This window comes from Carassius auratus, unplaced genomic scaffold (assembly GCF_003368295.1).
Source record: "Carassius auratus strain Wakin unplaced genomic scaffold, ASM336829v1 scaf_tig00031427, whole genome shotgun sequence".
Classification (NCBI taxonomy): Eukaryota; Metazoa; Chordata; class Actinopteri; order Cypriniformes; family Cyprinidae; genus Carassius; species Carassius auratus.
In genome coordinates, this window is record NW_020525923.1 from 20,264 (window position 1) to 92,352 (window position 72,089).

General features: G+C 37.9%; 3 protein-coding genes and 1 pseudogene across 4 annotated transcripts in view; 3 read left to right on the forward strand and 1 right to left on the reverse strand.

Annotated features, from left to right (window-relative positions):
• The first annotated feature begins 436 nt into the window (after window positions 1-436).
• Window positions 437-39,023, forward strand: LOC113080500 (cadherin EGF LAG seven-pass G-type receptor 3-like; annotated as a pseudogene).
• A 2,557-nt stretch (window positions 39,024-41,580) lies between these two features.
• On the reverse strand, window positions 41,581-46,337 carry LOC113080496 (uncharacterized). 2 transcript variants are annotated; one of them, XM_026252641.1, is made up of 5 exons: window positions 46,274-46,337; window positions 44,309-44,973; window positions 44,119-44,224; window positions 43,942-44,003; window positions 41,581-43,135 (listed from the first exon to the last, which is right to left on the reverse strand). In XM_026252641.1, exons 2-5 carry the CDS (start codon window positions 44,615-44,617, stop codon window positions 42,602-42,604), a joined length of 1,011 nt encoding a protein of 336 aa, XP_026108426.1. In that variant the 5' UTR covers window positions 44,618-44,973; window positions 46,274-46,337; the 3' UTR covers window positions 41,581-42,601. The 2 variants fall into 2 exon arrangements, with proteins under 2 accessions (XP_026108426.1, XP_026108425.1); XM_026252640.1 differs by lacking the exon at window positions 46,274-46,337 and adding an exon at window positions 45,860-45,912.
• Window positions 46,191-63,549, forward strand: LOC113080495 (WD repeat-containing protein 6-like). The gene is made up of 24 exons (XM_026252639.1): window positions 46,191-46,326; window positions 48,397-48,522; window positions 48,823-51,475; window positions 51,833-51,910; window positions 52,014-52,130; window positions 52,219-52,313; window positions 52,826-53,332; window positions 58,419-58,565; window positions 58,926-59,036; window positions 59,484-59,632; window positions 59,710-59,874; window positions 59,949-60,095; window positions 60,237-60,319; window positions 60,409-60,556; window positions 61,001-61,114; window positions 61,412-61,489; window positions 61,580-61,675; window positions 61,779-61,885; window positions 61,998-62,067; window positions 62,463-62,552; window positions 62,624-62,764; window positions 62,964-63,018; window positions 63,195-63,304; window positions 63,402-63,549. The coding sequence occupies exons 2-24, from the start codon at window positions 48,426-48,428 to the stop codon at window positions 63,429-63,431; spliced, it is 5,388 nt and encodes a 1,795-aa protein (XP_026108424.1). The 5' UTR covers window positions 46,191-46,326; window positions 48,397-48,425; the 3' UTR covers window positions 63,432-63,549.
• A 1,125-nt stretch (window positions 63,550-64,674) lies between these two features.
• Window positions 64,675-72,089, forward strand: part of LOC113080499 (solute carrier family 26 member 6-like) — a 7,866-nt gene continuing 451 nt past the window's right edge. The window contains exons 1-18 of the mRNA XM_026252642.1: window positions 64,675-65,168; window positions 65,683-65,822; window positions 65,937-66,047; window positions 66,444-66,619; window positions 66,696-66,860; window positions 67,077-67,229; window positions 67,446-67,528; window positions 67,678-67,825; window positions 68,831-68,944; window positions 69,092-69,169; window positions 69,578-69,673; window positions 69,804-69,910; window positions 70,253-70,322; window positions 70,794-70,886; window positions 71,105-71,242; window positions 71,340-71,555; window positions 71,637-71,691; window positions 72,020-72,089. The exon at window positions 72,020-72,089 is cut by the window's right edge and continues 49 nt beyond it. Of these exons, the coding sequence (XP_026108427.1) occupies window positions 65,020-65,168; window positions 65,683-65,822; window positions 65,937-66,047; window positions 66,444-66,619; window positions 66,696-66,860; window positions 67,077-67,229; window positions 67,446-67,528; window positions 67,678-67,825; window positions 68,831-68,944; window positions 69,092-69,169; window positions 69,578-69,673; window positions 69,804-69,910; window positions 70,253-70,322; window positions 70,794-70,886; window positions 71,105-71,242; window positions 71,340-71,555; window positions 71,637-71,691; window positions 72,020-72,089 (2,162 nt within the window). The 5' untranslated portion in view covers window positions 64,675-65,019. The remainder of the gene's footprint in view (window positions 65,169-65,682; window positions 65,823-65,936; window positions 66,048-66,443; window positions 66,620-66,695; window positions 66,861-67,076; window positions 67,230-67,445; window positions 67,529-67,677; window positions 67,826-68,830; window positions 68,945-69,091; window positions 69,170-69,577; window positions 69,674-69,803; window positions 69,911-70,252; window positions 70,323-70,793; window positions 70,887-71,104; window positions 71,243-71,339; window positions 71,556-71,636; window positions 71,692-72,019) is intronic.

Consider the following 72,089-nt stretch of genomic DNA (forward strand, 5'->3'; position numbering starts at 1 on the left):
ACTATTGTTTTCACTTTGATATTGATAGGTTGTAGGCTAGTAGCTCCTCAGTGGTGGACATGAGGAAACAGCCTTGCGCACACTGGTACGAACCATTCCCGTCTCAGAGAGAGAGATAGAGAGTGAGCGAGAGAGAGGAGAGAAAGAAAGAAGCGAGAGGGGGAGGAGTGAGGGTAGCACCGGGTTCGTTGTGAGCCATGTTGGATGTGAATGAGAGATGCTGCGCTCGTGCCGCTGCTAGCCGGAGCTCTACCAAACACCGAGAGTAGATGCGAGCTTCCCGGGATCACCGAGCGACCGGGGAGCACGGTGGAAGGAGTAGGGCGGTGGGGGTTGAGCTGGCCACTTAGCCGGCGTTTGGAGAGAGAAAGAGAGACACCTGGGTTCACAGAGAGGGGAGAAAGGAGAGAGGAGGAGAAAGGATTTCACCAGACTAATGGCTGCACTGCTACTGGACTTGGGCTCGCTTTCGCCGCTGTTGTTTTTCCTTCTCCTCAGCTCTTTGTTCAGTTTTATCCCGGGGAGTGCAGCGGGGCCGTTCTGCCGCTCCCTGTGCACCCACCCAGCCCCCGGAGACGCTAAAATCACCAGCCTACCCGACGGAACGTTAACGGGGGATTTGGCTGGGGGCGATTGGAAGATCCACCCTGCACGGTCGCGTGGACGGGAATCGCAGTGCTTACGGTCCTGTGTAGTTGGAACCCTCTCAGCTCCGTTGAGTCCGGATTACCGGAATTCTAGTGCATGGATATCAGAACCGGCGGCGCACACCGGACGCTGTCATCACCAGCCTGTTTGGAGTAAGTGTGGCAGTGGAGAGAAGGGCGTTGTTTCTCGTGTTCTTTCCTGCCCGGTTCAGTATGGCAAAAAGAGGACTATACAAAGGACTAGAACGCACTCGCGACCACAGACGCGCCTCGACACGGACAGAGTCATTGCACAAAGCGTGCTGGATTGCTATAGAGCCGTGGATAGCCAACTGAGGCCCAACCTCTGCCCATGTTACCCAAAACGGGAGTTTGCCGCTGACAAGACACCAACTCGGCCGTTATTAAAAGCCTATTCTTATTTTAATGTAGTTTCGGACACCAACAAATTGTGCAAAGCAACGGCGGACCGTCCCCTCTCATGCGCCCTGAATGTTATCGATCTCACCAGAGAGGGCTGGAACGGGTCAGGCATTAGGAATACCCGCGGGGACCCAGAACCTTGTGCGTGGCAGCCCTCTCTAGGACTTGGAAGCGAAGCAAGCAGCTGTCTCAAGTCACACCGGATCACAGGTTGTTCTGAAAGGCATCCAGACTGGCACAGCAGTAACTGGCACCGGTTCAACATCTCTCTGAGGCGCTACTCTGTTTGTGGAAGAAAGACAAGAGAAAATACAAACAGCACATCTTCAAATAAAAACTCAGAAGTCGAATTTGTGCGTGCAAAGTCCGATCGGAATAGTTCACAAAAGTTTTCTAGTGTGCTCAAACGGACTGATGCTCTGGATTTAATGCCAGTTTCTGCCTGGGTCATGACTGAGACTCGGTTTGATGACAGAAAGGCTCATTATAATGGATCAACTGGAATCGGAGCTACTCAGTTGTATATCGGTGATGTACACAACTCTGACTCATCTCCTACTGGCTCTCCCAGGGCTCATAATGCATCACACGTCTACCTCTTAGTCGAGCTTAACTTTCCTAAACGTTTCCGTGACTCTCACATTCACACGCGAGTAAATTCAGCACCCGCTCAGTGGACAGCGCCAGTCTCCGTGCGTGAGCTCGCTCACTCGAATGACTTTACTGAAAGTTTGTTCCTGAGGAATTGGAACAGTAACAATAACAACAACTGCGCCAAGAATCGTAATGATAACCACAACAACAGCAGTCCTGATGGTCAAAATGCAAATGAAACTCAAAATGCTGCTGACAATGAAGAGCGCGACTTTGTTAGAGGGGAAAACGCACGTTATCCTTGCTCCAGTACGCGTGCAGAGTGTGGCGACTACGACAGCTTAACCGCCGATGGGGGAGCCACGCGGCCGCAATTAAAATCCGGTAAACGGGTGTCATTACAAGCTGAGGGTGTCAGTCAGCAAGAGGAGCAGCTGGAAGCCGCGACTGAGTGCGGTAGGAGGGAGGGACAGATAGAGGGCGGGGTGAAAGGGGAGGGAACGGGGGAGGGTGACAGACAGCCTGTAGAGGGAGAAAGGGAGGAAAGCATGGAGTGGGTGATTGCAGAAGACACAAAGGAAGAGGTAGTGTTAGAAGAGACAAATTTACTGAGAGGAAAAGAAAAAGGTCAAGGCAATGGCAACTCTCAGTCAGACAGAAAAAGCGATGAAAACAAAGAGGGAATGTGGACCGAACAGAATGAGCTTAAACAGAGTCTAGATGGGGTGGAAAACACTCAAAAAGCTCTGTACGCTGAGAAACAAAAAGCAAGAGAGAGCAATGAAGTTCAGAGAGGAGAAGAGCAAGATTACAGCAAAGAGCAGACAGGTGTCCCTCCTGTTGGGCGCTCCCGTAGAGCTGCTAATAGGCACCCCCATTTCCCCCAGTATAACTACCAGGTTCAGGTTGCTGAGAACCAGCCTCCTGGTACCTCAGTCATAACTATGACAGCTGAGGACCCTGATGCTGGTGAGGCAGGCAGACTCAGTTACAGCGTGGCCCCTTTAATGAACAGCAGGTCCATGGATTACTTCCAAATTGACCCAATTACTGGCCTTCTCACCACCACACACATTCTGGATCGAGAACACATGGATCTGCACTACTTCCGAGTTACAGCCACAGACCATGGCTCACCACGCCTTTCTGGAACAACTATGGTGACCATCACTGTGGCTGATCGTAACGATCACTCTCCTGTGTTTGAGCAAACAGAATACCGCGAGACCATTCGAGAGAATGTGGAAGAGGGATATCCTATCCTGCAGCTGCGAGCAACAGATCTCGACTCACCAGCAAACGCTAACATACGCTACAGATTTATTGGAGAAAGTGCGGCCGTTGCACGTGCTGCATTTGAGATCGATCCTCGATCAGGCTTGATCACAACACGAGGTATTGTTGACAGAGAAGCCAATGAACGTTATACATTGTTGGTGGAAGCAGGTGACCAGGGAAGAGAGCCGGGCCCACGGTCGGCTACCGTTAGTGTCCATATCACTGTGTTGGATGAAAATGACAATGTTCCACAGTTCAGTCAAAAGCGGTATGTGGTTGCAGTTAGAGAGGATGTTCGACCATATTCTGAAATCCTCAGAGTCAGTGCCTCGGACCAGGATAAAGATGGGAATGCTGCTGTGCACTACAACATAATCAGTGGGAACAGCCGAGGACAGTTTGCGATTGACAGTGTTACTGGAGAAATCCAGGTGGTAGCGCCACTGGACTATGAGACGGAACGGGAGTACACGCTACGGTTAAGGGCTCAGGACAACGGCCGTCCACCTCTCTCCAACAACACTGGAATTGTGAGTGTGCAGGTCACTGATGTCAATGATAATCCACCGATCTTTGTATCCACACCTTTCCAGGCTACAGTGCTGGAGAGCGCTCCTATCGGTCACTCCATTCTTCACATACAAGCTATTGATACAGATAATGGTGACAATGCACGCCTGGAATACCGTTTAACAGGAACCGGCACCGATACACCATTTGTTATCAATGCTGCCACTGGTTGGGTGACAGTGAGCTCAGAACTTGACCGTGAATCAGTAGAGCATTACTTCTTTGGTGTTGAAGCTCGAGATTATGGTGCCCCACCTCTTTCTGCCACAGCTAGTGTTACAATCACAGTTATGGATGTTAATGATAACCGACCAGAGTTTCTACAAAAAGAGTATTACGCCAGATTAAATGAAGATGCATCTGTTGGAACAAGTGTGGTCAGCATAACCGCTGTTGACCGTGATGTAAATAGTGATGTCACATATCAGATCACAGGTGGAAACACACGTAATCGCTTTGCCATTAGCACAGCTGGTGGATCAGGACTTGTCTCTCTAGCACTGCCTTTGGACTACAAACAGGAGCGTCGTTATGTGTTAACAGTCACTGCCTCTGACAGAACTCTCCACGATACCTGTCAGGTGCACATCAACATCACAGATGCCAACACACACCGTCCTGTGTTCCAGAGTGCTCATTATTCAGTAAATGTGAATGAGGACCGGCCTCCTGGCAGCACAGTGGTGGTCATAAGTGCAACAGATGATGATGTTGGAGAAAACGCTCGCATCACTTACTACCTGGAGGACAATATTCCACAGTTTCGCATCGATCCTGCAAGCGGAGCGATCACACTTCAAGCAGAACTAGACTACGAAGACCAAATGACTTACACGCTTGCCATCACTGCTCGTGACAATGGAATACCTCAGAAATCTGACACCACTTATGTGGAGGTCAATGTTAATGATGTAAATGACAACGCACCTCAGTTCCTAAGCCCCAGGTATCAGGGTGGAGTCAGTGAGGATGCTCCACCTTTCACTAGTGTCCTGCAGATCTCTGCTACTGACCGTGATGCTCATGCCAATGGCCGTGTTCAGTATACGTTCCAGAATGGAGAAGACGGTGATGGTGATTTCACCATAGAACCAACCTCGGGAATAGTCCGGACCGTCAGGAGACTTGATCGTGAAAGTGTTCCCTTCTACGAGCTGACTGCATTTGCTGTGGATCGCGGTGTTCCACCTCAGCGTACACCTGTACACATTCAAGTCAGTGTCATGGATGTCAATGACAATGCTCCAGTGTTTCCTGCTGATGATTTTGAGGTTCTAGTGAAGGAGAACAGTGCCGTTGGGTCCGTAGTAGCTCAAATTACAGCGACTGATCCAGATGAGGGCCCAAATGCTCAGATAATGTATCAGATTGTGGAAGGAAATATTCCAGAAATCTTCCAAATGGACATTTTTTCAGGAGAACTCACTTCTTTAATTGACCTTGACTATGAAACAAGGAATGAGTATGTAATTGTTGTCCAGGCCACATCGGCTCCACTAGTCAGTCGTGCCACGGTGCGCATACGACTGGTTGACCAGAATGATAATGGGCCCCAAATGCAAGACTTTCAAATCATCTTTAACAACTTTGTATCCAATCGTTCCAACACCTTCCCAAGTGGGGTTATTGGACGAGTTCCAGCCCATGACCCAGATGTTTCGGATCATCTCTACTACACCATAGACCGCGGGAATGAGCTACACCTGCTGCTGTTGAACCACACGAGCGGGGAAATCCGCCTCAGCCGGAAACTGGACAACAACCGACCACTGGTGGCCCCGATGCTCATCACCGTGACTGGTAAGAGCAAGAGGGGGAGGGTTAGGGGAAGGGAGAGAGGGAGGATGAAATGGGTAAATGAGGTAAGTGCTGTTAAGGTCATAAGGTTGAAATCAAATCAGGCCAAATTGGTTTTGCTAACTCTTTTCTGCCGTGCTCTATTATGAAATATTGCTGAAGGCAATGTGTCAGAGTAGAGAGTGCATGTTAGAGGATAAATAGAAAGAATAGAAAATATCTTCAGAGAAAGCTGACTCTTGACTTGCATTTTTCTCTGTAGCAGACATTTAACGATCAATGTAAATTACTTTATGGTGGAATGATTTCTACTGGCATTAGTAGGTACTGTAACAGGAGTCTTGTTGGTAACTTGAGAGAGCGTAAGTGGTGAGGAGAGCAGTGCTTGGCCGCATTGCTTGATGTTGTTCATTGCATTGCTTGAAAGTGTAGATAATTGTGGCTTTTGAAAGATTATAAATGGTGATTTGTTATTTACAGAAAAGATGATTAAAAGGGTCAATTTAACATGATGTTTGAGGTTTTGTGGCTTCTTTGTGTTTATCACTTAGAAAAAAAATCCTGCTCGACTTGAACAATACTGCTGATTTTGTTCTGTGTTTTTACCTTAATTGGCAGTTTGTGTGTGTGTATGTGTGTGTAAGGCATATAGGATGGGGAGTTTGTGAGACTGCAGTTAGACAGCTCATTTGCCCTCTGGTAAAATTCTCTCTCTCTCCTCTGAGGAAGGCACACTTCCGTTTCCATCCCCCCTTTAATCTTTATTTCTCATTCATTTTACCTTCTTGCTTTTCTGTCTTCTTCTTCTATCTTTTTCTCTCACTATTTTCCTTTTACAAAATTTTTTTTCTGTTGGGTTAAATTGTCTAAATATATTTCTAAATAAGCTGAGCCGCTTTCTTCTACACTGTACAAATTAATCATCAAGTTTTGATGTCCCGAGGGAAATTGAAGGTTAAGTTGAAGGAATTAATAAATAAATAATTCCTTTGTATTTCGCTTCACCCAAAGAAACAGCAGTTACAGTTTTCTAATGAGCACAGCCCATTGACTGTAAGATGAAATGACATATTTTGGAACTCAGTGTCGCTTTTATCTTGTTATTCTCCAAACAAGGCAGATATGCTTATATTTATGTGATTAGTTTGTTTTGCTATTCCCTCTATGACGTGGTGTACACAATGCACATTTTAGGTGTAGTTAAAATCGTATTGGACTTAGAAATAATTAATGTAGACCAGAATGAAATTGTGTATATACTAGTAAATGTAGTTTAATAGAGGATTACAAACAGCCCTCTCATCTTGCATGCTTTCTCTTGCATTCTCTCTCTCTCTCTCTCTCTCTCTCTCTCTCTGTTCTACTTTGAGTGTAATAGGACGTCCTTAGGGGGAGCCTGGCTTTGGAAACAAACGGAGCACAGTAATCAGCTGTTAAACCAGTGCCCAAGATTTTGTGTTGTTCATGCAAGAATCTACTATGTTTATGCCTACATCTGGATTTGTTTGAGCATATATTAAGTTTGTGTGTTTATACACATGTGTTTTTGTGTGTGTGTGTGTGTGTGTGTGTGTGTAAGTGTCTGTAGTTGAGTGCTTCTTGGCTGATGGGGGTAGAAATTTATTTCCAGGTGACTAATTTCAGCTATGAAGGACAAATACGTCTAAGTATTTCACTCTCTTTTTATATGCAAAAACAAACAAACAGAGGCCCTTGAGACCTAGAGTCTGTTTTGGTCATGCTAGATTTGTAATTTCAATGTTTACAAGCGTGTTAAATGTGTGAGCTGCTGTTGTGGAATTTGTGAGCATGCGCGTGTATCAGTTTTTTGTTCCAGGTAGAGAAAGCTGAAAAACCTATACTGTAGGGACCTCTGAGATCTGTTTGTTTATTTCAGGTTTTTGTGAGCTGGTAAATGCTATTTGCATGTTTTCCTGCGACCCCAGTAAAGAACTGCTTCAAACACTCAGTTTTTTCCTAACAATCTCCCTCTGCAAAACAAGCCTAAAATAAAGTTCACTTTAGAGTGGGTAAGTGAGCTGGATTATAAAAGATTAAAAGGGTCTGAGAGAGGAATAGAAAGAGATACAAGGAAGAAAGGATGGGCTTAGGAAATGTGTTGAGGAAGAAAAAGAAGAAAACAGATTGAGAAAGCGAAAATAACAAAACACTCAAGTGGAAAAGAGAAATGGAGGGTGGCGAATGACAGGCGAGTGATTGAACAGGAGGAATAGAAAGAAGAAAAACTCGCTGAGTTCGGTCTTGGTTTTAATGGCTAAAAGGAAAATTATTCCAGATGAAAGAAATGGAAAATTGCCCTATTTGAAACATACCATACAGCTCTTAATATGCTTTTAAATGAAAGACTGTGTATATGTATATGCATTGAGTCTTGTATTTGTGCTTGCACTTAAAAATCTTCAAAAGTAGTATTTTGATCTTGTTTTCCAATAAAATAATGAAACATCTTTATAAACGAGATAAGTACTTAACATATAAATGTAAAATAAAATAATATTTTAGGAAATTTTGTTTTCATTTATTTATATATTGCTTGTTTTAAGCATATATTTAATAAATTTTGATATATTTATTCCCAAAACAAGCATAAACTATTTGTCACTGGCATTATAAAATAAGTTTTTGAATTCATAATATGTTCTCTAAAACAAGTCTCGAAATCTTGGTATATCAAATAAATGTAAAGGATATTTTGAAATAAAATATAAAACCATGCAATACTATTGTGAAATATGAGTTATATGAGTTTAAAATAATTGAATAAATTCCAAATGTATTCCTATTATGAACATTTGAATTTTTAGCAGCCGTTACTACCAGTCACATCCTTCACAAATAATTTGAATATGCTGATTTTGTGTTCAAGAAAGAATTATATGATTTATGATGTAGAAAACATCTGTGCTCCTAACAGAAATTTTTTTGTGACTTTATAAATATCTTTACTGTCATTCTAATTTTTCATATTCCACTGATTGCTAATGTCAGACATCGTAGACACAAATATCAAACAAACAGCAAAGAAACACACACACACACACACACACACTGGTGATTTGACTTATCCTCTGTGGGAGCCCGAATGTGTTGATTTAATCAGCATGACTAATAATATTTTCTGCTGTAAGCTACATTAATCATTTAAATCAATGTTTTGTTTAGTTTTATTTAGATGTTGAGTAACCACTAGTTGTGGCTGTTTACAGTAATTAAGATCATAACGTGTCATTTTGCTGTAATTGCTATTATTTGTTAGGAATCAGTGATTATTGGAATACAACAGCAAATTGTGTTTTCCATTGTGTTTTGCAACATATGTTTTTTTAGTTTAATGGCTTTGTGTGTTAGAGAGAAGCAGGGACTGTTTTGGGAGGTCAATAGGGAGCCACTGCCTGATAATCCTGTAATCAAACCAGCTGCCTCCTCGCACCCTTCCCCCACTTCTCCTGTACCTCCAAACCCCCCCTTCTATCTGTCCTTTCCTTGTCCTAGTCTTTCCCACAAACACACTTTCCCGGATCTCTTGTCTGTTTGATATTGCTTTCATCTTTCTGGCATCTATGTAAACGCTGCTGCTTCCCTGCCTCCACCCTACCTCCTCTAACCCCTTTCGCTCTTTCCATTACACTCTCTCTCTCGCACAGGGTGGCATTTCATCAAAGAAGGATATAATCTCCTTAGACACTGAGACATCCAGTGACATTAAAAACTTCAAGCCGCGGCTGTCGTCCTCTTGTAGACACTCACACGTTGTGCTTGACTTTATTTCTCCATGTTATAACAGCACAACTTGAGTCAAACACTTCAGTACTGTGGAAAACTGTTGAAATATTTTGAGCTAAACTGTAATTTACAAGCAGTGTTTGCGGGATTATGGAATTTACTTGTTTAATCGCTAACTATTTATCCTCCAGTGAGCTGTAAACCTTTTGCAACCATGATTATTTAGTCAGCGAAATTAACTTATTGTTAAGAATTGCTTCACACCAATTTGTGAGTGAATTATTTAGACCGGTTTTGTGACCCGGACCAACTGATAAATTGAATGGATCTGATAAAAAAAAAAAAAAAAAAAGATTCATTCATGAAATGTCAAGATTTTCAATGAATAAAATTATGAAATTTATTTAAAAAATGAAATGTTATTGAAAAAAAGCTATATTATAAATATTATTTGGCAAATACCTGTTTATTAGTTAAAGGTAAGCTGTACAATTGTTTATCATCACATTATGTGTATTTTTACTGTGACATATAGTTAAATGTCTGTTTTTTGCAAGTAAAATTATCAATTACCATATAATTTACAATAAAAACTGTACAATAATGTACATTTAAGTTTGTGTTAAATTGGATTTTATGTAATTAACACATTATTTTAGTGTTATGGCTGTTACCCTGATATTGTTTTGCCTTTTTATGTAGGACTCTGTGCATCATCTATACATTATTTTCCATGTATTTAGACAATATTTGAGCAGTGTCCTTGTTTTTATGGACAGGCCACTTAAGATGGAAATCATTTGGTTTTCTATTTTCCCCCTTTATTATTATGGTGATTATCAGAACACTTTAAGGTGAAAAGGAGATTTTGGTATAGTTTAAATATATAAAGAATGCAGCATGTAATATATTGTTATAAGTTATAAAATGGACAAGCACCAATGTACCACCAGGGAAAACCTGAATCATTCTCGCCGGAATTTTTACAGTGAATGTAATAGAATGGCAGGTGAAGTTGAGTCTAAATAACGTCTGTGTGTGAGAGAGAGAGACAGAAGTGGGGGTGGACGGTATATTTTATAAGAAATGTTTATCAGCATGAAAGGTATGACTTATAAGGGGATGACATTATGATCTAAAGTCTCTCTCTCCCCTCCCCCATTCATTTTATCGTCTTTTATTCTTTCCCATTCCTGACTCCTCCTTACCAGCCTCCAGCAGCCTCACCGCTCACCCCATCTCTCTCTCTCCTGCTCACCCTCTGCTGAATCATTTCCTCTTCTCTGTGTAATTTTCTTTCACTCAATTTAAATCGACTTCAGGGTGACTTGCTGCCAAAACTGTTTTCATGCACTTTAGCCAAAAACCTTTTTAATACATGCAGGAAAAAATCATTTAGAAAATGGAAAGGCAACTGTGAAAATGTCACCAATGTTGTACAAACATGATAGACTGAATAACATGATTCAGAATTGCTTAGATTGGTGTTGGTGGCACTGGAGTATTAAAGATATTCCAACAGAAACACTTTAATGATAATTAAATGGTGTGTATTTTTGGACTCACAGCCCAAAAAGTGGAAACTGGTTCAAATTCACAGCCAGTGGCTGTAATATTTAAACCCAAACAAATATGAATGTGTACAGCTGGATGTCAGGAGGCTAGTCAAGAACTTGTCTAGGTCGTAATTTCCCCCCTTGACGTAAATATTTTATCCTGTCAAGGGAAAGACAAGGCCAGTTTTAGAACCATTCAGATTTTTTGGCAATGGCATTTTATTTCAATATAACTTAAGCATCATAATAGAGTCTGGCTTAAATGTATGCTTATTTAAATGTAGAAATACATGTTTTCATTAGGTTCACTTACACAATATTTGTTTCTTTATCCCTCTGTCTTTCCAGCATGTTCTCTCTTCAGCACTAAACTTTCTGTGTGCTTCCTACGTTGTATGTACTGTTTTGTGTGTGTATGAGCATGAAGTATGTGTGCATTTGATGTACACACGCTTGAATCACTCTGCAGCATGTTGCTAATTTCACAGTCAGTGAGCTGTAGATGATATCACAGGCTGCACTGACACCAACCTGACTCACTTCACATGTTCAGATGGACCTCTGGAGGAGTACAGCTCGCACAGATACTATTTAAGTGTTTCAGATTGCAGCAGATTAAAACATAGGCTATATGGCAGAAATTGAAGTGATGAAGTGAGTTGTCAGACATGTTCTTAAAATAATTTGATGTACGGTGATAGAGGACAAGACCTGTAGTTTTCAAGATTATTTTTCAAGTTTGTTCTCCAACTCACTTCATCTTCCTTTGTCTCTGTCTGTTTCTCAGATGGCATTCACAGCGTCAGCGCTCAGTGTGTGTTGCGGGTTCTCATCATTACGGAGGAGATGCTCAGCAGCAGCATCACTGTGCGACTCCAGAACATGTCCCAGGAGCACTTCCTGTCCCCGTTGCTCACTCACTTCCTGGAAGGGGTATCAGCCGTGCTTTCAGTCTCTCCTGATGATGTGTTTGTGTTCAACGTGCAGCCGGATGCAGATGCAGGAAAGGTGCTCAACGTCAGTTTCTCCGCTGCATTGCCGGGAGGGCAGTTTTTCCCATCGGAGGCTCTGGAGGAGCAGCTGTACCTCAGCAGACCTAGACTCAACGCCCTTGCACATATGGAGGTGAAACACGTATACACACACTCAGTTGCCTTGTGAAGATCATTAGTTACAGTAAGAATATATCAAATCTAATAGAAATGTCAAATATCAATTGTTTGTTTTGATGTTTTGGCATTCATACATTCTAAAGTGTCGTTTAAGAATTTTTAAGCATGATGAGAACCATTAAAATGAAAAAAAAATCAATTAATCATTATTTAAATATAAAAAAAATAATTATTGAAATGAATAAATCAATAAACTTATGCTAGCATTCAAAAATTTTATTTTTTAAAGATTTTTTTGAAGGGAGACTCTTATGCTGGCCAAAGCTGCATTTATTTGGTCAAAATATTCTGCAAAAACAATTGCAGTTTAAAATAGCTGTCTTCTGTTTTAATATATTTTAAAAATATAGTTTTACTCTTGTGGGGTCAAAGCTGAATTTCCAGCAGTCATTTTTCCAGTCCTCATTATCACATGATCCTTCAGAAATCAGTCTAACATGCTGATTTGCTACTCAAGTAACATTTCTCATTGTTATCAATGTTGAAAACAGTTGTGCAGCACAATATTTTTTGTGGAAACCATAATATGTTTTCTTGCAGGATTATCTGGTTAATAGAAAGATGAAAATCTATCTTTTGTAACATTATAAATGTTCTTATAAATGTTTTTTTTTTTAACTTGCTGACCTCAAATAACCCTAATAAACTAGAATAAAAATGAATATCCTTCTCAAATGGAGAAATAAAAAGATGTATTTAATGCTATTTATTCAATTTACATTTAAAATGTTATTGAAGGAAATAATAAATAATAAATTATTAAAACATTTAAATGCAACATTGAATTTTTTAAATTGCATTTATAAGCTGAAAAACACAGTTTGACTGAAATGTTCAATGTAACAATTGAATAAAAGCAGTCTTTTTGTGGTGAGAGCACACAAACATACAGACACACTCACACTTCTCTGACGCTGTATTTTGTATTCTGGCAGGTTCTCCCGTTTGATGATAATGTGTGTTTGCGTGAGCCATGTCAGAACTACATGAAGTGCATCAGCGTTCTCCGCTTCAACAGCTCCGCTCCCTTTATCGCCTCCCCATCCACGCTGTTCCGGCCCATCCATCCCATCACAGGACTGCGCTGCCGCTGCCCTGCCGGATTTACAGGAGATTACTGTGAGATTGAAATTAACCTGTGTTACTCAAACCCCTGCATGAATGGAGGAGTGTGCGCTCGCAGAGAGGGAGGCTACACCTGCATCTGCCGAGAGGATTACACAGGTGAGAGTGTGATTGTGTATTTTAGGAAGAGACGTTTTATTGTATTGTGTCTTCTAGATGATGGGAATTCTTGCAAGGACTTGAAAAAGAACGTCTGGTGCACTTTGCAGTTTATTCTGGCCAAGAATCGCCCACTTATGGCTGGTTCACACTGCCAAAACAAACAACAAGATTTCAGTGTGTGTACTAAAGTTGGCTGTTGGATGTACAGTAGAATGATGAGAATAAAAACTGTCATGTTCGTACTGCCCAACACACGGAAACAAACAAACCCAAAAACCCTAGGCATTTGATGATTGTTATGAGTGGTTAGATAGAAAAGCACAGAATACCTTTTGAAGATTTGATTCTAGGATTTAAACTGGCTATAGATACAGATTCCCAATTCAGTTAGATTCTAATTCACAAACTGTCCATTCCATTCAAAATTTGATTGGATTGGATTCATTTCGGATTCCTTTTTGAATGTCTCTCTTTTCCTCATTTTTTAAAAATCTCTCAGCTAATGCTATAAATTATTTAAGGATCCTTTTTACTTGGTACATTACAAAAATGTGAATTTATGTAATAATTTTTGTCAAACTGTCAGACATAAAAAGCTATAAACAAAAACTGCTCTGTGGATACCAGCTGTGGATATTAACTTTAAATTGTGTTTCTTATGAAAAAACATTTTTATAACAATGTGTAAAATGATTGAACTTACAAATGTTTTTTTTTTTTTTTTTACTTGATTGACAAATAGATAAAGAAAAGCATTTGACCAAACGACAAAGAAAATCACCTAGCAAATGGACAAAGAAAACCAAATGGCTGTAAATGTGTCCATTTTTTTTTTCAATTTAAAAATGCTTTGTTAATTTAATATTTATCTACATTTTAAAGCATTTCATTTCTTTTCATGTTTAAATGATTAATTTCTTGTTTCGTGATATCTAAATGATCGCTCTTAGTCCTCCATGCATTTGGACTGCAAATATGGGTAAAATAGACTCGCAAAAAAAATAAATAGTCTTGCTCTGAACAATCAGTTTGGGAATTTTTAGCCTCCTTATGAGATAGTTCAAAGGAATATCACAAGTAATGGGAAAATCAATATTTTAACCTAGCACTGGCCATACGCGTCTTCTGTGTCTCCAAATCCAGTTCTAGTTCTTCCAAAAAAGCACTTGAAAATGATGCAGCATCCTGCCAATCAAACGATGCCAGTTTTCTGTGCAATATGCATCAGATGGCCAATGAAGGAGCTGTGAGCGATCTGTGGGCGCACCATCTGATGCTGAAAGTAGATGATGGCTACTGGTGGTGCAATGCAACTGCTAACCGGATTGTTTTTCAGTGTGTAATTATGTGTGGCCATGTGAGTAAAACAGATCTAAACTCTCAGCAGTGAAGTCAGTCTGAAGTTAAATGAGCAACTCTCTCAGTAATACAAACGCTGCAGTATGAGAGCAAGTGAAAGAGAGAGAAAAAAATCCAACGGAAGGAAGAAAGCAGGGGCAGATGCAGGATCCCCCGAGGGCCGTACCATGTGTGTGGTGGGGGTTGGGTAGAGAGGGTGGTTTAGCCCAAGAGGAGAAGAATAGCTTTGATGAATTAAACATCATTTGAACGAAGGGGAGAGAATACATTACCAAATATTCTGAGGGGATGGAGTGGATAGGTACCGGGGAGGAGAGTGAAACGGAAAAAGAGTGGAAGAAAGAGGGAAAAGTGCTCTTAACAGTAAGTCAGGAAGTGAACAGCTGGAAAAGGGAAAGAGCGAGCACCTGACACAAATATAAAAGTACAAAAGTATCTAGAGACCGAAGATAGAGAGACTAAAGATGGAGAGATATTTGCAGAGAGCTTTTTAAAGCCTTTCCCTGCTGGATTTTAACTGAGTCAACTGAGAATCAATGGAGATTTGTTTAAGTGTGTAAGTGTGTGTATTTGAGAGCATGCATGTCCCTAAAAGCTGATCTTTTGTCCATGTAGAGATAACTGAGCTTGAATGCTTATGTAGGTGAACATCTCTGTGTGCCATCACTTGTCTTTGTTGTGGATATGTGAAGACAGTTCTATTTTTTTTAGTTTGTTTTTGGACTTTTATAGCTCATTGAACACAGAGGGGCTGTTTGTATTTTTGAGATTCAGAATGCTGTGCTTATGTTCGTGTTGTTTGTGTGTTTGTGTGTGTGTGTGTGTGTGTTTCTGGCAGTTCTGGTTGAGGAGTTTAAAGAAATTGCTGTAGGTCTCTAAATGTGTGTTAGTAAGAGCACTGGTGGGAAATGTTTTCTCAGAATTGCTTGTGTTCATGTCAGACAGTTCATATGGTTTAATAAGGGCCAGGGGCATACAGACGGGATTATGAGACATGTTAAATAACAATAAAACCTCCTAAAAGCAATTTTATTAAATTCAAATGATACATCTTGCAAATTGGAACACCATTATACAGTCAGCACCACTACTGACAAGAAACCATGTCATTATGCAGAATATACATAAATGTATTTTTTTTCTCATATTTTAGTAATCTGAATGGTTTTATTTTAGTTTCAGTTGACTAAATGTAATCAGATATTAGTGAAAATAAATCTACAGTAGATCTACAATCTAATGGGTTTAGTCAAATTTAACTCAAAACTAAAAATAAACTAAATTTAACAAATGTATTTTTGTAATTTAACTTAAATTATAATGCAGTAATATCTGTCTTCAGTTCAAGATAGTCAGATAGTTTGATGCCTCCTTACAATTTGGCAAATTAATTTATCAAAGGAATTAGTTATTCCTTATGAAGAAAGTCATTTAATTTATGATTTTAGTTAGAAAAAATCAGTTCACTTGGTATTCAGTGACCTGTGACCTGCTTATATATATTTTTTTTATTTTATTCCAGGCACAGCAACTTACTTGATATGGCTTTTGAATATTCAGTCTGGTGCTGTCAAGAAGAAAATGCGCTAAAATCCTTTTCCCTTTGCAGGCGATATTCTTGTGAGCTATGATGAATATGCTAATACCTCTCATTGAATATGGAAATAATTCTCAGTCTAAGTATCCAGTAGGATAAAGGCTGGTGTGTTGGTGTGTGCGTGTGTGTGTATCTGTGGCTGGTTTGCAGTGAGCAGTTACTATTGTGTAAACATTAATGGTTTGTTTGCCTGTGGTGTGTGTCTGTCCACAGGCATTTGGTTATGTGTGTATACAGTATATGTATTTCTATGGTGGTGGGTCAAAGTTTGAAGTGCTTTTAAAGGCAGTATTTTCACACTCCCACTAAAAGGAGATGGGGATGTCTACATGTGTGTCTGTGCCAGAGGTTTGTACATGCATTCACATTAATGTGCTTTATTTAACCGTTGCCAGAGGCTAACCAAAACAATGCTGGAACATCACAGAACCAGAATCTGGCTCACATTTGGCTCAGCATCATAAAGCCTAAGGGCAGGATTTGCTGATGTTTCAAAACCCCAACAAAGCTGCTTCATGTGTGTGTGTGTGTGTGTGTGTGTCTGTTATTGGTCCAATGGGACATTCCCGTCTACAGGTTTTTACAGAGCTTCTACACATCGCTAACAAAGTATGTGTGTGCATAATCTAGACCCCCGCTGACACAGTGATGGTACAATTTATAGGATTTTTATCCAAATGTTACTGATTAAATTAGTCCTTAATGTTCAGCTCTTCATATTCTACACAAAGCCGTGTGAAATGATTCTTGGATCAAGTAAAAATAGAACTTAGAAAAAAACTGCTGTGTGGTTTGGTCCCATTCACTCTCTATTCCCAGCATGCACTAGGGCATGAATAATTATTAGGTTTGCATTTTAGAATGTTTTCTAGTTTTATGTAAATTATTGTTGCTGGTTTTGTTGTCATTTGGTAACTGGTATTTCTCAACCTGTAAAATAGTTTGATTGGGGTCTGAATAAAAAAAAAATCTGACTGTGAGCTTCCATTATGAGAAAGGGGTTTAAGCAAAGAAGTCCAAGATCCGAGGATTCCATAGATTTCAGTTTCATGCCGACTTTAACAGCTGAACTTTATAAATCATTTTAAATTGAATCAAAATGTTAAAATTGTTAACAATTATCATCTTTAAAAATATCAGCACCTCATGCAGTGCGGTACAATTGTCACCTTTAATGGAGTACGATTGAATTGATGTGTATATCAACGTGTGCACGTGTATTTGTTTTGTCATGTGTATGTGTGTTTTATGTTTTTTAAATGTCCGATTTTCTCTGTCCGTCTCAGGCGAGCGGTGTGAGTTCGACCGGCGTGGTGGCCGGTGTGTGGCAGGCGTTTGTCACAACGGCGGTACATGTCGGGAGCTCTCCGGAGGGGGATTCAGGTGTGAGTGTCCTGCAGGAGGTTATGAGAAACCATATTGCTCTGTCACCACCAGATCCTTCCCGCCAAAATCATTCATGATGTTCAGGGGGCTCCGTCAACGGTTCCACCTCTCCATCTCTCTCTCGTGAGTACACAGATGTCATCTGATCTTATTCTTAGATCATGTCAAGGCTAAAATTATGACAGAGATTACCATTTAGGATTAGATTTAGGTTTTGAAGAGTTTTTTTTTTCTCTTTCTCTCAGGTAGTAGAAATTATTTTAAAATGGTAATTATATAAAATATTAATCACTCTTAATCACTCTTTGAAATATTATATAATGTGTAAATATCATAAATCAAATGTTCTCCTCCGTGATCTGTTTCTTATATTCTCTCCTCTTCCTTTCATGCTCTCTCATGAGAAAAACTCCTTAGCACTCTCTTTCTCTTTCTCTCTCATCCTGTTTAGTTTTTTTTTCCACTTCCCCTTGTGAGTGCTGTTTTCTGGTCATGTGTTTGATGCGATTGGTCAGGGTTTGGTTGCGGTGGCACAGAGGTAATATAATGGTTGTTTGTTGTAATCTCCAGGGCGACTAAAACAGAGCTATTTTATTTATTAACATGGTCAAATATCAACATATCCAGAAAGGGCACAACATTCTCTCATCTCCCTAGACACGCTAGAATATTAAATCCTTCTCTTTCTCTCGGTTAAAGTCTTGCCTCTCTGCACCAAAAGATAACCATTGTGCTACAGTGTGCAGATTACAGACTGACCATGTCGTATAAAAAACTCTTTTACATCTAAAAGTCTTTGCTCAGTGGAGCGTAAACAAGGTCCATCTCTCTCACAGCTCAGGCCTTTTGTCAGTGTTTTGTCAGGACCAAACTAAAAGATGTTTTAAAGTCAGTCTCCAGAGAGGACATCCAGAGGCATGCCAGCTATAAATTTATGTTGCAAAAAGAAAGATTGTTATTCTGGCTTTCATCTTGTATGCATCTTAAGAGAACGCTTTTTGGAAAGTTCATAATTTAATGAGAGTAATAACTTATTCTACAGAAATGTGGAGTACCCTTATAAGAACCTATCAATATTACTATTAGTGTGCATACTTTTTGACTTTTTAAAGTTTTTATGGAGACTGTTCGCTGAACCTTTGCCATGAAACCTTCTTAGGATGATTGGAAATCGAGTGGAATTACTTTAGACATCATTTGATGCTAAGTGTACTCTTGTTCTCGGTTTGCGGACATCACATTATGCTCTACCTCTAAATGGACCTGTTCTGAGTCATTCCAGATCTTTGATGAGAACTAAATGTGTTTTGTAGGTTTGCCACATTGGAAAGTAATGGTTTGCTCTTCTACAACGGTCGGTTTAATGAGAAGCATGACTTCCTTGCTTTGGAGATACTGAACGGACAAATGGTTCTTAAATACTCCACAGGTAAAAAAAAAAAGAGTGAATTTGTCTGTTCAGAAAGTTGAAATAAATCTCTACAATGTAATGGGTAATTATGATAATACAGTTTTTGTTGTGGTGTAAATTTTGTCTCTGTGATATCAACTTCTGATCTCTGTGTGACCTTTGCACAGGTGAGTTGTCTACTCAGGTGAGTCCATACCTGCCTGGTGGAGTAAGTGATGGCAACTGGCACACCGTTCACATCCATTACTACAACAAGGTGAGCAAGTCCTCTAAAGGAGCAGTTTGCATCCTAATTTGCTAACAGTTGTTTTCATGTATTCAGAATGTAGTCTTGTGCTTTGTGTTTGTGTACTTATGAGGAACTCATTTGTGCTTGTATCTAGCCAAAGCGCAGTGTGAGTGGTGACGTTCAGGGTCCGTCTGATGAGAAGGTCGCAGTCTTGAGCGTAGATGACTGTGACACAGCTGTTTCGCTGAGGTTTGGCATTCAGCTCGGCAACTACAGCTGTGCTGCCCAGGGAAGACAGACCAGCAGCAAAAAGTGAGCATCGACCACCTAATATCTGGACCTTTATATGTTCACGTATATGTGACAAGTGTTGGTTTTGCTCAGGAGAACAAATTTGTCATTCATTCCTTCTGTATTTTTTTCTCACAGGTCTCTGGATCTGACAGGCCCATTGTTTTTGGGTGGTGTTCCTAACCTGCCTGAGAACTTCCCGTTTACGACAAGAGAATTTATTGGCTGCATGAAAGACCTGCATATTGATAACAGACCAGTGGACATGGCGGGATTCATCGCTAATAATGGCACTTTACCTGGTATGTGTGTGTGTGTGTGTGTGTGTGTGTGATTGTTTACAGTGTGATGATAGTCACGCCCGAATTTGAGATTGACTCTGATGATTTTAACAAATACTGCCATTCAAATGTTTGGAAGTCTGAAAGAAATTAATCAAAAATCATTAATCAAAAGTGACATTGTAAAAAAAATGATGGAATGATGATCTTTCAAACTTCCTATCTATCCAAGAATAACAGTTTCCTCAAAAATATTAAGCAGAACAACTGTTTTAAACATTTATAAAAAAAAGAAATAAAGAAGAAATATTTCATGAGCAGCAAATCAGCATATTAGAATGATTTCTGAAGGATCATGTGACACTAAAGAGAATTCAGCTTTGCCGTTACAGGAATAAATTCTATTTTAAAATACAGTTGTTTTCTTAAGTTAACATACCCCTTGCAGAGTATGCAAATATGTTAATAATTTGACAAAACAAGAGTGTTCATGAAAGTTGCATGTTATTTTTTATTTAGTACTGTCCTTAACATAACAGATGTTTATATATACTCCATAAGAAAAAATAAGAACTGAATTTACAATCCGTTCAAAAGTTTACATACTCTTGAACCTTAATACTGTGCGTAATTTCCTGGATGATCCACGACTGTTTTTCAGTTTTGTGATGTTGTTAATTAGTTGTGCATTGGTCCTGAGTGGTTCAACTGCCTGCCGTTCTTCAGAAAAATCCCCCAGCTCCTGCACATTCTTCGGTTTTCCAGCATCTTCTGCATAGGTGAACCTTTTTCAAAAGTGACTGTATTATTTTGAGATCCATTTTTTCACATTGAGAACAACCTTTAGTACTGCTCTTCAGAGCTACAAAAGATAGGTGCATGTTTCTCAGAATACTAAATAAGTTGAATTTATCCAAATTAGATTTTTTTTTTGCATGTTTTTTTAATTCTGGAGCATCAGTGAGCATTTGAACCTTCTGTAATTGTTGCATATGAGTCCCTAAGTTGTCCTCAGTGTGAAAAGATGGATCTCAAAATCATAGTCACTTTTGGAAAATGTTTAAATATTAAAGATTAAAGATTTTTCATGAGCTCTCTTATTTTGTTAAAATTATAAATGTATTTGCATATTCTCCAATATATAAACTTATGAGGACATATATATTTATTTATATATATATACATATATATATATTTTAAATGGTTAAAATAGATCACAATTTTACAGTTTTTACTGTATTTTTAATTACATAAATGGTGAGCAGAAGAAGGCATGGGAGTTTTTTTTTAAAAGTCTTACTTAAGTCTTTTTGAATGGTGCACTGTATACTAACTTTGATAGCATTTGTGGTTACTCTTGGCCTATTATTGGGGATTGTGATGTTTCTGTGATTGACTGCAGCAGTTGTGATATATGAATAATGCCCTGTGTCCGTATTAGGTTGCAGTGCCAAACTGCCTTTCTGTAAATCAAACCCGTGCCAGAATGGCGGCACATGTAGAGTGAGCTGGGAGACGTTTTCCTGTGACTGCCCTGTTGGATTTGGAGGGAAGGACTGCAGTTTAGGTGAGACCCACATAAAAATACAAAACTCATAAATTCATCAAATATTTCTCTGTTGATCTTTAAGTGAATATTAAATCAGAATGCCAGTATCAACCAAGAATTATTACTAAATGTTATTGTCATGATGACATCACTGATGACGGTATTATTGGAATGATTCTGTCACAGTGATGTCCCACCCCCATCGTTTCCTTGGAAACAGTGCGCTGTGGTGGGACCTGAAGAATGATGTCACCATCACTACACCCTGGTACATGGGACTGGTGTTCCGCACCAGATCAAAAGAGGGGGTTCTCCTGCAGGCTCAAGCTGGACAGTACACCAACTTGATCTTTCAGGTATACACACTTACAAACACAACGAGTGACACAGTAATACACACAGAAAGGAAAAGAAATCACTAGAAAAAGTTCAGCCCTTTCATATTTGTAGTCTGTTTCATCTGATTACTAATAAAAATTAATTGAAACGGACATTTTGAATTATTTGACTTACTTTATTGTACTGATGTGTTTATTTGTTTGTTTGTTTATTTATTTATTTTATGGAACCATTGAGGTGAAATGTTTGGCCAGCAAAGCAAAATTAATTTAGATCATTTTTACATTTATGTTTACATTTACATAAGGTTTCAGTTTGATAAAATTTTATTTACATTTTAAAATAATGTCAAGATTTACTGATTTTTCAAATGTTTTACTAGATAATCTAAATTGTGGGAAGAGGAAGTTATTTCGTTTTTTTTTTTTTTTTTAATTACAGTAGTTTCAGTAAATTTTTCATGACTATTTGATTTTTATTTAAATAAACATGACATAAATTTTCATTAAAGGCAAGTAGAATCAAAGGATTGAAACCTCATAAATTATAAACCAAGTTTTCCTCCTGTGTAAAAGCTGTGCTGTTCTAATGCTCTCTGGCATTAAGGATAAACCTGAGGTCTTTGCCTTCATATATTCCAATAAATGTTTTAAATCATTAAGAGCCTGATGAAAGGAAAACATGAACTCTATTGGAGTAGAATACAAACATTTTCACTAGAAGCACAGTGTAAAATAAATAAAACTAGCTTGAATTCCCATAGCACTTTGAAGTAGACAATACTGCACTGAACTCCTGATGCTTAAATGATTAAGTGTAGCTTTCATATCCAATGCAAACATTGAGAAATGGTTAATTATTAAAAACCCTGGTGTGTATGTTTCTGATTCCAGGTGGTTTCGGGTCAGTTGGTGTTTTCTGTGGCACGGGGTTCGACTCGGCCGGTCAGGTTGAGACTGGATCAGGTTCAGGTGTGTGATGGACGCTGGCATGACCTACAGCTCGAGCTCCGCGATGTCAGGAGTGACAGAGAGACTCGATATATTGCTACAGTCCGACTGGACTTTGGACTGTATCAGGTACACACAAACACATAAGTGGTCCTCTAACCCCTATTATGTCGCTGACTAACTGTTATAATCCTTAATCTGGAATATTGGAATATAATATCCTAATCTTTCTGGGTTAAACTACAAATCAGATACAGATCACTGGTTTAGTGATTAAAAACTGACTTGCATGCAGTATAACATAAATCGACTAATATATATAACCTCACTTTCTCTCACATTTCTGTCTCTGCCTCTCTTCAAATCTCTCTCTATCACAGGGAACAGTTATTGTTGGGAATGAGATTAATGGTGTAAAGGTGAAGCACCTACATGTAGGTGGAGTTTTAGGGTCAGGAGAGGTGCAAAATGGGATACGTGGCTGCATTCAGGTGCGTCTTTGTAACTTTCAGTCATTTTTTGTGTTCTCTTTTTTTAATAACCTGATATGATCTCAACTGTGCTCACCACACTTCTGCCTCTGCAGCCTTCTGTAATGTATGAATTATTGGTAGTTTTGAATTCCTAATGGTGTCATTAGTTTTTAACAAGCAGGCAATTAGTTAAATAATTAATGAGAACTTAGAGAACAGACATAATATAAAAGTTCCTTCAAATGTGCAGTCAGCAAAGCATTTATCAACCAAATTCCCATTTATAGTGGTATAATTGGGAATTTCCATTTAATTTATTAGAACAAAAAGACATTTATTTTTATCAATAGTATTACATTGTTAATTTCAATTTTATTCATTTTCTTTGTCAAAATATATAATTTTAATGTTTTTAAAAAACATCTGCGAAGCTCAGAAAGGCTTTTAATCATATTTATTCAATCAAAAAAAAAATTTTTACGTTTTATTTTGAATTTTTTTTGGAATTGTGCTATTATTCGGGATGCATGTGTCATTAATTGGATGCATACTTATATCTGTGTACTGTATGTATCCTCAGGGGGTGCGTCTGGGGGTGCGTCCTGATTCCCCCTCATTGCCCCGCCCTTCTAGAACCATCAAGGTGGAGACTGGCTGTAATGTTGGCAACCCATGTAACTCCTCCCCTTGTCCCGCCCACAGCCAATGCACCGATGAATGGGATCGACACACCTGTGTTTGTGCACCAGGTAAGATGTGAATTATAATTATTGGTTACAAAATGTAAAGAATTCAAATGTTTCATATACATACAACGTGTCTTAGTTGATGCAATTTTTCATTACAATTTGTATTATCAGCATAAGAATTTAAATCAAAAGTTGAACGGAAAATTTCAGTATTAGGTGCTTTGGCTTTAATGACAACAGCACATGAGCTGCATGAACTACCTCATGTTCTCCAGCATAATTTGAGAAAGATCCAAAGAGCAGCTTGTGCCTCAGTGGAAGAAGAACGTCTAACCGTCAACACAAAGGAGGTCACATGATCAGTCACAAATTTCCCTTTTTTTATTAGAACTAGAAGCACAAAACTGTACTTTCTTCCTTCTTTTTATTTTAAAATAGTATGCTAAAATTGTACTTATAAATTAGTTATTGAATCCCACATATATTTTTTCAGTTTTCAGTGTGGTGTCAGACGTCTGTACAGTCTATACTGTGTATTAATAATACATTGAGCATGTCAGTGGTTTCTGTTAACAGCCTGACAGTTCACCCACACAGAGTACATGATATACATTTAAAAGTGCTTGTGTTGGTATGAGCCCCCATCACGTCTAAATGAAGATACAAACTCGTTCACTTCATTATCATGCCGTTAAAGTTGCATCAGCCCAGTGTTATTAATAGTGCTGTGCAGAAAGAGAAATCAAAGCCTTTCCTCATAAACACTGAATTAATTTCTCAGACCTCCTCCTGGTAGAGTAAACCCATAGACACAACATCTCTCTCTCTCTCTCACACACACGCACACACACACACACACACACACACACACACACACACACACACAGTGCTAAGAGTGCCTACATTTAAAACAGAAATATCTCTCTCCTTTTTGCTCTGTTGTTGGTTAGATTCCCATACATAATTGAACAGTTTTAATAAATCTCAGTACTGCAGCATTCTAGTTGAATGTGTGCTGAATAAAGTTGCTTTTTCTGAGAACTTTATTGTAATCCTATAGTGACTTCTACAGCATTCAAAGCAGTGGAAGGCTTCATCAGAAGAGCATATGGTTGTATTACTGCATTCCATTTCTGATTTTCTTCATTCATCTTAATAGGGTTTGCAAACCCTTTTGAACAGTAGTTCAAATATCTCCCTGCTAACAGAGAGAGGGAGAGAGAGAGATAGAGCGAGAGAAAGGGGGTTATTGTGTCTTTTGATCACTTGTCGTGCAGATTTTTTAGATTTTCTATATGACTCTGGTGAAGGAGAGATCAAGGCTATGCTGTTTTGTTGGTTGTTTTATGTAGCGAGTGAAATACTTTCAGTTCATTCAGTTACTGTGTGTTTTATGCCTTAAATTCAATACACATCTATGTGAGGTGTGTGATGTTTTTCTCTTTTGAAGTGAATTTCATTGTTGATCACAGAAAACTTGATTTTTCATGACACTTTTAAAGTCTTTCGGGTTTACAAACAGCTACATCCCTACATCTGCCATTGGTCGCTCAAACAGATAGCCCCGCCCCAAACTCACATCATTGGTTTAGCCAACTCTGTGATAGCAGTTACAGTGTTTATACTTTTCACTGAAATTAACCTAAGAATGGCTGAGAAAAAACTTTAACATTGAAAAAATATTGTGTTGTAACAGTTTACATTTTTCATTTACAGGATTCTACGGTAAAAGCTGTATGGATGCATGTCAGCTGAACCCATGTGAAAATCAAGCAAAGTGCCACAGGAAGCCCAGCTCCTCACATGGATATATTTGTGACTGTGAGGACAATCACTATGGACAGTACTGCCAACACAGGTATACATTAATACATACCACATGTATGCACACTTACATGAGCACAAATGAACACACACATCACTACTCAATCATTACATGCGCTGAAAAAAAAAAATTGTTATAAGGCTGTTTTGCTGGGAAACGAGACAAAAATACAGGGAAGAAAAGGATTTTCACTGCATACCTTATCTGAATTTTAGCCAAGTTACTTTTATTCGGACTATAACCTCTAATAAGTTGACAAGCAAAATGTACCAGCAAGATAATCAGTGAGAGCTGGACAAAGACTTTATCGATGCATTCAGATTTACGGCTGAATTTGTGTGCATGTGTAAGAGTTTTCTATCACATTAATCCAGTGTTCAAAGCTTATCCGAAAGACTGGATGTGTATGGCGAATAAGTTTGTGTTCATGTTAATGATGCATTTGTTCTGCTTAGTCGCATCTATGCGTGTGTGCTTAAGGTTTGCTGGCTTTGAACGGATGAAAGTAGATTTAAGTTTACCGACAGACTGTGACTCATGCGACCCTAATTCAACCCCTACCTCAAACTCACACACGCTCAGCCAAATCCTTCACAACAGCGGCAATCTCATCTGCTCTCTTTTATCTGCTGGCTCCATCTCTCTCTCTGTGTGTGTCACGCTGTCTTGCTCTCCATGTCAGATCTGCCCTAGATACATAGGTATTTGATCAAATCTAACTGTGTGTGTGTGTGTGTGTGTGTGTAGGGTTGAGCAGCAATGTCCTCGTGGTTGGTGGGGCAGCCCGACATGTGGACCCTGCCACTGTGAAGCCAGTAAAGGCTTTGACACCGACTGCAATAAGACCACTGGACACTGCCACTGCAAGGTACATGTATACTTTTATACTGTATGTTAAATGAGTACGACATCACAAAAAAAAAAAAAATTTAAATTAATAAAATCACAGATTCACATCAGACATGTGCACTACCATTTAAAGGTTTGGGATTGGGATCTCTTATGCTCAGCAATGCTGCATTTATTTGATCAAAAACAGTATTACAATTACAATTATATGTATTCCAATTTAATTTGTTTTCTATTTGAATGATGACAAAGATGAATTTTCATCAGCCATTACTCTGTATCATGAATCTGTATTTTAACTGATCTGTCTGCTGGCTTTGATACCTAAACCCTCTTAAAAAGTTCCTGTAACATAAGACAAGGCAAGCACATGTCTACTCTCTATACTGTTTCAGTATAAGGATCAGCAGTTACATTAAAACTCTCCAAGAACCAGCAGCTTCATAAACATGCGGAGCGTTAAACTCCTCAGAGAAAACTTCATGTTCCTGACCTTCTCAGAGTTTCAAGAGAGCAAAACCTGATTTTCTCAGGATCAGCCTGTGGTGAAATCCAGCTTTACTTTATTTTCAGTTTTATTATTAAAACAGTATATAGAGTATGCGAAGTAATGGAGAAAATGACTGGAGATTTCTTGAATTTCCTGCCAAAGTAACACAGCTTTTAATTGAAATCATCATTTGTACAACTACAGGCATTTTTGGTCATGAAGATGCACAAATTTCTCTTAATAGTAGCGTGTTATATTGCACTTTCCTGTATAATGTTTCCATTTTGCCCATACAGATAATACCTACCAGTCTTTAAATGGTTATATTCAAATTATAGTCACACATTCTTTTGATTTGGTACTATTTATAAGAGTGAATGCCCACATTTTCACATATAATTGTTCATACAGTATAGCTAGTCTGGGAAGTGTTAATTGGTTTGTGTGTGTGTGTGTGTGTGTGTGTGTTTAAGTGTAATTAAGAGATTAGAAAAATGTGTTCCTCACTGTGGGGTGCTATAATAAAGCTTTCCTCACCCTCACGCTGAACATCAGGCTTTTGATTATCAGTATATTACTCTCCGATCTCAAATGAAAACATGAACACACAATCTTATCAGGCTTTTGATATATATATATATATATATATATATATATATATATATATATATATATATATATATATAGGAATTTTGTTTATTATTCTAGCTATTATGCTATAATCACTGTGCTTTGTGATTTTTATCAGTTTGTGTTGTAAATGCATGCGTTAATCTGGATGTTTTTGTGTGTGTCAGGAGTTTCATTACCGGCGGCGGGGCACTGATGTCTGCCTGCCATGTGATTGCTATCCAGTGGGCTCCTTCTCAAGGTCATGTGACCCCGAGAACGGCCAGTGCCAGTGCCGACCTGGAGTGATTGGCAGACAGTGTAACATGTGTGACAGTCCATTTGCTGAGGTCACACAAACAGGCTGTGAAGGTACAGTAAATATCCCTTCATCCAACCGTTAATCTTCCCATGTTCTCTCCACAATTGTTAATCATTTCCTCACCCGCTTTTCTTAGTAATCTATGATGGCTGTCCGAAGACCATAACATCAGCAATCTGGTGGCCCAGAACAAAGTTCAACTTGCCTGCTGCTGTCCCCTGTCCCAAAGGATCAGTAGGTGAGTGAGTGCCTGTGTACATTCACATCTGTGTCTTTTTTTGAAGTCCATCTAATGCATTCGTTCATCTCTTGTTCCAAGGAACTGCGATTCGGCACTGTGATGGAGAGAGAGGATGGCTCGACCCTGATCTGTACAACTGCACCTCTCCTCCTTTTGTGGAGCTGAACACAGCCGTGAGAAACTATACCTCCACATTTACTAGAACGAGGCCTATTGCACACATTTTTTGCAGAAACAATTACTTGGTTCCTACACTGAAGATTTTGCAGGGATGATATAAAAATTCTGTACAATTGGCAATATTTATTTCCCTGTTAAAGCTCTATAACATAGAATTGGTTGTAAGATAAATAACCAATAAATAATATATTAACAAATAAATAATGCTTTTTATAGTGGATATGTATATATATATATATATATATATATATATATATATATATATATATATATATATATATACAGTAGGAGCCCACTGGATACATATATATATATATAATTTTGCCATTTCAACATTAAAATGTGCTGTATAAAAAAATGCATATTCATTTTGATTTCATTTTAGATCTTATTTTTTTATTTAATTTTTTTACTTAATTTTATCTGAGTATGTTGTTACAGCACACCTCATGTAAAATGTAAATATAGCAGAAACGAGCTGAACTGAATTTAACTGTATATGTCAACACGGGATGAGTGAAACAGGCCTAAGATCCAGAACTTTCACACATTTATTAGAGCTGCTTTTCTATATTACATAACCACTTTTTCGATGTGTGTGTGTGTGTGCGTAGCTGGAGGCTTTAGAAAGAAATGAGACAGAACTCAACACCATCATTGAGAAAAAAACTGGCCCATCAGCTCCGTGATGTCACAGAGGCAACAACCCGTCTCTATGGCAATGACCTTCAGATAGCCGAGCGGCTGCTGTCTCGCCTCTTGACCTTTGAGAGCCTCCAGTCAGGCTTCGGTTTGACAGCTACTCAGGATGCACATTTCAATGAGGTGTGTATTACCTTAGGGAACTGATGAATAGCTGGAAATTTGGCATTCAGATTTTATTGTGCTTGACAAGACTAGTTGATTAACGTCTTGCTTTGGTCTGTCTCTCTCGGCAGAATGTGTTGCGGGGCTGTAGTGTTTTGTTTGGTCCGGGCAGCTCTGCGTTGTGGAGGGGCCAGAGTTCAGGTCATACTGGAGCGGCGGGATTGGCCGATCTGTTGGAGCAGTACGCCCGCATACTCGCCCAGAACATGAAACAGACCTACCTCAATCCTGTGGCACTCGTCGCCCCAAACATCGGTCAGCATTAATACACAACAAACACATACTGTTTCAAATAAATGTTGTTCTTTATCAAAGAAAATACAGATCATAATAGGAAGTGTTAAGCTGATAAGCATCAGCATCTTAGAATGATTTCTGCTGGGTTTTGAGGGAGTGGAAAGAGCAATGTTAGCCTCAAATGAACTTGACCGTCCTCTGAAAATTGATTTCAGATAAATTGCTTTTCATTGTCTTCGATGCATTTCTGTTGATTTATTTATATTTTGTTCGTGAAGGATTTTTAAATATAAATCATCACTTTAATATATTTTTTTAAATTAATCATTAAATGATTTGTTGATTATTTGTTTTTTACTGTGATGGGCCTAATAATTATATTACTTCTAATATATTACTTGTATTTTATATATTTTTGTGTATTCGATTTTTTTATGTTTCTTTATAAAATAATGTGTGGCATTTTTAGTTCCTTCAATCCGATAAGCATAGCACAAGCATAGCACTTCCACTCTGGAGGAGAGAGCGTCTTTGTCAGCTGATGGTGGGAAAAAGTAAATATTGGAAATAACCTGTGCAGTGTGAAGTGAAGTTAGAAAGATCAATGTTCGACTGAGACCTGCAGTGCGCACCTCCAGCAGGATCAGCAAGAAAAACTGCAGCACTATAGAGAGCAGATCTATTAAAATATTCCTGTTGTTCACACAGTGTGTGTGTTTGTATTCTGCAGTCATGACTCTGGATCGCGTTGACAACCACACACACGTGCGGCGACGATTTCCACGGTATCACAGTACTCTGTTTCGAGGTCAAGCACTTTGGGACCCTCACACACATGTTGTGCTGCCCCCTACTACACTAGTGTCACAGCGCAACTTCTGTAAGTATCACATATGTACACTCTTTAAATCCATTTACAAAGCTTAAAAGCATTGAGCAATAAATCTGTGTTTAGTTTCAGCTCCATCTCCTGCTGGCCCTGTGAACCTGTCGGCCAATCAGACGTTAGAAGCAACAGCAGCGCGGCGTTCTTTGTCACTGCAAGAGGCGCCGGTCTCCATTGTCATCCTCTTTATTTATCGAAGCCTAGGGGCCGCACTTCCACCTAAATACCACACAGACCGTCGCGGCGTCAGGTTAGAAAGAGATAAACAACACGCAGATAACTTTGATCTGTGAGTGCGATTGTTTTTCTAACAATGTGTGTGCATCTCTGCAGGTTACCCAGACACCCGGTGTTGAACTCGCCTGTAGTGAGTGTTTCTGTGTACAATAACCAGACATTCGTGGATGGTTTTCTGGACACTCCAGTCCTGCTGGAGTTCCGTCTTCTGGAGACCAGCAACCGCAGCAAACCACTGTGTGTGCAGTGGAATCACAGCAGCCCGTAAGTCTTTCTTTGCTCAAATTCATGTCTCAAGGACAAACAAAAACATTATTAAAGAAATAATTCACCTCAAAAATGAATAATTTGTCATCATTTACTCACCCTCATGTCATTCCAAACCTGTGCAAGTTTCTTATGTTGAACACAAATGAAGGTTTCGCTGTCAGTTGTTGGTCCCCATTGACTTTCATAGTAAGGAAAGAAATACTATGGGGACCATCAACTATTTGAGTACCACCATTCTTCAAAATATGTTCTTTTATGTTCAACATAAAAAGAAACTTAAACAGGTTTGGAACGATATGAGGGTGAGTAAATGATGACAAAATTTTCATTTTTGTGTTAACTATCCCTTTAAAGCACCATCAGTTGACCAAACCATTACATTACACTGCTGGTCAAAAGTTTGGATTAATTACCATGATACATTAATAATAATTCATTTGTCATGGTTTCAAAGAAAGTATTAAAATTAATTTTGCACTAAATCAGAATATTTAAATTAAGTATGAAGGATCATAAAGACTGCTGTAATGGCTGCCGTAAATTCAGCTTTGTCATCACAGGAAGAAATTATATTTTTTTTAAATATTCAAATAGAAAACAGTTATTTTAAATTGTAAATATATTTCACAATATTACTGTTTGATCAAATGCAGCTTTGTTGAGTGTGTTTGACTTCTTTCAAAAACATAAAATAAATCTTTCGTCTGTATTCTTCTTGTAAGGAGTAAGCAGTAAATGCTGGGATTGTGTGTGTTCAGTGTATCAGCAGGAGGCTGCTGGACGGTGAGGGACTGTAGTGTGGTCTATAGAAACACGTCACATGTTCGCTGTCAGTGCCACAGACTGGGGACGTTTGGAGTCCTTATGGACAGCTCACAGAGAGAGGTAATGTGCACACACACACACACACACACACACACACACACAGAACAAAGAACCATCAAGGCCGTCACTGAAAAGCTATTCTTTACAAGAAATATTCACATTTATCATCAATCTAATACTACATAGCAACAGGATGTTCCACAGTGACATCTCCTTCAGCACAAGCAGCGTTGCTGATATCTTTTCCCTTTCTCTCTCTCTCTCTCTCTCTCTCTCTCGCTCTGTTTGCTAAGCAGCAGTTAGAGGGTGACCTGGAGACCCTCGCCATAGTAACGTACTCCTCGCTCTCAGTTTCCATGGCGGCGTTGTTGCTAACAGTGGTGGTTTTATTGAGCCTGAGGGGACTGAAATCAAATACACGCAGCATTCATTCCAACATGGCTGCCGCTACGCTCCTCTCCCACCTCACATACCTGCTGGGCATCAACCAGACGGAACAACAGGTCAGAGAAGAGAGATGTCAGTGTTTGTCTGAATCTAAATCTGGGTTAGTGAGACAGACAAAGAAAGTTTGGGTGGGCTCGGAGACAAAAACACTGTAAGAGACAAACACAATCTCTGTAGTTTCCTTTGTGCTGAACGTACATTGTTATTTGTAGATTGGAGTCCAAAATTTAGTAAATAGGTACAGCACATACATTTTTTAATAATAAATAAATCTGAATTAAATTGATCAAAAGCAACATTAAACTACATTTATAATTTGTAAGTTGTTTTTTTTTAATCAAATTAATTATGTTCTTTTGAACTTTGTATTAATTAAGTATCCTGGAAGAAAATGTATCATGGTTTCCAAAAAAAATATTACCGGTAAGCAGCACAACTGTTAATATTCAGTGTTTCTTGAGCAGCATATTAGAATGATTTCTGAAGGATCATGTGACATTGAAGACTGGAAATTATGAAAATTCAGCTCTGCCATCAGAAATAAATAAAAATTAGTTATTTTATATTATATTATATATTATGTTGATTCAATACAATGTTGATTCAAACAATATAAAATTTGTAAACATTATATATATATATATATATATATATATATATATATATATATATATATATAGTAAAAAATGTAAAATATTAAATATTTTATATTTAAATACTGTATGCAATGTTAAATATAATAATATTAAGTATAAACAGTAAATATTACACACACACAGATATATAAAGTACATTAAATTCATCATATGATCAGTTATTTTTCTTTGTTTTAGAACCTAATGCTTTATTTATTTTCCATTTTGAATGAAAATAAGTCCCATATTTTTAAAGTGTCAGATGTTTAGAGCCCACTTTATTTTTAAAGCTTTTATAAAGGCAAGTGTAACAGCAGGTATTAAAGATCATGAATAGTTCCGTTGAAAGCCAGCTGACTCTCAGGATAAAGCACTTGGCAGCTTGAATATGATTTGTCATTCAGAAACTGACATTTCAGCCATTAGTGCAATATGGAACAAAAGCCACTTATACTATGCTGTGAGCTGGGAACCAGATGTTATTACACACTTTCCTTGACAGACTGTCTCTGTATCTCTCTCGTCCTCAGACAGACACTCACACATTAGTCCTCTTTCTAAGGGGGTTAACAACATATTTAACAGACGTTATTCTCAGGAGTGCAAACCACTCAAACTAAAAGCCTGTTACTGCTGAGTTCATTAATTTCAACCGCTGTACTGGGGTGTGGGTGTGCATGTGATTGAATATGTGTTCATTGATAATTCATCTTCGCTCTCGAACATTGACTTGGCTAGCGTGTATTGATAAGACCTAAGATTCTGTTTTTTTGGCCATGTACTGCGGATAGCATTCAGGAAGTGGTGTTAATGAGATCGGGAAATGGTTTAAGCTGGATTTGAACTCAAAACACCCAAGTGAGCACCAAATCTCAATAAGTCAGAACACATGTGCAAACAACAAAGCCACAGTGTCTCCCACTTTTATCAGGCAAGAACACAATAGAAAGAAATATTCTTTTAATGTAGTATAAAACTAATGTTTTTTTATGCATTCAATATGCTGTTATTGTCTATTCTCTGGTCTGATTGGTTCATTCTGTCTAATTCTCTTTGACTGGTGCAGTTCCTGTGTACGGTGGTTGCGATTCTGCTCCATTACTTCTTTATGTCGGCTTTTGCGTGGCTGTTTGTGGAAGCTCTTCACATTTACCGTATGCAAACAGAAGCGAGAAACATCAACTATGGAGCAATGAGATTCTACTATGCTATTGGCTGGGGAGTCCCTGCTATCATTACAGGTGTGTAAACACACACACACACACACACTCACATGTACTTTCTGGCAGATATGCTCTGTGACATATATGTGTGTTGCAGGCTTGGCAGTTGGGTTGGATCCAGAGGGGTATGGCAACCCGGATTTCTGCTGGATCTCCATGTACGATAAGCTGATGTGGAGCTTTGCAGGACCAGTTAGCGTCGTCATCCTGGTATTTTTCCCCTCAGTTTGTGTTGTTTGCGCCATTTATGTGTTTTTGTAATTTTCTATCTGGATGTGTGAACGTGAAGTAATGTAATTATCGTCTAAATTGACAAATCTCTCTCTGTTTACAGATGAATAGTGGGATGTTTTCAATGGTTCTGCGTATGACATGTAACCCCACTCAGAAGGAGATAAAGAAACTGCCTGTGATGTGAGTACAACATGCATGTGTTCAGGAACAAATCCATTTGGAAAGTGGGAGGGGAAACTTATACATTTATCATCATGAATATTATTTAGATGACCCCAAAAAATGTAAATTATGTAATCATTTACTCACCGTCGAATTGTTGAAAAACCTGTATGAATTTCTTTCTTATGCAAAAAAAAAAAATGTTTTAAAACAAAGTGAGCATTTTCTCTTTACACCCCAAAAAAAAATTATATTATATTATATTATATTATATTATATTATATTATATTATATTATATTATATTATATTATATTATATTATATTATATTATATTATATTATATTACATACATTACATTACATTACATTACATTCCAAAGCAGTTATACTGGTTAGAATGGTGCTTCTTCCTTGCATCTGTTTCTAGTGTCAAACTGTGTCAAATTTTCAGCACAGAATTTATGATTTTTTGCTTCTTTATTCTACATTAATTCCTTTTATTCTATTTGTCTCTCTCTATCTCTCAGTTCTACTATCCGCAGTGCCTTCCTCCTGTTATTATTGAGTACATGTGTTTGGTTGTTTGGTCTTATGGCTGTTAATAACAGTGTCCTGGCGTTCCACTACCTGTTCATTGTCCTTTGTTGCATACAGGTAAGTGTGCACTGGCTTTCTTTTGAGTGTGTTTGTGTGTTTGAGTTTGTCATTGTCATCTTTGCATTTTTTACCCTGCACACTTTGATAGTTGTGTTCTACATAATGTAGTGTAATGTTATTCTCCTACTCACGTGTCTCAGGGATTGGCTGTACTGTTGGTTTTTACTATCCTGAACTCTGAGGTGCAGGAGGCCTGGAAACTGGCCTGTCTGGGCAAGAAAAGCCCCAGTGAAGAACCTCCCAGACCTCCGCAAATTACAGTTAGTGAACACAGACGTACATATTATCATATGACCCTGACACATGCACAGTTTTACACACACATCTTTAACACAAAGCCATATTTGAGCTCATGGAGTGGAAATAAGCATGTGGATTTGTAACCTGCTGTATGTGTGCAGGGCCAAAATCCATACAACAGCGCCTCCCTGCTGGAGCAGAGCGGATTACACCGGATCACACTCGGAGCTTCAACCATCTCATCCGTCAGCAGTGCCAGGTCTGCCAACACATCAGTTTCAGATTCACAATTCTTAAGATTATGTACACCTAAAAATAAGCACATTTTTAAAATAAATTAGGTATAATACACATAGGAAAAATAAGGGATATATTTTAAAATAAGGTGTGATGAACCAACAATGAAGTACGTATTTTACTGTATTTTTTATTATTATTTTTATTATGAAAATATATAATTGTTAATAAATGTTATAAATATTTTCATTCATAAAAAATTGTGCCATTTAAATTCATATTCATATATAAGTATTTATAGTGGTATTATACTATTACACTATTCACTCAAATTTTTATGCTTATAATATACACTACTGTTTTGGGTTAGTGAGATGTGTTTATTGATACTTTTTTAAATAATTTTTTAATTCATTTATACATTATTTTAAGCATTTAAATTGACCAAAAGTAACAGTAAAGACTTCCGCTAGAAATCTGTTTCAAATAAATGGTTCCACCAAAATAAATGTTTTTGACTGCTAAATCAGCATATTAGGCACTGAAGAATGGAGCAATGGCTGCTGACAACTTAGTTTGCCATCACTAGAAAAATTCAAATTCAAATACAAAACAGTTAATACTATTTTACAGTATTACTGTATTTACCATATTTTTGACCAAATAAATGCAACCTTGATGAGCATAAGAGTTCTTTTAACAACATAATAAAATAAATAAATAGAGACCATATACTTTTGAGCAGTGTACTTTATAATTAAACAAATGCAAAATCCGAGATAAACAACTGTAGATTGTATATCACTTTCTTATTTTCATATTGTACATTATACACCATCTGTAAGCTGAACTGTGAAAATGTGTAAAAATTTGCAGGCAATTTTGTTGACTACCTACTGTATGTATCCACATGTAGCAAAGTGAAAGCCTGAAAGCTGACGTATATGTTTTTCTCAGGGAGAATCTCTTGGCACGGCAGACTCTAGAACACACTCTTGGTCACACGGGGGCCACTGACCTGGACGTGGCAATGTTTCACCGCAACGGAGGTACACTAACACACAATAATCTGCGTGCATGTATGCATTCCCACTTACACACACTCCTTAACTGCTCGCTGGTTGTTCTTTACTTGTTTATGACTATGTCATGTCAGAATTTGTGGCATTTAGTTGATCTATTCTTCTGTCTGTCTGTCAGGTGAGGACTCGGACTCAGATTCTGATCTCTCACTGGAAGAGGAGCGGAGTCTGTCCATCCCATCATCAGAGAGCGAGGACAATGTGCGCCTGCGTGGACGCATCCAGCGGCACTTCAAACGGACTGGTCACAGCGAACGTCTACTCACAGAGCCCACACACAATGGTGGAAAAGGTACCAGAATTATTGTAGCAGTTGTCTATGTCACTGTTATTGAAACCAGAGGAGTGCAGAAAGTTAGTTTCTTTCTTAATTTTGTGATACCCAACTGTTAGTGTATGGAATTGTTTATGTGTCAGATCTGGATGGCAATGACCTGCTCTCCTATTGGCCAGCACTGGAAGGCTGCGAGGCACACTCACTGCAGAAATGGGGCTCAGAGCGCCGCCTAGGGGGCGACTACAGCAAGGACGCAGCTAATAACAACCAGACAGATGCAGCGCTGACCAGCGGAGATGAGAACGGACTCACACACAGACACCGCAAGGGTGAGGCACACATTCATTCAAAATGTTAGAATATTGGCCAATAATTGTGCATGTTTATTCCTTCTGTTTTTGCATTTAGATGCTGTCATCTAATACTCACATAATCTCTAAAAACTAATTAAACAATACTACACTGGCTATTGGCTGATATCACTGTTATTATTGATATTATTATAGTTAACTAAAACTAAATTTATAGCAAGTGATGAAAAAAACATAAACTTAACTGAAATAAAATATTTAAAAACATTAAACAAATTTTTCAGCTAGTTTCCTACGCAACATTTATAATTTTCATTAGTATAACTCGATGTATTAAAATGACTAAAACTGCTATAAATATTAATAAAACTATTATTATTAATAATTAATAAATAAATACACAAAAATACACAACTCCAGTAACTAAAACTTTAAAATTATAATAAAAACAGGAAATTTAAAAATAAAACCAATTGAAAATATTAATAAAAGCTGTAACGCTATCTCAATGATACTAAATATTAAATATTTAGTATCTGGCCAATATTAAATATTTATCACTTAATAATTTATTGACTTATTTCCCCTATTTTTAGATTACTTTTCCATCATCTAACACTTACTTAAAGTTAGTATTTAAAATTTTATGACACCTTTAAAACTTTTAGTTTTAAATGTAAGTGTATTTTTAATTGATTTAGAAATATTTGTAATTTCATAAAATGTTTTTTTAATAAAATATTAATAAAATGGTGTACATTATATAAATTCTGTCTTAATTCATAATTTATTGGTTAACTTATTTACATCAAAATAGCTGTTGACCCCTCTGCATCCAATTTCCCAGGAATCCTGAAGAATCGTCTGGGATGCCCTCCTGCTCTGCAGGGCCTGTCTGCTGTGGGTCGCGCTCCCAGTGAGATGTCTTGGTACAGGACCTCAACATTGGGTCACAGAGGTGTCCCAGCTGCCTCCTACGGTCGTATGTACTCCGGCACTGGCTCACTGTCCCAACCTGCTTCCCGACACTCTTCCCGTGAACACTTGGATTCGCTTGCACGACGCCAGCGTTCTCGGGACAACCTCGACCTGTTGCCGAGACGACGCGAGCTTGATTTCGAACACCTGGGTGGGTCCAGAGAGAGGCTGGGCCCCATTCAGAGTATCCATGCCTCAAGAGAGGATCTGGTGGGCAGGGGTGGCATGGTGGGTTTAATGGGGGCAGAGGGTTCATTAAGCAGTTCCAGAACGCAGCTTAACACTCTAACAAGGCAACAGGCCTCTCGGGAGCACCTCGGAGGGGCTCTTATGAGCAGTCGGTCCCGGGACCAGTTGGAATCTAACGGCGGAGCACAGCCCTGCAGGGAGTGGCTGAGAACCCTGCCGCCCCGACAGCTCTCACACCCTGAGCCGCACCCACCCTCCTCACCCCCTCCACCAATCACAGAAGAACCCCAGGAAACCCTGCCCTCTCGCCGCGGTCGCCTAGACTCCGCCCCCCCATGTAGGTACCCGCCATCTGCAGCTGCACCTGGAGCTCCATCCAGTCGCCCGCCCTCTAGTGAACACCTGGATATCCTCTCCTCCATACTCGCCTCCTTCAGCTCCTCTGTGTTAACCCCGCCCCCTATCCCTGTCTCTGCCTTGGCAGGCTCCTCCCCTTCCCCGCCTCCTCTTTCTGCAGCCTCTCAGAGCGTCTCTGAAGTGTCACCTGACTCTGAGTAAGTCCAGCCCCTGTTTTGTCTCCTGTTGTATTCCTCATTTGTTTCATGGTCCTTGGTCCAGTTCTGTTACAAAATGTCAAAGCAGCCCTTTTCCATACAGAAAAATGCATGGTGATTTACTTTTTAGCGCTTTAATTAATTAATTTTTTTTTTTTTCATTTACAAGTGAAAAACATGAAAATTGCTATTAAAAATAATAAATGATTTTAGCCACCAAGATATAAATATGTAATACAAATAGCACTAAATTATGTACAGGATGACATTATTGACAATTTTCCTGTTCCGTCTTTTTCTTTTTTCTCTTTTAGAGTCAACAGAAGTGATGGACAATCTTGATGATTCCTTCGCAGTCCCATAATGCACCTCTGCAGATGGGTTTAAAGAATCACAGGACATAGCCAACCGAAGCATTCAGGTCTCCTACTTCACCCTGGGAAAAGAACAGGACATGAGAGTAAAGTTGTTCATCAAGGGCTTGAGATATCACCCTCCTGAAAACAGACAGGGAATCAAACCAGAGGTGATGATTTCTATGAATTTCAATGAATCCAAACTACAAACCTCAGATTTCAGACCAACAGCTGAGAGGACTGGTCAGAGACAAAGAGATAGAGGAGAAAACTGTACAGAACATTTTTATACTTTTTGTAACTTTTTCATCAAAGATCAAAGAAGAAAAATCTCTAGTGATGTTTTTGAAGATTGTGTGGGTATGTTTAAGTGGGTAGGATCGAAATAAACATGTTCAAACCCATTCCAGGCCAAAACAGTCCCAAACATTCCCAGTCTTTCCACTCCAACATGTGGTTATGCAACAAGCCACGCCCACTGATAGACCAGAGAGAGTCTATGAAGAAAAGGATTGGTCCGTGTAAATGCAGAACTTATTGGCCCAAACATGGGATTGGTGGGAAACTCCAGAGACAGTGATTGTAATTATTAAAAATTATGAAACAGAAGATATGTTTGGACCGTAATGATTGTCAGTCAATGGATTGTTTTCAGACAGGTGACTTGATTGGAAGATATTAGCTTAATCTATATGCATTTCCTCAACAAACCTCAACATACTCATGCTTGTATTAAATGCCTATCCAGTTTCTGGAATATTTTTGGCCAAACAGCTCTGAAATAATATTGAAGCATATGTTGAGGTTTATTGCAGCTGTGTGAAGAGACCTTTTAATCATTCATGTAACTAGCCTACAAGACTTCATAGCATAATTAATGCCTCTTTCATATCCAGGAGTATCACAATTCAAACATGGCTTAAGGAAATATTACTCAAAGATCCCAAATCAGCTATTCAGGAGAAGATATTTAACCCATCTTTGATTTCTTTTCTAACAAAGCGATCATATCTAAATATCAGCCATTATTGTCTCTGTGGAGTATTGAACAATCATAGAGCTTCAGAGGAAGGAAGATTTTAAAATGAGCTAAATACAACCATTAAGTTTCAAAATATCAAGCTCCTGTTTCAAAGGGAAATCATGCTTCATCATATGGCTTTATCTTTTTAGTCATTTGCAGTATTATCATGAGTTTTGCCAAAAAGAGTGCCCTATATCATCCCTTTTATACCTCTTACTTGTCATAAAGTGCTCCAGTACCTTTTCTATTCATGTTATTTTATTTTATTTATGCATAACTTTATCTTGTACAGACATGGAATTAATTTATTTTATTTATTAATATTTATTGAAATTCGTTTCTCTACCATAATCGTTGCTGGAGTGTTTATAAAGAAGTGTGTATGGGAGTTTTGTTTTTTTATAAGAGTGAGATTTCATCTGTTTCAAATGTTTTATGTGTGAAAACTTTTGTACATGTATCGTCTGATATATGTCCCCCTTCTCTTCTGTTCACAATGCATTCTGGGAAATGTCCTCTGTCCATCAGAGAGAGAGAGAGAGAGCGGTAGAAGACAATGATTGGGTGGGAGAGAGAAAAGGGGAACGTATAATGGCTCAACGTGTTTAATGTGGGACATGTTGTATCACTTTTACTTATGGGGTTTTTCAGAAAAAAAATCTGCTATCAATGGGAGATGAAAGGGAGACCCGTTGGGGCGTCAATAAAAGAGATATTGCTACCACGCTTCTGTATGTCTTTTAATATTCAAGACACACACTTCTATGGTTAAAAAAAGTAACTTGTTTATCACATTACACATTCTTCTGAATTTCAGGTAAATGAAATTACATCTAAGTGTAAATTTTACATCTGCTTTTACAGTGGAAGGTTCTCACTAGTTTAATTCAGTCTAACATTCTGTTTCACTGGTTAACACACTACATTTCCAGTCTACTGTTGTAACATTCCTTAAATGACAGTTAATCTAAAATGAAAGTACTGTTTACTCACCCTCATGTTTTTCCAAATTTGAATGATTTTATATAATATAACATGGAACCATGGTTTGGAACATAATGAGGAAAGAAAATTATGAAAGAATTTCCATTTTATACCTTTACGATTTTCATATTTTAAAAATAAAAAAACAAGGTGTTCTGTTCCCAAACACTATATACTAAGACAAGTAAATCAACAACACTGAACTAAAATCAAGCTCTCGTCACTTTAAGAGAAGCACTTATTTACCTGAAAAAAACCTGCATAGTATAAAAGAGCTACAGTGAACTGAATCTATAGGTTGGTCCTGAAGACGTGTGTCCGATGAGTTGTACCAAGGATAGATTATGGACTGGCAATGACCCCTGAAATGTGTTCCACACATGGCTGTTGCAAGGTTGCATCTTCTGTATGTTTTCTCACCTAATATTTGCAGAATAATTTCTTATCACAGTAATTTTTAATGTTTGTAATGTAATGCATATAGCGTCAAACAGGGGCCTAGGAGAACCTTAATCAGTCCTTGGTTTGATCCACAAGCATTAAATTAAAATGCTATACAGTAACATCAGAAATCTAATTTCAGTTCATTTCCTCTTCTCATCAAGCACAAGTATCAGGACTAAACGTCTCCTCACTGCTCAGTTCTGGCCTGACTGGGCGAGGGTTTTGGGCTGCACAAAGAACACGTTTTTGCATTCCACTGTGCTGCTTTTCCATTGTTAACATGCACTAGATGGATGTGTTCAACTATTGCACTCCAAATCACCAATCTTCCATTTGGAATACTTCCCTAACATAAGATTTTCCGTTGTTTTTTTTATATATCACTTAAACACGAGACCCAGAGAGACAGGATAATCATTCACTCTTTTAAGCAAATTCAATTAATTAACAGGTCAAAGTATTTACAGTATAATAAAACCTTGCAGGCTTGTAAAAATGGTAAATTAGCTTTTATCTTGATAATTTGTATCATTTTAAACAAATGCTGGGAAAATTGGATGCTAAAAGGCTTCTTTGTTGACAATTGCGATGCTAACATTAGCATTACGATTTGATTCTTTAAGTGTCATAATCTACCTTCTGTTGTCGTTTACTTCTCATGTCTTTCCAAACATGTATGACTTACTTTCTTACAAAAGAAGATATTTTGAGAAATATTTCAACTTTTTTCAAAAACACTGGATCCATTTACTTCTATTGTATGGACAATGTAAACACTGAGGCATTTTTTTTAAAACCTTAGTTTGTATGGCACAGAAGAAAGTAAGTCACACAGTTTGGAGCAATATGAGGGTGAGTAAATAATGAATTTAAATTTTCAGGTGAATTATCCCTTTAACTATCCCACTTTTGACTGAATGGGATGCAGCATTAGTGTCAATGAGAGAGAGTATGAAAGGAAATCAGATTTGTATTGGCTATTGGAACAAAGCCTGCTCGAGTGAATTCCCCCCTCCATATGATACACATGGTACATTCCTAAACACCAATTACATTTAGTCCACAATAAAAAATATACTGTTTTGTAAATAAACAGCACTGCTAGAATAAAAAATGACTTTCAAAAAAAGAAAGCAAACATAGCTAAGATGCCATAAACATCTGAGTTCAAGTCTGTAGATATTCGTTATCCTCGCTGTCACTACTGGAAGGTGGAGGATCTGTGGCGAACTTCCGTAGTTTGGCTTGATAATATCTCTTCTTGGCCCGTGCCGCCTTCTCCTTTTGTCTCACTGCTTTCCTCTTCTCCTCCCACACACACTGCTGCAGCAGTAACAGACTCATCGTCTGCTGATGCTCCAGCTCAAACAGTTCCTGTCGACGTGCCTCCCATTTCGGGTTTGAGGTACAAGAGTCCATCTGCGGTAATGAATTCTCAACTGCTCCTCCGGCAGGAGCACGTGGCATCACAGGCTCTCTGTGTGGGGTATCAAAGTTTGTAACCCTAGTCCCTGATCCCAGCCCTGAGGTGCTTCCTGCATGAGTTTGGTAGATGAGGGAGGGACGGCTGGACCTGGAAGAGACTGAATGAGAGTGGAGAGGAGAGGAGGCAGTGCCAGGAGGAATCCCAGAGTTAACAGGTGGGTGAGTCTGTGAGACCAATCCAAGTTCAATAGCTAAGTTCTCCTTGCTGTCTACTTCCTGTAAAAAGGGAAGTTTAATAGCATCATAATTGCTGTACATTTATGTAATAAGGCTCAAAGTTGCATGCTATATTGAGAGTATACATGCATGCACTGTACATGCAGTAAACACAAGAAACCTGCAATGAATGCAACACTGGTGAAAATGTACATGCCTAGTGTATGGAACACACAATGTGACAAAATGACCCCTTTAAAAAATAAATCTTCATTTAATATAAAATTGTTCATATATAATATATATCAGTTTTATAATAAAAAGCTAAATTAATTGTTTTATTTAATAAGATTTTTTAAATGTTTTTTAAGTCCCTTATGTTCACCAAAGCTGCATTTATTTGAGCAAAAAAGTAAAACAGCCGTATTGTGAAATATTATTATTACTCTTTTAACATAGTTTACAATGTGATTTATTACTTTGATGCCAAATCTGAATTTTTTTAGCAGTTTTCTGTCACATGTTCTTTCAAACAAACTTTTTAATATGCTGCTCAATTTCTTTTAAAAAAATCTTACCCACAACATATGGATGGTAGTGTATATTCTGTATAGAATGATAAATTAATATTTCTATTTATAAATGAATAAATACATTTACATTAAATTTTCTCCACATTTCCTGTGTTTACTGCATGTAAAATGTTAACACTTTAACACACACACAAAAAAAAAAAAAAACTGGTGCAAGCAAGTACACTTTCCATGCCATAAGAGATATAAAATCTGCAATATAAAAGAAAACATTTAGCTTAAGAGGTACTTCAGGAATCCTTTCAAGACATTCAAGACTGATTTCAGTCTTACATCATTTTGACTGTGGTCAGCGTCTTCGTGCTCACTCCCATTAGTGCCTGAAAGCCCCATCACTACAAGAGAGAGAATGACTCAATTATTCACCTTCCTTGTATAATTACAGAGCTGACAGCTGGGAAGAGGGGTAGTATTTCATCCTGTAATAGACATGACATGACTATTAATTACCTGCTCCAGGTGAGCTACCCCTAACCGAGACATAGCTGCCATCTCCGTCTACCTCCTCCAGACAGGAGATGAGGTTCGGTACCAGCCCAATCACTTCTCTCTGCACCTGACAACAACCACACACAACCACACTGTGTGTTACTACAATTTCCAATTCATATAACTGAATTAACGTAAGACTTCAGTTTACCTGAGAGAGGGCAGACACAGGAAGCCCAGCTGCCTGCTGTTCCTGTCGCTTCTGCAGCGCAACACGACATTCCACCTTCAGCCGTTTCCACAGCGTCTTCAGAGAGCCGATGCTGCTGGGGGGTCGACTAGGGAACGCCGCATTGAAGGCCTGGGCCAGCTCTGCCCATACAGCGTTCCGGTGTACAGTAGTGTTGGTGTCTTTCCGAAAGTCCTGGACTGTGTCCACCACCGCATGAATTCTCCGAAGCAGGAAAAGCTTCTGCTCCAGAGTGAAGTTTGGCATGCGGTACGTCATGGTGGTCAGCATGAGTGTATTTGTGTGTAACTGGGTAAGAAGGCTTATATTGAGGTATTGTGTGTTACTTCACTTGTAGAAAATCTATAAAGTATCGCACTAGTATTATTTTCAACAATCTAATTTGAAAATCTTTTTACATGGTAACATTTGCAGTATCACAGTGTTAGTTTCTGAGTATTACACTCCAGCATTACAGGAAGGTGAGGTTGGTTTGGTGCCGTCATGTGCAGTACACTTCCTGAGTTTTAGTTGCAGTGAGATGTTAAACTCTGGATGCCACAGGTAAACTGCTTCAGAGTTCAACAGAAATGCATCCGGGGGGATCCACCTCATGCGCAAGGGGTCACCAGGTACACTTGTGGAGTCTGTAATTCAGCAGACAGGAAACAAAATGAAGGGAATAATTGCTGGGTTTGAATCTTAATATCTACTCCTTCTCTTGGAAGAATTAATGAAACATTTGATCTTTGTGTGTGTGTGTGTGGGGGGGGGGGGGGGGGGGGTCTAATGTGCTCAACGAATTGATTCATGAGAATCGGTTCTTTTGAACAGTTCGTTTCAAAGAACAGGTTGATAAAAACAGTCCAGCAATTATTCTACATGGTGACGTCGTCGTTTTGTTGATACAACGTTTATTGTAATTTCATTTGTCTCATAATTCTTAATTTAAATATAATGTGTATTTAAATTGTTATAACATTCGTTTACAGGTTTTGCACTTGATAAATTATATTTATTAAAACAAACTGTCAAAATGCGTTTCCAATTAATAACAATTGAGCTATTTAGTTACAATTAATTAAAATGTTAGGTTCACACCAAATGTTTTCATTAGCAACTCACTCATCGATTCTTGACTCATTCAGGTTGTTTCAGAAAACGAATCGTTCGGTCCGTTTTTGTGAACTAAAGTAGCTTTAACCGACTCATTGCAACGGTCAGACTCAACAAATTCGTTCAGAATTCGCATCGCTATTAAATGCAAGAATGAACAAAGAAGAAACGAGCCTTTAAAATGACAAATTCGCCATTTAATTCAGGTGAAGAAGGAACAGACTGATTTGATTATCACTATTATTATGGATCCGCTGGTCTCGTTAGCCACAGCGCTAAACCCGAGCATCGCACTACAGAAGTGAAGCTGAGCTGCGATTTAAGACTACAGCTAGAGCTCTGTATTCTTAACCAATCTCTCAAGCATTTACAGCTTATGACAAAATGATATTATATTAGTATAATGACCCTACTTACATGCAATCATCAGTCTGACGATTTTATTCCGAAAATATTACACTTTGTCCCCACCCCCTGGGTTTAAGCGGTCCGTAAGAAATTTAAACAACAGACTGGAGACACATGCGCAAAATGACGCTCCGGGCGTCAAAAAAAAGGCAGTTCAGTGGTTTGTGTATTTTATATGACTTGTATACCATTCTCTTGAGATGCACTAAATGCATATGATTTGTGCATCAGGCAAATGTACAAATCTACGCGTTTTTTACAACAGGAAGCGCAGGACTCGTTTCATCCAATTGACGGCGAGCGTGGTGCGGTCTGTGCAGTATTGAAGAGCGCGATTGGACGCTGCGCGATGTCAACGAGGAAGCGAGAACACATGCACGCAGCACATAACATGTTGGAACCAGTATGAGAGAAAATACATACCTTTTCCATTTCATCTCCACGATTAATAAAGATACCGTCTCTACAGAGGAAGCGTAAGTATAACTGAACTTGACAGGATTGTTATTACCATGACGAACATGCAGAATCAGACAGATCCCTGCTAGAAAATTTATTTTAAGGTAACGTAACGAGGATTACTAATGGGCATTCAATTAATGGGTAGATCCCATTCCTCCGTCGATCCTTTGTTAAAAAAACAAAAAACAAAAAAAAAACACACACACTTTATAGTAGTTGTCCTTTGAAAAGTGTTAGCTGGTCATTTCAATAGTATTTAGAGCAGGTAATGACAAGATTGGGGCATTTTATAATTGTAATCAATCAGAAAAGTTAGGAACCAAACTGTTATGTTCCACAGTTTAATATACATTGTCCAATAGGGTGAGGTAAGCCGGGTCTAACTAAATTATAACATTAATGTTGTTTGACCTAAAATATTTATTTTAAGTTTATATTTTTTATATACCCAGACATTGATAAGTGTATGATTCTCTGATATGAGTTAATTCAAAGTGCATGCTGGTAAACATAATTTTTTTAAATCTTTTTTTAGTCAAGATTTAATTATTATTTTTATTGTTGTATTTAATCCTTCGACCTTCATCGAAAAATATTTTATTTAAATATTTAATATAATATTTTATATTATATAATATATATAAATGTCATACTTCTATAAATACTTTTTAAGTATATTAAATTCAATTCTAGTTTATTTGTATAGTGCTTTTTACAATACAAATCATGACAAAGCAGTTTCCACAATATTTAGTAGTGGTGACTGTCAGTTTGTGGGCATAAGACAGATTTTTCAGAAAAGACGTAGTCAGCCATGCGATGAACATTATTAATAGCAATTATAATATGACGCAGTCACACTTGTAGCAATATTTGTTAGTTCTGTTTGTTGATTCAGGGTTAGCATCATCTAAGGTTCTTTGAGGGGTCAACATCATCTCTTCTCAGGTGTTCTGGATCCAGACTGGAGCTTGTGTAAATCCTAGCAAAACACAGAAATATAATTAGCATAATTAGCATAGCTGCTGTTCCAACAAAGTAAAATTAATTAGTTTAACCCAAGCTAAAGAATAAGAATGTGCATTTGATCAGATACAACTGCAGTCACAATTTAAGAGATACACTATTCGAATGCTTGGCGAAATATATATTGTAATCAAATACCATTCTAATGTTTTCAAGTTGAAGTAGTGTGTGGGATTATTTTTCTATTTTCATCCCGCAGATATACGAATGATTCAGGTGTGCACAGCATTAGATATATTAGGATGTTTTTAATAATGTTTATAATGTTTAATAATTAATTAATCACTCACAACCTTTGTGAAAATTAGGAGGATATTTAAAAGTTTAAAAGCATTAACAAATTACTTTCAACAATACAAATACCCTCAAAAGTTATTAAAAGCAATTCTTTCTGCGTCAATATAACCAAGATGCTAATCACTTTGGTAATATCTGTATATATGATGTGCAACATTCACATTAACATTAAGTGATAATATTTCACATTTATTTCCATATTTTTGATCGCTTACAAAAATTGGATTTACCTACTTTAGTAACATTATATGAAACACTCTTAATTTGTGATTAGAAGTAAAATGGGGACACAATTACATTTTGAACCATCCATTTGAAAACAAACCTGGAAAGAGACATGTTTTGTGCATTCCAGTGAATTATTAAAATTAATATTAAAATTAATTTGGGAGACTCTTTTTTCATGTTGTTATGGCAGAATGGAAAGGTGGAAAAAAAAATTTGATGGAGAAGAATGCATTGGACTGAAAAGAGCTCTTGCCATAGATGTTGTTGTACTATCCATGTCACATTAAAATACCATGGTATTCTCCTTCAGTCTGAAAATAAATCATAAAGAAAAATGTACAGTTTATTCAAACAAACTAATGGATAATAATTATTTATTTCACAGCTTTATGATTCATTTCAGTCTTTTTAAGTGGAGCTTATAAGGAAAAAGTGGATGGTAAAAAGCCATTGCAAACAATATGCATTTAATTCATTTTCATTTACTTGACAATAGTGAATAATGCTGCAATGTTTACTTTGTGCTCCATAAGTCTTCAGCCTGCTGTTCAGACCGCTTGAGATGGCATGTCCTGTAGAGTCTGCTGTGATAAAGAGCACTGTGCTTGTTGCTCCAGTGACTGCACTGGAATTCCTTGGGGAGGATTTCCTGCTGACAGGTGACTGACATTCTTTCATTTAATGAACAGGTAGCAAAACATCAAACTAAAAATCCATGTTAGATTAAAGTATGCAGACCATGACTCTTAGGCCATTTTTGTAGGGTTTTTTTCTGCTGAGTTTTGTATCTTGGCAAAGACTAAATTATGGCTACATTTTCTTCTTGTACTAATAGGAACATGTGCTTGGGAAATGCTCAAATGTCTCAATATCCATAATGTGCATTTGTGTATTTATCTTAATGAAAATATTCATATTCATTTGATCAATTCTTTCCTGTTAATTGTGTCATTTTGTAGGTGAGGGACCAGTCCTCTCTGTGTACAGTCTTCATACATCTCCTAAAGAATATGCATCCTTAAATGTTCTTCATAATTACCGTATCCATGGGATACGACCTAGTAGAAAACATCAGTTTGGAGAGAGACTGTTCAACAATTTAATCTCATCAGAAAGTTCTGTTTTGGCCAACAACAAAGAGGACATCATTGTTTTTGGAGGAAAAGGAGTTCGGCTGGTCAGCTTCAATACTGGCGGACGATGCCTAAAGCTCATTGGTCCTGTCTTGGAGCTTCAAGACTGGATTCTGGACATTCATTGGCTTAAAAAACAACCACACCCACTGTTAGGCATATCCTTGGCTCACAATGCTGTGTTGCTTTTAGATGCAGAATCTGGTAATGTTCTTTCCTTCTACTCTTGCGTAGAGACATGTCTTCTTTACTCAGCACTTATGATTGGTCCAAATTGGGATTCTTTAGTGCTGGTAGGTGGGACTGTTTTCAATCAGCTTGTGCTGTGGAGGCCCACTGGGACCAAACCTGATGGCAAGTCCCAGGTAGAGAGACGCCTGTTGGGCCACACTGGAGTTATTTTTAGCCTTTGCTACCTTCAGAAATCTGGGTGGTTGGCATCTGCCTCCGATGACCGCAGTGTCCGTTTGTGGAGTGTTGGCACATTGGGTGGAGATGCAGGCTGTGGTGAGGAATCACCAACATGTCTTCGTGTGCTTTATGGGCACCAGGCACGGGTCTTTTGTGTCAGGCTTGCATCAAACCGTGTGTTCAGTGCAGGAGAAGATGGAGCGTGCCTGCTCTGGGAATGGGGAGGTGAAGGAAAGGTGGGACATACATTTAGAGGGCATAGGTCAGGTGGAGTGAGGGCTCTGGCTGTCAGCGAGGAAAGTATAGGCTGTAAGGAGGGATGGATGGCAACTGGAGGTGCAGATGGTGGGGTAAGAATATGGAGAGTGGCAGAAGAGAAGAAAGATTGTGAGGAAACTCAGACAGAGACTCAGTTGGATCTGGGGTTTAAAGGGCAGGGTTGTCCCAAAGTGGTCCGATTAGTGGGTGAGGGTGAATTGAATACAATTCTGGTCTGTACTGATCAAGGAGAGGTGTACCTTAGTCAGGGTGACTCCTGGGATGTCATTTGGCAAGGGGGAGCAGAATTCCAGTCCTTTTGTGTGATGGAGATCACAAGCATCCAAGTCCAGAATTCAGATTGCATTGTGTGGGTATGTGCAGTGGGTAATCTGAACGGAGGTGTCCAGGTGTTCCTTGTAGGTCAGCCAGGTGTTGGAGTCTTGCTAAGAGCTGGTGAGGGTAAAGTTCACTCTGTACTTTGGGCCAAAGGATTGTTTGAAGGGTCCTTGAGTTGGTGTCTTCTTGCATCAGGCTCCGAGGGACTGGTTTACCGATGGACAATAAAAGTGACAGAGGATGAATCAGGCTTGCATATGCAAGAGGAAACTCTTCTTCCATTCCTGCTGCCTCCCTGTGCCAAACGCTGGCTGACTGCTGCAGTTACCTTGTCCAAGAGAAAGGGGTTGTACCTTTGTGGTGACCGGAGAGGGTCACTACTGCTCTACAATGATACAGAATTGAATGTCAGAAGAAATGAAGGAAGAACAGACTTAGAAAAGAAAGAAACTGAAAACAAGCAATCAGACCATGGCAGTCCTCTGTCTCCCATCAGTACCCTTTATGGAGTGCATGGAAAGCAAGGTGTAACGTCTGTGTGTGAGTATCAAGACTTATGTTACAGTACAGGTCGAGATGGATCTGTAAGAATACTAACTGTTGAAGAAAGTGTCCTGAAGGTGCGCAGAGTTCAACGGGCCTGCAGAGGCATGGAGTGGATAGAGAAAGTTCTGTTTCTGGGCTCGGATGGATCTGAGGTACAGGAAAAGTTGCTGAACGAGGGAATCGAGAAGAGGACGATCGATCAAGGGAGTGCAAGCGTAGCCGAAACTCGGTTTGTAATGGTTGGCTTCCATTCGGTTCACTTCATTATATGGGACCCTCACAGACAAGAGAAGCTTTTATCAGTTGCCTGCGGAGGTGGCCATCGATCCTGGGCCTATAAACACCCGATATATGCCGACACAGATCCTCGAGCACATACACTTAGACGAGGCACCCTTGTGTTCATCAAGCATGGAGCTGTCATGGCATCACGCTCATTAGCATCCACAGAAACCGATCTGAATGGACTCACAGTGAAAGAGGGGCTACATGGACGAGGCATCAGCTGTGTTTGCCACCTTGGTAGTCTCACCAAGACTGGACAATTTTCAGAACTTTGGGAAGTTTTTGTTACCGGAGGGGAGGATACAACAGTAGGTGTACTCGCCATCAGTGCGAAGAGTGGAAATGTTAAAGTGCTCTCAGTTCTAACGGATCATATCTCAAATGTTCGTGCGCTGGCTGCAATCAGAAGAAGAGAAACTAATGAAAAAGGGGGAGATGACGATACCACCTCGGTCTGTTCTTTGGTGTTTTCTGCGGGTGGCCGGGCCCAGCTGCAGTGTTATCGGCTCTTGATTCGTTTGGATGAGCAGCAGGGTCAGCCAGTCTGTCAGGTCACTCAGATAGCTGGCCATCGATTGGATGAACAGTGGGAACGGAAGCGGAACCGACACAAGACTGTCAAAATGGATCCAGAGACAAGGTGCGTGTGTGTTTGTTAATGTATATATTAAAATACTCTCTCCTTTCCAAATTTGGATCTAGAGTTCAAATAATGCTTAAATGGATAGTTCACCCAAAAATAAAAATTCTGTCATCATTTACTCACCTTGGTGATGTTCCAAATCTGTATAACTTTCTTCTGTAGAACACAGAAGATGATAATTAAAAAAAAAATCTTCCCTATAGAATGAAAATCATTTGGGTCCAATGTTGTTTGATTGTTGGTTGCAGCTAAAGATTTCTAACCACCAGATGGCGGACAATACAATGTACAGGGGGTTATTGTGAGAGATTATATTATGATTTTATTTGTGCTAATGTTTTCTCACGCTTGCAGGTACATGTCTATGTCTGTTGTACATAATGGGACTGAATGTGTCCTGCTGGCTATGGGCTGTAGTGATGGTGCAGTAAGGTAACTTGAATAAAGATTATAAACATGAATTTAAAAGGGTTTCATACAATATGTTTAAACATTCAGTAATGTATCTTTTGAAACTGTGTGTTTTCATTTGTAGGCTTTTCAGTGTGACTGAGAGCAGTAGTAGTGTTGACATGCTTTGGGAGTGTTTTTACCATCAGAGATGTGTGCTCAGCGTCGCCACCTACAAGCTGGAGGACTCCCTGGACAGAAAGTAAGGACATGATGTGCATTTATCAAACACTTATTCCATATTTGAAATTTTCTTAAACTTATTTTCCTTTGTCCTCTTTCTGTCTCAGGCTTTTGTTGCTGTTCAGTGCCACTACAGATGGTTGTATATCTGTGTGGGATTTAACAGCAGTTTTGAACAGTAAGGCTAGTGTCAGCTGGCAGGGTGAGTCATACATACACCAGAACATAAACACTTAATAACGTGCTGATTTTTTAAATGTATGAATAACTGTGTCCTAGTTATGCTGTAGTTAAGAAGAACTTAAATGACTTATGTTATTTGTTTACATTTATTATATATGTGAAATGGGTATGTTCAGTCAGAAATAAAATAAAAATTTACTTACATTGTTCCAGACCTGTCCCCAAAAAACATGCTCAATATTGTTATTTTGATTTTATTTAAGAATCTTGCAATTGTTTCTCATACAACAACATCTCATTGAGACCACAGTTATTAAGGTCTAAAAAAATGACAGTGCCTTTGCTCTGGGAGTATGTGTATCTGTATAAATTTATCAAATAATTTTTGTGTGTAAAAATAATTTTAATTACAAGCCTAAGAGCATAAAAACTGACTAAATCAGTGCTATGTCCTACAGTTTCAGATGCCATCTGGTTATAGAACTCTAAATTGTGTATATGTTAATAACAATTACCCTTTCTGTCATTCAGGTCCATCAGCCCCATTCTTTTCCATTCCTGTCCATCAAAGTGGAGTCAATGCGCTTACCATCTCACCTAGGAGAGAAATGAGGCAAATGGAGGAGAATGTTATCTCATTGGCCAGTGGTGGAGATGATGGACAGCTGTCTCTAATGCATATTAAGATAGATCAGAAAAAGCAAGAAAATGGAGGCGTGTCTCTACAGCTGCTTGCCCATTGGTCAGTGCCCTTGGCACACTCTTCCCCTCTCACAGGGTTATGCTTACTAAGCCCCACACTACTGGTGACCACCTCACCGGACCAGCGCTTGTGTTTGTGGAGTATGAACAGTGACGGACTCCACCCACTGAAGGTGCTGTTCTCACACACTGCAGATGCAGCTGGGTTGTGGGCGTGGTTTGGACAAGAGGGAGGCGCCTGGGTGGTTGTTTGTGGGCAGGGCTTACAGTTGTTTCAGTTAACGGAAAGAAAAATGGATGAACTGCATGAAACTGTTAACAGGAACATAAAAGAAGGGGAGAGAAAGAAAGTGATATTTCCACATCATGTTTCAAGGACGAAACACTGTGATTTATAAACTAAGATTCTAAAGATTTTCGAAGTTGTGAAGTTTGAGATTTTCAAATAAAGACTTTTTATTTTAATATGTGACAATTTTTTTTGTGTCGGGTTAAAGTAAATTGTGAGTACATTTTTATTTTCACGAAGGCTGAACAATAAAAGTCAATACAGATCTAAAGAACCAATGAAAAGTTTGAACATTTTTGAACAGTGCTGTTATTTTTCACTAAAACTAAAAAAATGTTTTTAATATAATTTATGGTAATATATTTGATGAAAAAAAAAAAAAATTGGCAGCTAACTGGAAAATTATAAAAATTATTATACAAATTATTTAATCTAAAACTACAGTAATTACTAAACTAAAATGAATGTAGAACTAAATAGAAATATTTTAAAAAACGAATGAAAAGGACTTAACGACTAAAAGTAAAATATAATTTAATATAATAAAAAATATTCAAAATATTAATAAATATGATAATAGTAAATAATACTAAAATAACAATGAATAAAATAAGTAAAATCATGTTTTATGTCATTTTTAGATAATTTTTTTTATGTTTGGCAAAAGATGCACATTTCAGTTTGTGTTAGTTCATATTTTAATGACTTTACTGTTATTCTATAATGTGAAAAATACTAATAGTATAAAATGAGGAGGTGTGTCCAAACTTTTAAAAGGTTCCAAATATAATTTTTATGCAGCTGTTTATGCGTGCAAGTGTGTGAGAGGCTCATGGCTTGAGATAAAGTCATGATAGTATAATGTATCAGTGTTTTCCTGGGCTACAGTCCAGCAGGTGTATGCGGCTGGGTGAGAGAGCGAGAGAGAGAGAGGGTACACAGTGTGTTGGGGGGCTTTGGCTGTGCAACTAAGTATAAATATTTCACCCCCTTCTCCAGTTTCCTTTTGTTCATCATCATAGTAGCTTGATGGCCAACCCCTTTTAATCCACAGCACAACGAATGAAAGCGAGAGAGGAAAGGAAGAGCATGTGAAGGAGCGACAGATATTAACGAAGACAGATCAGCCCATTAAGGTTTGCAGAATGTGAAATGAATGAGAATATGTTACTGTAAAAATCTTATGTAACGTAAATAGCAGACAAAATGTGAAAAAGAAGAGGATGAAAAATTAATGTGAGTATAAAAAAAAAAACTGTCCTGCAATAGTTATATGTGTGAATTTGTGTGTTGTGAGGCTAATGTTGTCTTTTGTTATAAATGAATCACAGCGTGTGTTTCCTGATCTTGACAAAAAAGATGTCACGATTCAGGGAAGCTCTTAAAGAGAATGAATCTGGAAAGAAGAAGATGATGCCTCAGAAGATGCCTCAAAAACAAAAACAGGCTGAAAATAAGGTATGGCTGTTCCACAAAAATTAATTACAGTAAATGGATTGAATATACAAGTGAATATGCAGGAAAGAATAGAATATATTGTTTAAACAGTCATAATTATGTGTGTGGTTTCACTACAGGACAATGCAGTGATATCAAAGGATAGGCTCCCTCTGATTGGTTCATCGAGAAATAAATCTGCAGGTACTATTATAGTCTATATGGAATCAATAATGCATTGTTAAATGAGAAGTTGTTGTCAGATATTAGCTGATTTAACTTGAAATCAGATGTTTTCATAAACCAGACTCATTATATGTGCAGTAATGTGATGTGTGACATATAAACTGTGTGTTTACATTGCTCTTTGTTCCTCCTGTCTACACAATGTTACCTGAGCTCATCAATAGACAATAGAAATTTAAGAGGTAAATTAATTAACTGCTATTGTCCAAACATTCATCTTTGTAATGTGACTTGTTAGGCGAGATGATAATGGAAACTGAACATGTGTGTAAGATTAAGTTAAGATTAAAGATTAAACAGGAACTGATTGTGTTTATGAAAGTTGCAATTGTGAGAAATGTTTGCAAGTATGAGGTATAAAAATCTCTATATTGTATCTTTATCTAAAAGCTGCAATTATTAGACATAACATCACAAATACAAAATAAAGAAATAGTTATTAGATATTATATTAGAGATATTAGATCACAATGATAAGAAATAGTTGCAATTATGAGATGTGAAGTTGCAGTTACGGAAATAAAATCACGGTAATAAAATATAAAGCAGTTTAGATATGTAGTCAAAATTACATAAAAAAAACTTGAATTTGAATGAGAATTTTTTTTTCAGGTCTCAAAACAATTCAGATTGTTATATTTTTCATCTCTTCTGTTTGTAGCGAGGCCCTCTCTAGCCACTCCTCGGGCCGAACCGAGGAAACGCAGCCATCCTCCCATCTCATCTGTGGCCCCTGACAGCATGACACCCTGGGAAGGCTCCTCCCACTCCGAGTCATCCTTTACCAGTTTTCCCCCTCCAGTTTCACCCCTGCCTCTTGCCCACTCGAAGCCAATCACAGCACCAGATCCTAAGCCCCCACCACCCCCTCCTCAAATCACAAACACCGAACCTGAGAATAGTCAGAGTGCCCGGGTAAAACGCAAGCTGCTCCCACCAAGGCACCCCTCGAGACCTCCCCGTTTGCCCCCTCTGAGGCAAGTCACAAATCTTAGCTTTTCTCGTAGCTTTACATTTTCATTTTTTGAGCTGCCGGTTCACCAGTCTGCACGGAGCAGAGCGGAGCGCCTCAGAGATCTCACTGTGCTGCTGAGGCAGTTTCATTACTAGAGAAAAACATGGTGCTGAAAGTTCACATCTAGGGCAGAAATGCATCATGTGGAAAAACTTGTACATAAACACATGATTGTCTATGACTTCACATCAGTGTTTCAAGTATATAATTAATTAGATTTTTTTTTATTATAGATAGATTGATACATAATGTAAAATGTAAAAACACAAATATAACTAACATTTTACATTGTTACAAAAACTTTCTATTTATACTGACCAATGAAGTAATGGAAGTTCCCCAACTTGTGTTTGTTGTTTTTGTTACTTTTTTAAGGTTGTTAAATGTATATTTAGAGTGTGTGTGGGTGTGATACTGTGCAACCTTTTTTGCCTTCTGATATTAAACACTTATATAAACCAGTGGAACAGAGTTGGAGAGAATAACCCTGGTCTTTATTATTTAGGATGGAGACAGCATTTGTGATGAATTATATATGATGTAACATTATAAATCTGACCTTTAAACAACAGAAAGCAATGAAAATATTTAAGGAGAGAAATTCAGCTGAGAAACGTCCCACAGGCGCCCTGCGGTTTTGTTGAGCTATTTACGTTGTGCACAGGGATAATAAAGTGGTTTCCTCTGGACGCGCTGAACAGTTTTTGGTGAAATCTCTACACAAGGTAAGATAACTAATTGATGATAAGCTTATTTCCAGTTTTACTGCACACGCACCTGTGCAGTCACCTGTCCTCACGTGTGCTCCTATCAGAGAGTGCTAAAAGATACAGATGAGCATTGATGTGTTATCAGTTTTGGCTGCTGATGTCTTTTAATACTTAAGAAACTGAATCCTTTAGGTTTGATTAGGGATAGGTATCAATTCAGATGTTCAAGATTGATTTGATTTCGATTCACAAGCTCTTAAATTGATTCGATTCTCGATTCAATTATGATTCTCGATTCGATTTTCTATACTCTATTCTCGATTCAACTCAATTAATATAGATATAATACAAATACTATATTTATAAAAAAAAATTAAGAGCCACAAACCTGTATATTAAAATCTTATTTAAGGTACACTTGGGTACATTAAAACAGAACCCATCTCTAATTTTCAAATGCATACAATTATGTTAAATAAATACAATAGAATTTTGATGCAAGATGAAAAACGTATGCTGAAAAATCGCAATCCTTGATCAAACAGGATCAAGTTATTTCATTTTTAAGATGAAATAATGATTTAAAAAAATCGATTTGTGGCCTTTGAGAATCGATTTTGAATCGACCACATTTTAAAAACCGATTAATCGAAAAATCGATTTTTTTACCCAGCACTAGGTTTGATCAGATGTTTTACATGCTTTATTTAGTGCATTCCTACCAAATGCTGTAATTGGTATAATTTTTAACTTGTGTACTACTGTGTGTTAGTTAATTTATGCCCTTTATATTTAAATTAGCTTCAAAAATGCTGGAAAACACATTGTGGTGTTTTGCCATCTGCTTGTGTTGAGTTCTATTCATGTACAGATAAACATATAAAATAAAACATTTCATATAGACTGATGTTTGTCTTCTATAACTTCAGCTTGTTCTATATGGGGTCAAAGGTCAGTTTCTAGTATTATTTGTTGTAAAGCAGCGCATCTTCTCATTGGATAAAACAGCCTTGCCTCCTGTAAGAAAGTCGCATAATTGCATAAACATTATCTGGTGATCATTATTAAAGTGCTGCAGTAAAAATAGACACCGGTCTGTTCAGCACAAGCCGTCTCTCATGTGATGTTGCGCAATCTGATCTCTGTTCTCAGGAGTGGTAGATTAAAGTCTTCTAACCTTTGGTCAGAGCGAAGACAATGAAAGACTTCCTTCACTGATCCAACGATAAATGTTGTTGGTGAACATCTGTGACATTAAATAACCCTTTATTAGCCTGTCAGAGGAAAAGTGAATAACGACTCTGTCTCTATCCAATTATAAATGTCCAGTTTAATTGGTTTAACTACTGTGAAACGATAATATAAGGAATGCTCCGAGTTCAAAGCCAAGTTACAACAACCTCACATTTGGGAAGCATAATCATTTCATACACTTGTTCCTGTTTAAGCCACTTTTTCGCTCATTTTACAGATGGACAATCAAAGATGTTCAGAGAGGGAGAATTTCAATCCCAATCCTGTTTATGGTTTGAATGAAGCACAGCTAGATATCCTGGGACAGCGCAGGTGGAAGGTGCATCGAACAATTTGGGCAAAGCTGAAGGAGGAGAGCTGGTGAGTGTGGGAGCTTATTTAAGAAGCATAATTGTGATCGTAAAATGAACACTGTCAATGCTAAATATACATGTATTTTTAGTACTTCCCCCCGTATTTCTCTGTTGTTGTGCTACAGGTGTTCAGGTGCAAGGCTGAAGAGCTGCTTCCTATCTATTGCACCTCTCTTGTCATGGCTGCCACAGTACTCCCTCAGGAAAAATGCTATTGGAGATTTGATATCAGGAATCAGTGTGGGGATCATGCATCTCCCACAAGGTTTAAGACACACACTCTTCTGTGTTATTTGAGCTACAGACTGTTATATGACAACTGTATTCTAAAATATAAAGAATTTATGTTGATGCAGGTGTCGACATCGATCGAAATAGATTTTTAGGGTTCTCTGAGAGTGTAGACACTTGAAGTGTCTGTGATGTGAGAGGTTGATTATGATTTTCATCATCTTAGACACCTACAGATCTGTATTATCAGCTAGCAGCTGATAATTTTCTTCACAATGTACTGTGATTCAAACCAGACTGATAAAGTGGATGTAATGACTAATTCTATTGTACAGAACTGCTTACAATCTTCTGCACACAAATTACTCAATTTTTGACGTTTTGCTTCCCATAGGGATGGCTAATGCTTTGTTGGTTGCAGTTCCTCCAGTGTTTGGTCTGTATTCATCTTTCTACCCTGTTCTCATCTACTTCATGTTTGGAACATCCAGACACATCTCTGTGGGTAGGTACACACACAACATACACAATGCCACTTTGTAAGAAAAAGTACAGTAAATTTAAAATAAAATAAAGTATAAAATATATAATAAAATACAATTAATGTAAAATTGGGTATAATTATATAATTGTATAATAAAAAAATTGTATAATAAATTATAAAATAAAATCTACAATTATGCAAAATAAATCTAAAATAAAGTAAAAAATATAAATATTATAAATATATAATTACAAAATATATAAAATAACAATAAATGAAAGAAAATCATTAAAATAAAATTAAGTATAAAATATATAATAAAATAAAATATACAATAAAAAATATAATCCAAAAAAATACAAATAAATATAAAATAAAAAAACTTAAAACATATTAAACGTTATTTATTATGATAATGGCTTTGTCTTTATTTGATTTGACATTTAGATCTATCTTTCTGATCCACAGGTACTTTTTCTGTCCTTTCCATCATGGTCGGTGCGGTGGCTGGTGATGTTGTGTTGGCAAGCAGCGGAGCAGAGAGTGATGAGATTGAGGCTGAAAGTGCTAGAGTTGCCTTTGCAGCTCAGTTGACCATTCTGTGTGGACTGATACAGGTAAGACACACAGAAGCTGTATTAATCCTGTATTGGTGTGTGTGTGTGTGTTTGTGTATAAATCTCTCTCCCTATAGATTGTGCTGTACATGCTGCGTTGTGGAGGGGTGTGTCGGTGGTTGTCTCAGCCGTTGGTCAGTGGATACACTACGGCAGCTGCGGTCCATGTGACTGTTCACCAGCTGCCTTTACTGATGGGCATCTCCATAGTCAGACACAGAGGCGTCTTTGCTGTGTTCTGGGTGAGAATGAGCACTATGTGTTTTTTCTCTTGTGTTCATCTCAGATGTTAAATGTACGTGTCTGTGTCCACCAGATGTTATCAAACATTGTGACTGGAATCAGGAGAGTGCTACTGGCGACACTAGTGGTGTCCCTTGTCTCCCTGGTGATACTTGTTGGTGGAAAGATGGTGAATTCACGTTGGAGCTCTCGATTTCCCATTCCATGGGAGTTGGTACTGGTGCGCAAAGGGTTTTGTATTTTTTTATTTGTTATTGAGCTATGTTTAGCTTTGCCGGTTGCATTAGTTGACTTATAAAGCATGGTTTCAGTATTTTAAAGATATTTCTGTGCAACAGTAATAAAGTGTTCATGTTCGTAGGTTATCTTTGCCACTCTGTCTTCAGTGCTGTTTGATCTGTCCGGTCAGTATGGAATACAGATTGTTGGACCCATACCAACCGGGTCAGCAGAGTGTTGGATTTTCTTTAAAAAACCAATTAGTAGGAAGTACTTAGGTGCTAAAACAAATTCTTTCTTTGTTTACCTCTAAGTCTCTCGCCTCCCTCCCTTCCATCGTTTTCTGTCTCTCAGGAGCTGTTATTGACAGCTCTTGCGTTGGCAGTGGTGGGCTATGGTTTCCAAGCTTCACTGGGCATGATGTTTGCTCATAAACATGGCTACCCCTTTCACAGCAACCAGGTAACAAGCAATTTGTGTAACTTTAACCATATGTTCTCAATAAATACACATTTTGCAGTATTCCCTTCATCTGATCTGGTGCTGTCAAATGATTAAATGCGAATCGCATCTAAAATAAAAAGTTTATTTTTTATTTTTTACATAATATGTGTGTGTATTGTGTGTACTTATTGTGTATATATAAATACGCACTTTATATATTTTGAAAATATTAACCTGTGTATACGTTTATATATTTATATTCTTCTATTTTATATTGTATATAAATATGTTAAATATATAAACAGCATATTTTTCTTAAATATTTAAATGCATGTGTTTGTATTTATATATACATAGTAGATGCACACAGTACACACACATGTATTATGTAAACAAAAACTTATATTTTGGATGAGATTAATCGTTTGACAGCACTATGTAAATGGGCTCTCTTTCCTGAAGGAGCTGTTGGCTATGGGTCTGTGTAACTCCATAGGTGGGATGTTCCAGTGCTTTCCAGTAAGCGGATCCATGTCTCGCAGCACAGTACAGGAGAGTACAGGCGGACAAACTCAGGTGTGAACACCTGGTAAAACAACCTCATGTTACAGTTGCATTTACAGTGTATGCACAACATGTGGTACATGCATAACAGTTCAACCCCTGTTTACATGTGACAGAATTACACTGAATGTTTTCTCAGAAAATAATTACACTGTTAATCAGGCAGTGGCCACAAGAAGCAAAGGCATTTAACTAAAATATTTGCAAACCACATGCACAAAAGAAAGTTATTTTTCAAAATCGTGTATGTCTCGGTGTGGAAGCACTGCAGTTTTAACTCCATGAACATGACCTCTCTCTTTCTCCCAGGTTTCTTCTCTGGTGTCTGCTCTGATAATTCTTTTGATCTTGGTAAAGTTTGGCCCCCTTTTTCAGCAGTTACCAAAGGTCCCTATACCATCTTCAAAAACAAAGTATATTTTATACGGATGTAGCATAATACCGTGGTTTTATAAAGTTCATTTGTGTGTGTTTCAGACAGTTTTGGCTGTCATTATTTTAGTGAATCTGCACGGGGTTTTTGCACAAGTCAGAGATGTGCCTAAACTTTGGAATACAGACCGCTTGGACCTGGTAAGAGCCAATTTCATCCTTAAACTGCTGACCCAAAATCCAGTTCCATGTAGGCCTCTCATCCAGGGGTGTTTCCTGTGTGTGTTTCCCACTGAGACTGCAGGTAGTGTGGGTAGTGACGCTGTTCAGTGCCTTGGTGTTTAATCTAGACCTGGGGCTTGGCATTGCAATTGTTTTCTCTCTGTTTACTATTGTCTTCAGGACACAGAAGTGAGTTATCTGCATTGTCTAATAGTTATCTACAGCATCTCTCTCTATTTTCCTTTCTATTTTTCCTCTTTCTCATACTAACTCTCATTCTTCCTCTTTCTACATTTCTCAGGCCCAGATTTGCTGTTCTTGGACGTATTGCTGGCACAGACTGTTACAGGGATCTGGAGAAATACTCAGAGGTAATATTTACACACGATGCATCTAGAAACCAGCCTAAGCTACGTTTTGAACTATGGTAAATCATCTTAAGCACTAGCTTAACCAAAGTCTCTTAAGTTCACCAAGGCTGTATTTATTTGAACAAAAATACAGTGAGAAAGTGAAATATGCTCATTTAAAATAACTATTTTTTTAAAATGTAAGATATTTTTAAATGTAATTTCTGAATATATAAATATGAATTATATATAACAATCATATATATTATAGTAGATGTATAGAGATAGATAATTTTATTATTTATTGATATTATTTAGAGAATAGAAGTGTTGCTTCTAGTACACACACACACACACACACACACACACACACACACGTATTATATAAATATAAATCCCTGAATTTGTTGGTTCAGGCACACCAGATCCCTGGAGTGACTGTGTTTTCCTGTTCTAATCCACTTTACTATGCCAATGCAGACCAGACCTTCACATCACTCAAACAGGTACATCCTATATTACAGCTCCCTGCTTTCCATTCATTTACTAAATTGAATTATTATTTTTGTGTATGCAGACTATTAGCAATGACATTAATGAGAATCCTGAAGTAAGACCTCCAGACCAGCAGGGGGCTCAGAGTCCACAGCATTGCGTTGTTTTGGAGCTCAGTGGAGTCACCTTCATGGACTCAGTGGCCATAGGCTCATTCAAATCAGTTAGTGGTACAGAACACACATAACACTTGTACCCACACGTAGAGCTGTTGATATTTTACCGAGGACGGACAGAAATAGATGACCTGTTTCTGGCTCTCATTAACTCCTAACCAATAAATCTCAGTTTAAATTCTGCTTGTCACCATGTTCGTGTTTAAAATCAAGCTTCCATGTCTTACCACTCTCTCTGTGTCACAGGTGCTTCAGGATTTTAAGAACACGCAGACCTTGTTTTTCTGTGCTTCATGTCCAGGTTACGCATCTCACACGTACAGCCGCAGTCTCAAATATAGTGTCATGATCTGGGGCATTTGGTTTTATAATAATATGTAGTGTGACATTTAAAGAGATAGTTTATCCTCAAGAACTGGTATTTAATAAATTTAATGCAGTCATTTATTTACTCTATTTTTGTGTGTTTGTCTGTAGATCGTCTACTGTCTCAGATGAAGAATCATTGTTTTGTTCCAGATTTTCTGTCTCTTTCTTCATTTTTTCCTTCAGTTCATCATGCAGTCCTGCACTACCAGGGGCTACAGGTGTGTGTGCTATTTTTGCTTTGTGTTTGTGTGGTGTTGAGTTCACTGCAATTCAATAGCCTTTTCTGTTCTGATTCAATTGTGCATCTATTTACAGAACACAGGCACAGATGTTACAGAGCTATGACCTTTAATGACCTCCCTTCCTGAACGATGAACTCAGCAAATACATGAACCTGCTAAACTCAAAGAATCCCTAACTACTGAGCTTTAGAAGGGACACTTCTAGAAAGATTGGAAAAGGAATACAAAAAGATTTAAGGTGATGTGCGGCAACAGATGCTTGTCTATCGGCTATTGAATGTTAAATTAAAAACCGCAGTCAGAATTTTCTTATGCCAATAACTTGTGTCAGCTTTTACCTCTGTATTTTGCTTTTTTATTTACTTGGTTGTTGAATTGTTCTGCTTTGCATTATTCTACGTTTAGATTAGATGGATGTTTGAAATAGTAAAAAAAAAATGCTCAAATATAAAGTATCTTCAAAACATTGTAATGCAGGCCTGTGCATATGAAATCTCCTACATTCTTAACATATAATTCATGTTACAGACAAATTTGGTTTGGTGATATTGTAAAATAAAATATGTACAAATAACAACATAAAAACATGTATGGAAAATAATTGTTAACACTCTGGTCCACACAGACAACAGAATTTAACAGAATCACAATAATATCTGCACCAACACAGTACAATTCGGTAAGTATACATGAAGTCCAAACGTGCATTGCTGAAATGTTCTTGCACCCCCAGTGAATTGAACCATAAATGTTATTAGGAGAGACTTTGTTCTCTGGGCAGGTGTTGGGGAGAGGCCACATTAATATTTAATAAGCTCATTTCTCTCACACGTTTACTGAAGACATAGTATATGCTTCTATTTTATAAAGCTAAACATAATGACAGACTAACCCTAACTCTACAGAAACAGAAGCATTCTGGGTTTTTTCGGTTAAATAAAATTGTTTTCCAATTGAGGACATCCCAAATTTCACCAAAGGAATGTTTTGTCAGTATTACTTACTATGCTAAAAATAAAAAAAACAGCCATAATTGCATTTTCATACACAAGTCTCCGTATTCTCAGATGAAGATGTCTCTCCTTTACTGGATAAAAACAAACGCCTCTTATAGCAGAGATGTGATTTCAAAGATCAACTGTACACAATTCACTCATTCAGAAGCACATGGTTTTGCAGAATGAACATGTTTTCTATCTAATCAGGCTGAGATAAGGTGGTGTAGGGATCTAGTGTTAACGTTTCCAACATTGACTCTGTAGAACCCCTACCCCTCCTTTCTCTCTCTCTCTCTCTCTCTCTCTCTCTCTCTCTCTTTTTGGGACTTTGCTCCCCATATGGACACATTAGAATTCTATCAGTGAGTGTGTGAATGGATCAGACGGGTATCAGAAAGGGCAGGATACACATTAACACAAACTGTGGTAGAAGAGCAGGGCCAGGGACATTCATCAATCCATTGCTGTCCAGAGCTTCACTACACGAGCAGCAGACCTGTGGAGCTCTCATTACAAATCTGGAGACTGGAGAACATCATTCAGAATTGTTCTGGGTCCGTTTGCATGGACATTAAAGATTTAATTGTCACTGTGAGGACATACGTTTTGGGATCTATGCCCTGGGTGTGATCTGGACAGTGAATTTGAGAAGAAACATTTTCAGGATCACATTTAAGATAGAGAGGATTCGAAATGGAAGAAAAGATGAAAGACAAAGATCTCAGGAAAAGGGTGCCATATCACATTCAGAGAGATGTTCTGGATGAGCTCGGTGTTGACCAAGTTGCTGAGAAATCGGATTTTAAAATTTCAGCAAAAGAAAAACTCAGAGATGCTGTCAGGTTTGTGGCCTTTATTTGAATTGAGTCTTTTATTTATTTATTTTTTGCAATTTGTATGTGTTTAAGGGAAGAGTTGTTTGAAAATAAAATCTGTATTTTGTTTGCCTTCTTTTTTTTTTAATTGTAGCAGTATTGATGCTATAGTTAAAAAAAAAAAAAGAAATTACTCATTTGTTTCTGGCTGGTAAATTTGACTAATAATTACAAAGAAATGGCAAATAACACTAAATTAAATGTGGAATTATAGTAGAAAAACAAACAGAATTTTCTTGTAAAACATACTCCTATGACCTTCAACTTAAAAACACGAACTCCACAATTTTGTGTCAAATCTAATAATCAAATCACTGTTGTCCAGCTGAACTGAGAAAGATCCTAATAGCATTTTGTGCTTTAACGATCCAACAACATCTCAGAGAAGTCTCAGGCCTTAAAAAATATAGAATTAATTATTAAAGCAGTTATCTTCTTCTTCTCTGTGTCTCATAATTTTCTCTTTTTCTTTGTTCATCAGGTGTACAGGCCCAAGGTTTAAGAGCTGTTTCCTATCATTTGTTCCTATCCTGGCTTGGCTGCCACGATACCCTTTTCGAGAAAACGCTATTGGAGATCTAATATCAGGAATCAGTGTGGGAATCATGCACCTGCCGCAAGGTCCAACACAAGCACATGCACACCTGTATTACCAAAGCACATTTATTACCTAAGACTAAACATAAACACAAACAAACACACACATGTAACATGCAGTGTGTTTTGTGTCTCTAGGTATGGCATATGCTTTGCTGGCAGCAGTCCCTCCTGTTTTCGGTCTGTATTCCTCCTTCTACCCCATTCTCATCTACTTCATATTTGGAACATCTAAACACATTTCTGTGGGTAAGTACACACACCTCCCTTTTATAAGACGGAGGCATAGTTCGGGACAGTTCACTGAAAAAATGACAATTCTGTCCTAATTTACACACCCTCATTTCATTTTAAATCTGTATGCCGTTTCCTTGGAACACAAAAAATATATTTACATCAATCTTTTCTATACAACAGCAGTTCATGCTCCAAAAAGCACCATAAAAATAGTCTGTCATGACTCTTGAGCAATTTATATATTTTTAAAAATGCTTATGGAATGACATGCAGTTGAGTAATTTATGACAGGACTTACATTTTTTGGTGGGCTTTCCATTTGAATCAGATATGTCACTTATGGTACAAGTTTAATGTCATTTCAGTGCTTTAAACCAAATAGTTATATTTTCTAATCTCTGTCTACAGGTACATATGCAGTTATGAGCGTTATGATTGGCAGCGTGACAGAGCGCTTGGCTCCAGACTCAGACTTTGTGATACCAGGCAATGATACCAACAGCACCATCTTGGACATTGCCAGCCGTGATGCAGAGAGGGTCAAGATCGCGGCCACTGTGACTTTCTTATCTGGCATTTTCCAGGTAGTCTCGTTTGTAAGTGTAGGCTATGTGCTTTTGCAGTTGTGTATGTGACTAAGTGTTTGGTATCTGTGTGCAGTTGCTCCTCGGCTTGGTTCGGTTTGGTTTTGTGGTAACTTATCTCTCAGAGCCATTGGTGAGAGCTTATACAACAGCGGCCGCCATTCACGTTATCGTCTCCCAGCTCAAATATTCCTTTGGCATCAATCCACAGCGGTATAGTGGACCTTTGTCTCTTATATATGTGAGTATAAACACACACACAGTCCCGAACACTTACTGTAATTAAGGACTATCCATAACTGATATGCAAAAGCCCACAGACAAAGACAAATAAACACATCTATGTGTAAATTGTGTTTAGTGCCCCCTAGCGGCCGGGGTTATGATTTGCACTTAGCGAGCTCCATATGTTTTAATACTGATTTCTCTATATATGTATTTTTCTTTCTCTCTCCAGACAGTAATAGAGGTTTGTGCATTGCTTGGACAGACTAATATTGGTACTCTGGTAGTTAGCATTGTAACCATCATAGGTCTGGTTGCTGCAAAGGAACTTAGTGCCTTGGCGGCGCGCAAAATCCCTATTCCGATTCCTGTTGAGCTGATCACTGTGAGTTACATCATACAGTGAAACACAAAAATGCACATACAAATTTACTTAGCTAACTGTGGACATACAGAGACTTATTTATATTCTCTTTTTTTTTACAGTAAAATGTTATTGTATATTTTTTAATTTATCAAAAACGTCATCAGTTTTGCTTGCTTTTTGTGATGTAATATGGCATATTTCTTCCTAAAACTGTCATCTTGTTTGTGTGTATAGATTGTTATTGCTACTGTGGTGTCATGGCAGATGAATTTGAGGACTAAATATGGTGTTGAAGTGGTTGGAGAAATCCCATCAGGGTGAGTCCAACCACAACTATGCAACACAAATTCAACTGTTCAACATAGTATGTGTATAATATGGTAACAGCTATAAAATAAAACCGCAGCATCATTGTATATCATCTACAAGCTCAAATACTCATCTCCATCTCTTCTTCACATTGTAGTCTGCAGGCTCCTGTGGCGCCCACGGTCTCTCTGTTGGGTTCAATGGTCGGAGATGCTTTTGCACTGGCTGTTGTTGGTTATGGAATTGCTATCTCACTGGGTAGAATTTTTGCCCTCAAATATGCCTACAAAGTCGACAGTAACCAGGTAATAGACTTTAAATGTCTGTAAAAGATTGTTTTTATTAAATGTGTATATATATATATATATTTAGATACACACAAATTTATATTCACACATTAAACTGATCAACAGTGACACTTCTAGCCCCTTCCACACAGTAATACCAGTAAACATGCAACAGTGTTTCGTCTTTTTACCGGTAAAGCACAGTTTCAAAATACCAGTAAGTCCTGTAACCTCATTAACTAGAAATAACCTTTAAATGGCTTTGCCCTCTGGTGTTGTGTTTTAAATACAGAGAGGTATATTGGTCTATGTTTTTGTTGATGTGTTCATTTTTGTATTAGACATATTTAGACTATTCTTTGACTTCCAAAAAACAGCATGGAGTAAATGTTAGGATTGGCCCAGAGTAAACCTTTTATGTCAGCATGTCCTAAACTTATGCGTGCTCTTACGGTTAATCTTGTTCTGCATTCTTACAGAAATACTGGTAATTCACTGGTCAAGTTACAACTTCCTATTTTTTCTTTTTAAAAGGTCCTCTTCACACATGGTCTCTTAACGGTAATTTAGCGGTAATTCACCTGTGAAGACTGTATACATGAAAGGGGCTATTGTTACACTGTTACAAAAATAACTTCAAATGAATGGCATTCTTTAAATTAATCAAAGAATCCAAAAAAAATTATAGTTTCCAAAAAATATTAAGCAGCACAAATGTACCATGTTAGAATAATTTCTAAAGGAGCATGCGACATATATAATATATTTTTCACTTTTAATGTCAAATTTAGTGTCAACATAAAACAAACTGCCATAATAAATCTGCACTTAAAATATATGGTTAAAGGTTTACAATATTTTCTTTTAATTTATACATTTAAGCCCATAATTTTTCCATCCAGACACATTTGACGTCTTTTACTGTGTGGTTTTTTTTTGTGCTGAAAGTCATTACTCTATATCAAAAAATGTTAAAACGGCAAAAACTTTTTTGTTTCTCCTATTATCTGTTCTCTGATTCAGGAACTCATAGCGTTGGGTCTGTCTAACTCCATTGGAGGCTTATTCAATTGTTTTGCTATCAGCTGCTCTATGTCTCGCAGCATGGTGCAGGTCAGCACAGGAGGAAAGTCACAGGTGAGAACTTCAGCAATCTGCAATCTGACATACATAACTACATATATCTTTGACTTGCTAGTTCTGGAGAGATGGATGGTACCTTCTTTAGATTACTGTTTTTTGGGTGAAAGTTCAACTTGAAACCTGTCTCTGTCATTCTCTCAGGTGGCTGGAGCGATTTCTTCTCTGGTAATTCTGGTGATCTTGTTAAAGATTGGCGAACTATTTGAGGAGCTGCCAAAGGTCAGTACCTAGAATCAGCCCTTGTGTGCGCCTTGCATTAATATTCAAACTTATCTGTGCTTCAAGGATTAGTTCACCCAAAAATGTTCATTTTCTTACCCTCATGTCGTTCCAAAAACAAAAGAAGAGATTTTGAAAAATGTTGATAAACCAAACAGTTGTTGGTCCCCATTGACTTCCACAGTAGGGAAAAAATACTATTGAAGTCAAAGGGGACTATCAACTGTTTGATCACCAGTATTATTCAAAATATATTATTTTATGTTCAACAAAAAAAAAGAAATCATATGAGTAAATTATGACAAAATGTTCATTTTTGGTAAACTATCCCTTTAATTCAAGAATATGATCATATGTCCATTTATAAGAATATAGACATATTGTACATGTCTATGCTGGTTTCTTTAGGCTGTGCTGGCTGCTATAATCTATGTAAACCTGCAAGGCATGATGAAGCAGTTTGGAGACATCAGCTCTCTCTGGAGGACCAATAAAGTGGATATGGTGAGAGAGATCGAGAAGGAGGGGGTTTCATGAGAAAGCAAAGCTTATGCAACACTTTAAAAATAGACAAAATATGAAAGATCTGAATACACAGTTTAGCTGTTATTTACTCTGTTGTTTGTGTGTTTAGGTGGTGTGGGTGATGACTTTGATCTTGACAGTGTTGTTTAATCCTGATATGGGGCTTGCTGCATCTATTGCCTTCTCCATCCTCACTGTTGTCTTCAGAACTCAACTGTGAGTGACAGAAACCACATACACAAAGCTAAATAATCCACAAACTCACATTAAACTGTGACACAGTCTTGAGCCCTAAATGATATTCACATACATGTAACTGTTTATATACTTAAATGAGAACGGAAAACTGGTTCTGCACGCGGTCTCCTGTTTTACTTTACACTGCTGATGAATATCAGATGTGAGCTCTCTTAGACTGGCCATATGTACAACTGGCTTAGTAGCTAAAGTTCCTGCTTTTGAAAGCATTCTAAACAGTTTGCATAAGAATTCACCATCTGTCCCTCTGTGTGTTGACTCCTTTCTTCTTCTCTACATGTTTTTTTCTCTTTACAACAGACCAAAATACTCTATTCTTGGCCAGGTTCCTGGCACTGACATCTACAAACCAATAGATGACTACAATCAGGTGACCATGACCACCATTATAGTGATTTTTGTGAATTACAGTGTACTGAAACTAGGTCTTTTTTTTTTTTTATTTGATTTTGTTGAAAAATGTAATTGGCCACAACACAGTCTTTCACCTTTGACAAAATGTTTTATTAATGACTTGTGTTCAAGATGTATAAAAATGACTTAAATGATAAACAGTCAGTTAATAAACAAATTTGATAAATTGAAATTTGGTTCCTATTTTCAGGATTTGTCTTCTAGGGCATCAGTCAAAACACATTACATTTAATTTGATTAATCTGTTTTTGCATTTGTAAATAACTTTGAGTATTGAGAAAACTGTAATTGCAAATATTGCGTTACAATATTTGTGCAATTATTTTGAAAAAGTATTTAGAAATTCTTGATTTTATCATACAAATTATTATTACTACTTTCTGTTATTTTGAGTATAATTTCTCTGTATTTTTTTACACACTTACAGGTGAAGGAGATTCCTGGTATAATGATTTTCCATTCATCTGCAACATTGTACTTTGCCAATGCTGAAATGTATATTGATGCACTCTATGAGAAGGTAGACACACACAAACACCATACACACATATACTCTCAAGCATATTAATTCACACACAATCACATAAAGAGCAATTACAAGACACTACTCGCAACAGGCAATTATCCCAAACATAGCTCGAACGTAAACATTCACTGTGTGATTAACCCAAACAAGCTACATACAGCACGTGCACAGGTCAGGACATTCACACAGTAAAAATAAATGTTTGTGTGCAGACTGGGGTAGACGTGGCTAAACTTCTTTCACACAAGAAAAAACTGGAAGCGAAGAGACTCAGAAAAGAAAAGAAAGCTGCAAAGAAAGCTAAGAAAGAGGCCAAGAAAAGAGCTAAAGAAGCTGTTAAAGCTGCTAAGGTTTGCTTTTGAAGACACTGTGCCTATGCACGGAAAGAAGTGAGAAAATAAGTGTTTGTGTTTTCTGACTGAGTCAGCGGTCTCTGCTTTTGACCAGGGGGAGGAACCACCATTTTCAGACACAGATGAAAGTGGGGAAGAAGCAGAGGCAAACGGAGATGTGCATAAATTGTCAGTCAAAGAACCAAGGGATGTGGCTGCTGTGGAAGCGGGGCCTGACCATGACACTGACACCACGCTGCCAAGGGCAATCATCCTTGACCTGAGCCCTGTCAACTTCCTGGATACAGTTGGCTTGAAGACTTTACGCAATGTGAGACAATGCGTACTGTACATTAGTGACTTTTTAAATATGTAACGTTTTAACCTTGTTAAAACCCTTTGTTTAATCCAGATCTATAAGGATTATGGAGAGGCTGGTGTACAGGTGTACTTCTGTGGCTGCCAGAGTAAGTGACCAGTACAAACCAGTAGTTTCACCAGGATGTTTTTGCAGTGATTCTAGTATAGAAGGACCATTCTGGGTGTCCTCAAGAATCTCTCTATGAACAGTTCTTAAAATAACCTTAATTTCTTCATGTGAAAAACATTTTAATGATCTAAAGAAACTTTTTCCCACTATAAAGAATGGAATGGAAAAGTTGCATGGATGTTAAAGGTTCTTCATCAATGTCACATTTTCTTTTTGTTGTCTAGAAAGATGACATTTGGAATTCCATTTGAACTTGCAGTCAAGACGGACCTGTGTGTCATCATTATTTGTAATCTCTCTTTCAGGAGGTGTTGTAGAGAGTATGGAGAAAGGCGATTTCTTCAACGAGAAAGTAACTAAATCGATTCTCTTCTC

What these genes read in the sequence shown, in the direction of transcription:
- LOC113080496 (XM_026252641.1), bottom strand. Translation starts at nt 44,617, where the DNA reads ATGCTGACCACCATGACGTACCGCATGCCAAACTTCACTCTGGAGCAG. An exon ending in GGGTAGCTCACCTGGAGCAG is followed by an intron (nt 44,004 to 44,118) that starts GTAATTAATAGT and finishes TCTCTCTTGTAG; the next exon opens with TGATGGGGCTTTCAGGCACT. An exon ending in CTGACCACAGTCAAAATGAT is followed by an intron (nt 43,136 to 43,941) that starts GTAAGACTGAAA and finishes CCCTTTTTACAG; the next exon opens with GAAGTAGACAGCAAGGAGAA.
- LOC113080495 (XM_026252639.1), top strand. Translation starts at nt 48,426, where the DNA reads ATGGCATGTCCTGTAGAGTCTGCTGTGATAAAGAGCACTGTGCTTGTT. An exon ending in TGTAGTGATGGTGCAGTAAG is followed by an intron (nt 51,911 to 52,013) that starts GTAACTTGAATA and finishes TTTCATTTGTAG; the next exon opens with GCTTTTCAGTGTGACTGAGA. An exon ending in GCGTCTTTGCTGTGTTCTGG is followed by an intron (nt 59,875 to 59,948) that starts GTGAGAATGAGC and finishes TGTGTCCACCAG; the next exon opens with ATGTTATCAAACATTGTGAC.